This window comes from Quercus robur, chromosome 9 (assembly GCF_932294415.1).
Source record: "Quercus robur chromosome 9, dhQueRobu3.1, whole genome shotgun sequence".
NCBI lineage: Eukaryota > Viridiplantae > Streptophyta > Magnoliopsida > Fagales > Fagaceae > Quercus > Quercus robur.
This window is the reverse complement of record NC_065542.1, coordinates 34,776,949-34,840,565: the sequence shown is the minus strand read 5'-3', so window position 1 is coordinate 34,840,565 and position 63,617 is coordinate 34,776,949. Positions and strand designations below refer to the sequence as shown.

The window sequence follows — 63,617 nt, the reverse complement described above, 5'->3', positions numbered from 1 at the left end:
TAACTTGAACCTATCTCATTTTTTAGTTAATTATTGTCTACTGTTTAACGATATTTTTATTTTGTTTTTGTAATACATGAACTTTTATATATATATATATATATATATATATATGTGCGCGCGTGTGTGTGAGCCTGATTCCTTTGAATGACTCGTAAGCCCAAGGAACAGGCCCATAATTAATTTGTATAGTGTGAGTAATGGAATTCTTACAATGGGAAGACTTCTTATCACAAACTTGGTAGCCCAACCGATAGAGCTATTAATTTGGCCCGTATCTCCCTTCCCCTTTTGTTATGTATCCCCCGAGGAGTCCCTAAATCGTTGAAGGGGTTCCTCCTTTTCTTTAGTTCCTCACCATTCTCTCGTGTATTTCTCTCACTCCCGTTTTTCCAACCCCTCTTCTCTCCCCCTTGTTCCCTATTTATCGGCTTCCCTTAGTCAGACAGTCATGATGATTGGGAGACTTTTTAGGTGGGTGGGACCCCTTTGAAATAGATTCCTGACTCGATGAGACCCGTTTTTCTGGATAGATGTGACTGTCATGAAACTTTCTCTTGCTGCCGATTGGTTCTTGGCAGGTGATTTCCCCCAAGGCACTACCATGCCGAGAATTATTCGCCCCCGACATGTAGCTAGTTTCTAGGCCGGTATGGTGTTCAAACCATCATTGAACTCAGGGTCCTCGGTTTATTGAAATTGAGGGGTTGGGCCTTTATGTCAGGCCTATACACTGGGTTGGGCCTAAATGCCATGTCGGTACAATACATGTATGTATGAATATATTAAGTTATTTGTTCTTATCAATTTTCTTTTATTTATTTATTGAATTGTTCTTATTTATTTTCAAGTTAAAACCCTCACTTTCACTCTAGAAAAATCCGCTAGCTTTACAATTTTATTGATAAAAGGTTGAACTCTTTTTTTATGAATTTGTTGAAAAGAAAAACAATAATATCATATATTATATACTATAAAATAAAAGTTGGATGATAGATTTCATGGTTTTGCCAAGTTAATATCCTAATTAATTGCCACATTTAATGTAACTTTTCTATGAATTTTTTTCTATGAATTTGTTGAAATGAAAAACAATAATGTCATATATCATACACTATAAAATAAAAGTTTTTTTTAGGGAGTTTCAACCTATGACATCCGTTCTTGATGATAATTCTCTATCATCAGATCAAGACACCAAATCTCTTATTCAACCATAAAAGATTTTACGAGTTCAGCTAATTAGAACCCATTATAAAATAAAAGGTGGATAATAAAAGTTGTGGTTTTTTCAAGTGAATATCCAAATTAATTGCCACATTTAATGTAACTTGTACTATTGTCACGGTCCTACAACTCAAAGAAATCTAAGAAGAAAAATACTTCTAAAAATAATCATTAAAAAATTAATACAACTTTACTACCGATGAGATATACTATCTTTTCGAGTTTATCATAAAAAAGATATATCTTTGCGATACATTATATTTTTTTAATCTCCATTTCAATTAATGATAAAATTTATCATCATACATGACAAGTAGCGATAAATGGTTGTCCATATAATGATTGTCTAAGCAAGTGGGCATCATGGATGAACATAAGCACATTAACCTTAGACATAAACTCGTCATTTAATGGTGAATAAAGAACGCAAATGAAGCCATTACGACCATCCTCTTCTAGCCGTTGCACGGCCGTTACAAACATTAAATGGCTAGGCTTAAAGGGACATAACTAAGCCATTTAATCCTCCAGCTCAGGTGTGACACAAGGAAAAGCCAAAATGTATTTATTTACAAATGGGCTATATATAGCTAGAAGAGACAAGTAAGAACAATTCTACAATACGCACAAATTACTCTACAGATTGTTGATTTCTAAAGAGTTTTTAGTCAATTTAAGTATCGGAAGGTCCTTGGCAGGCCCTAAACCGGTGTCATTCATTACTTGGTGTTTTCTCTTAAACAGGAATGTTCATCGTCCAGTAATGCTGACAAGAAACATACTGACAAGGCAATTTCTTGTTTTAAATACATGTTGTTAATCAACTATCATTTGTTAGACACTTTCCTATTATAAACCAATGATTTAGTTTGGGGATCTGCTACTTTTTAGGAAAGAACATCCTATCATAGAAAATCGATCATTACGAATGTCTTAGAAATCACTGCTAACCATATTGATCATTTTATGAACAACATTCAGAGTGCCAAAAAATATATTTTAGAACTAAAATCTAAAAGAAGTACCCAATCAGCCATTAAAGGTCATAGGTAAGTCCTTTTTTTTCCCACACAAATATACATTTGGTTCCCAAAACTTGGGTTAGGTTCCATTTTTGTTCTTAAAAAAATTGTAAACATATAAAGTTCGTTCTTGTATAGCCTTTCTGTCTAAATTCTTGCTTAATTACATGGCAAAATTTGACAAAGCCACATGGCACTTTGTTATAGGCTTATAGAAACAAGGTCATCATAGAAAGACTTCTTAATATGTTTGCAATTTTTTTGAGGACTAAAGACAAACTTTTCAAGATATATTTAAAAAGATTTTTTTTTTTTGGTTTATATTATTATTTTATAATCTATATTTGGTTTTTATTTTTTAATAAAATGTTGGTTCATTTAGCTTTAACATAAAGTATTTTTTTATTATTATATAATTTTTAATTTAATTTAATTTAATTTTTTTCATATGATTTCAAAAAAACTTTTTCATACTTCAAATATATATATATATATATATATATAATTTTATTGATATAATATATGATAAAAGTTGGGTCTTAGAAGTTGTTATGATTGTATTAATAAGTGACTATCTCTTTTTTTTATATGACAAATGAACACTTTCATTAACCATCAAAATAATTTACCTTATATTAAACTTTATTACCAATAATTTACTCTACATAAAACTCTACTGCATATAGGAAACCTAGCTATGATTCGTACCAATAGTCTATTCCAACTAAGACTGTTATCTAAATTTATCTTATATATATATAAACGTTTTAGGTTTTAGATTTTATCTTAATTGAGTTTTGAAGTAATCCTTGATAGAACTCTCAGCTAGCCTTCACCATGAAAGGCAAATATTTTCTGCCTTTGGAAATTTATAACTAACTTATTTTTACAAAGAAAAACCCCTAGCGTGAATCAAATAGTTAAATTTCATTTATAACTATATAATTCAGTAGTAAGTGTTTTTTTTTTAAGTACCCTACTTTAGCCTGATAGCTCCAATACATCCAAGTTCTTCCCAAGGGTACTAGAATGGGTACTGCTATTGAATTCTTGTTTGAATTTATTTGTCACCAGAGGGAGAAAAAAAAATCAATGACAGCGGCCACGAAGATTGTATTTTCTAGTAGCTAAAGAGGTAGCATTTGAACTCTCTCCAGTATCTTTTTCTTTTGAAGGCAAATAGTCAGAATCCTTGAGATTATCTATGCCATCCTGTATCTCCGTGTCTATCCACTGAGACCAGTCTACATCGCTATCTGTATCCCAAGACTTAACCTTGTTGATCAGATCTTGTAGCATCTCATAATTCAATCTCTCAAAGTCCCTGAAATTTGGTGAAGGTGCTTCCTTTATATGTTGAATAAAAAATTGGATCAACCTAAATTTTGCTTATATCAAATCGTTTTTTACATACCTGTATGTAATAATGGCATGTATAATCTGTACAGAAGCAAGAATCGCGAAGAACGATCTAACTTGGTTGATCATCCATGTTTGTTGGTCAATAGCCTTTGGCACAAATCGAAGTATAGCAAATTCAATTAAGAATGTAGCACATAGACCTGTGAGAAAAATTCATTAACATTCCAGCTTTTGTAAGAAAAAATATACTTCTATACATATTTTAGAGTACAAAGGCAAATACACCTACCAATATAAAGCTGAGGTCTGACGTTGTATGTTGGCTTTGTACTGGTGAGCATGTAGAGTATAAATATTGATATAGAGTACATAAAGGCAGCTTTGATTAATCGTGATTCGAGCAGTAAGGCATTGTGCAAGGCAAACAGCTTATCTAAAGCAAGAAACATTGTTGCTTGCTTTTGTTCAAAAGCTTCCTGCATAACACCAAATTGAATTTTAAGGATGAGAAACCAATTTGAGATTTGAGAACTTACACAGGTGACTGGATTACTTGAAAGATGCAAGTTAAATAAAAAACACACCTGAGCTGCCAATATAGACTTTGAGTTTTCAAACAGATGGTCATGGGATCGTTGAAGCTGTTCCTGTTGCTGAACAAGCTCTTCTTGCTGTTCACGGCCAAATTTAGCTAACTGTTGCAAGATACCCCTGAAGATTTCATATCAAATGACTCATTAGATAAATTACACATATGAAATATAAATTTACTTACTTGGCTCTACTGCCTATATTACCTGCTCTCTTCTAGTGCTTTGGACTGAAATTTGGACAGCAACTGAAGCCCCTGAAGTGCTTCAGATTGCCCCTCTTGAAGTTGTTTTTGCTTATCTAAGGAGATTCCAGCTATATTCCCAATATCATCAGCTTTGCTTTGCAGATTACTCATCTTCGTATACATTGCATCTCCCACTTTGCTTATCTTCTTCTCTATTTCACCAGTCTCATTTTGTAGATTGTGTATTTCCATACCAAGTTTATTGTGATACTCATGAATCATTGTCATCCCTTCTTCCAACTTTACCTTCATCTTTTCTTGCCCTTTCTGCAATTCCAATTGAGAAGCTGCAATCTTCTCAGATTGCTCAAAAACTAATTCTGACTGCTTCAATACTCCATTGATTTGATTGCTGACATTCTTTGAAGTTTGAGCCACTTGTTGAGTTTGTTGATCGATTTTACTTAAAGAGTCATGGATATCTTTTGAGCCCTGCAACAGATTCTCCGATTTCTCTTCAATGGTTTCTAATTTTTCTTCAGCATAGTTAGCCGATTTTACTAATTGATTTACCAATTTCTCTGTTTGAAGCCTGAAATAATTAGACCTGTAGATAAAACAAAAACAAAGTCAAAATTCAAATCAGATTTTGTATTTCCCATAACGTTTTTTGGTTTTTTCTATCTACATAGCAACAAGTCCCTTCTTAGAAAAACTCCACCCTCCCAACACATGCCAAGGCTCATCCAAAATTGTATAGAGATGATTTAAGAAAACGGGAAGCTAATTAAATAAGAAAAAAAAATATACTTAACTGTAACTGATGGCAAATAGAATTGGTTTCGAGGAAGAATTGACGGTAAGTATGAATGGCATTGGTATCTAGTTTTTCAAGGCATGCCTTCATTGGAGAGCTAATGTGGCATGAAGGAAAAGGAGGTCTTCCAGAGTCTTTCTGAAAGCAATTGCTAAGATCCCAAGCAAATCTCTTCCGCCTTTCATTGTCATCAGCAGTGATGTCGGAGCACTTGGCAAAAAGTCCTTGATATGCATCATACCAACAGGATTTTAAGCCAGTTAGTTTTGTTCTAGCATTGTTGACCCTTTCAATTCCTTTCTCATCATTGAGAGCATCCATAGAGAACTCAGCCACAACATCACCAGAAATTCCTAGAATCTTTGGAGGGTCATCACTAGATTGTTTCTCGGCATGTGAAGGAAACCAGGACCATGACAAACCAATGTTTGATCGTGAGAGGACCAACAGAAAAATAAGATACTTGTATTGGGCCATTTGGATTTCTTTCTCAGCTAAATTTTTTCTATTCCTTTACTTGATCAATGATCACCAATTTTGTGAAACCTACATTATATATTTCAATTAAGTATATCATTTATGCTTCCAGTGCATACAAGCTTGCAGAGCTGTAAGTATATGTGTAATAATTATAGAATAAGATAAAGAGAGTAACAAGATTTAAAGTGCTAGAAAAGGAAACTTGAGTATCCCAATATGATTCACAGAGTTGGAAAAAGAAAAATAATGAATAAATTGCTTAATCAGAAAATCCCAAGATAGCTGACACGAAAGAATATAGGCAAGTTCATCTGCAATCCAGCTACAAAATAAAATAAAATAAAAGTTTTCAACCAATTAAAATGCAAAATTATTCACAAAAACTTAAGACTTCCCCATGGTATAATCTCTAAAAATTGTTTGACCTACTGCATTAATTTTCCTGATTGTCTTTAGATTTCCTGACGCATTGTAGTTTAGTATCCAGACTCCAGAAAGCACAACTTTTTGCTAAACCCAGAAAACACTACTTACTATCCATGTAATCCAAAAAGAAAAAGAAAAAGAGAAGAAGTTAAAGAGTGAAAAATACAAATCAGTCTAATAATCTTTTACCTTGCAGTATAAACAATTCAACAAAAGGTTCTCATGGTTTATGAATTTGAGATACGTGTAACGATGTGATCAATCCCAGAACATCATGGGTTCTAAACATACATCATGCCATACAAAGTAAACAGATAATTACAAAGAAACTTCTTTTTTTTTTGGTTTTTGTTTTAAAAGGAGAGATACATTGATTAAGATTTTTGTATAACTGACCGAAGAATGTGAAAAGCCAATTTATTAGTTAAATGAAAATTAAAGTTCCTTTATTATTTGTACTCTATCAGCCCATGTCCCGTGCGATACGCAGCTAAATTTATGAGAACCATTCATTCGCATTGGCATGCGAAATCTTGTTCTCTTACAATTCTCTGTATCACGGATAGTTACTATGTCATTAAAATTTTTACTCCTACTACTTCCACGGTCAAAGTTCATTGAGGATTTCATGTATATAAAACACATCTTCTTGACCATCATTTTCTTGCATATAATCATACACCTCCTTTGGCATGCAAGTCTTGTGGTGTCCATTTTCTAATGGACACCATTTACCTCCAAGCTTGTTTGGAGGAAAATTCCTTCAACCTCTTACGTGAAGATTGAAAAGACCATCCATGTATACTTTTAGTCACATAACCTTTTTAACAAATCATGTAATTTTTTAAATAATACATGTAGATGGTTGATTATAAAAAAAGAAAAAAGAAAAAATTACATGTAGATGGCCTTGTGAATTGCTAATTGGAGGAGATTTTACCACACTAGTTTGGATAATAACTCGGTCATTTTTTAATTGCCCCCCCCTCCCCCAAATACTCTGCTTAAATTATTAGAGGATTTTGTCAATGTTTCAAACAACTAATTTGGGACCTAGTATCAAGGATGGTTGGTTGGAGCTATGTGATGGTCTTTTGCAAAATTGGAAAGCTGGACATCACACCACCCTCACCGGCAAAGCAAAATCAAGACTTACTGGTCCATTAGGGAACCTTCTCAATTGAACAGTCAAAACTAGGGAAATTCAGAGATCACCAATGCAGCATAGGAAGCTTTAAGACAAGTCATTGCTCCACTTTACCTCTTTCTAATCGCTTTCCTTTACAGGTTATTTTGTGTCATTGTATTTAAATTTGAACAATTTCACTTTTGGTCTGTAACCTTAGCCCTGATAAGTTTCGAACTACAGATATACCACTTGAGCACTGGGGGCAAACCTTGGCTCTTAGGACCTTTTTTGGAAGGGGGAATTAGTCCATCAAACGCGTCAATAATAAAGAAGCAGAGGTTTGAATGGCAAAGAAAGCTTAAAGGTCTAAGACCAATTTTAGCGATAACACAATAGAACAAGAATTGATGATACTAGCTGAGAGGAATAACTTATTTGATTGTCCACTAATACTAACAGGACATTGTGTCTCTTCGTGTCTCAACGTTCAGTTAAGCTAATCAGAGCACAAACCACTGTTAGTAGTTAAGGCAGATAAAAAGAAGCCAAAATCGAAGGACAGATCACTCTCAACCACTGTTATCATTTCACTTGCATTTTTCATTATACCACACTTAAGGCCTAGTTTTTCTCCACTAATAAAAAACCATATTGTGCAGGAAAAATCTGGAGGGATCCCAATTTGTACCACTCAGTTTAGCCCTTAACAAGCTGAGTAACGATCCCAATTCATCCATGCTTATCAAAGAGCATTGTGGGGATATGATTGAGATTAAAACATAGCTTGCAAAGGATTGAGGTACAATGAGGCATAAAGGGTGAATGAAGGTCTAGCTTCATACGAGCCTCGAGTGCAATCCTTCCCCTTATCTATTGGTACTATCTTACCTCCAGTGACCTTAAAGTGAGTGGGGAGACAAGCAAGAAGTTGCATACATCCATACCAGGACAAATCTTGGTCTTATTATTATCTTTCAAACAAGAGGACGCCTGATCTATCTATTGGTTGAGCATGGAAGTACCCTTTAGACCCAGGCTCAAAGGCAGCACTTGCCTATACAGGGGCAAAATTCAGTCTTGGTGTTCCTACATAGACAAAGAGACTGTCTTCGAATGTGATGATCCTTTGAATGTGATGATGTTCTCCTAAAGCCAAATGCGAAAATTGTGTATGCCCACAGGTGCAAAATTTTGGTCCATTGAGTTGAACCTTCTGCCTCCTAGACTACTTGGGCACCAAATTCTCTTTGAGAACATTTTTAACAGCAGTTGAGTTTGCATGTTTTTATTGGTTCTCATTTGACATTTTAAACATCATTTTATCACCCACCATTTCTAAATTTAAACCTCCAAAATTGTGAAATATTTTGTGAAAATTTGTGGACTACAGACTTGTTTATTCTTGTCTTTCCTTTACCCTAATATCACCAATACAAAGGAAAGGACTGCCAAATGATTTAGTACCTGCTCAATTCAAGAAGCCAACAAATTCTTATCATCATTTGGCTTGCACCTGATCCCTACAATGTCATGGGACTGGATATGCCACAACAAGGCCCCTCTTATACTCATTCTTCTAATGGAAGAGCGTGAACTACTACTGCTTGCCAACCGCCAACAGTGCCCAATACATGTTTGGTTTCAAGCACTTTTCACCTCAATATTTTTTAAGGAATTATTCTTCTTTAATCTCATTTATAACTTTATTTAGACTCACCATCCCCTCCCCTGGTCCTGACCTCCCCTCTTCATGTTCTCGTTTTCAAGAAACACACACTGTCACCCCGGTACTCCAGTAGATCATTCATGGAGGTAGTATTTGGTGTACGTAGCTGGATATATAAATATAACATCTATCTCACATGGATTGAGTCCAAGCTTGTGGGGTCCACATTCATGCGAGAGAGATGCTAATATATATACCCCTAACACAAAATGAAAAAAAGTTCCATCATTTATGAGAGTTACAAACATGCGTTAGAATACTACCTCATGGTCATGGTTCATGTGTTGAAACAAGGAATACTGAGAGACCAACGTTGATAAGATGAATGTTGAGTTTCTTGGGGGGGGGGGGGGGGGGGGGGGGGAAAGAAAAGAAAGAAAAACTTGGGTTTATAAAATGTACAGTGTTGTAAATAATTATAGCTTCCCGTTTATGAGAAAAAACATGAACCAAAAAGTTTTCCCCACAATAGACATTGCTTGACTCAACTGCTTATAAGGATTATCCTTTAAGAGTTTCAAGCTGAATCATATTTTCAAAATTAATGGGAACAATGCAACATTTATACTGCGGATGACTGAAACCTTCTTTGTCAATACCATGTATATAAATCGTTTGATAATTTATTTTTTTCATCTTACCGGCAGATATTTCAGTCTTCAGAGAGAATTTTTTGGTTTTGAATCTAGCTATGTGTGTGTTTTGATCTCAAATTATAATCTGCAAACCACTAAAGTGATGGCACCTAAAAACTCTTAATACATTTCAATTGACCTCAATTGGTCAATTGTCCTCTATTGCTTTGTTAATTCTTTTCATTTTCAAGCACCCATTGGCATAATCAGGATTCAAACTTCAAAATTTAAAGAAACTAAGATTAAGGTATAGGGAAGATTAAAAGTGTGGGGATGTTAGGGAAAAAGAGGTTGATTTGGAGAGACTACACAATTAGGTGGCAAGAAGTAGAGCCACATCTCTAACTTTTGTCCATGATGTGAACCTGACTTGAAGCCAATACAATTGGACTAGCACCTTGCCTTTTCCCCATGTGATGTCGTTTGTTTGTTACCACACTTTTAAGGCTTCTAATAAAATGTTTCATGGACAAGACCACTTCCTTATACATTTCCAAAAAAAAAAAAAAGAACATGTTTCACAGACAAGACCAAAACCAAAAAAAGGTTCGCAGACACCCAATTACATTTCTTTCTCCCTTTTCCATTTATTTGTATGATTGTATTAACCTATCTCTTTCTACAAAATATGTGTCCATGACCATGAGAGAGTGAATGCATGCACTAGTCACAACCTGTGGGGAGCACAAGTTTGAAACTATTATTATTATTATTTTTTAAAGGAAAATTTTGCTAGGGCCTGGAGGACCCTCGGGAAGCTGTTCCAAAAGTCAAAAGTGGATGGTCTCATTTATGATGTGATATTTTGTATCACTAAATAACATCCCACTCGGTAATTTCCAAACTTATGGAGTTTACTCATGTGAGTGGGTTGTTGTATATTCCTGTAATACAAAATAAAAATTTTCATTTGTTAAAATGTGAATTGTATTTTGAATTGATTTTTTATTTTTGTGTATGATGTATCCTATATCATATGATACGACAAACACTTTATAAGACTAATTTAAAAAAATTATAGATATAAATATACAAAATGTATGTTTTATACTTTATATATATGAATATATTCGAGTAATAACTTTTTTTTTTTGGTTGAGAAAAAAATGGTAAAAGGGGCTACTTGAGTTGGTGTTTTCTATTTGGACGTGACTATAGTGACACTCTACCTGCTTGACTCGGGCTTGTAGGAGCAAGGCTTGTGGGAGTAGAGGATCCAGACAAGAACGCTAGTGAGCATGGATCAAGAGAATGTAGTTATTTCCTAGGCACTTCTCATTGTGGGATTCGAACTTGGGACTTGAGGTCCCAAACTCTTAGGAGTGAGCCCATGACTACTAGACCAACCACCCCTAGTGGTAACTAATGACTAATTAAATCATCACTCATGTAATAATACACATGCTTTGAGGCTCTTCTATTTTTTGTTTTTTTGGTAAAAGTTAATAATTTGAATTTATTATAATTTGGGATTACTACATTTTTCAATCACAAAAAAACCTAAGAGTATGATGAGTAAATTATTTCATCCAAAACGCAGACCATTCATCACACCCTAAGTATTCATGTGATTGAAAAATGTAATAATTTCAAATTATAATGGATGCAAATTATTAACCTTTACAAAATAAAAATAAAAATAAAAATAAAAGAGCAATTTGAAAACCATCAGGAGAGTGGTCTTGTTTTGTAGGTAATGTTTTAGTGGGAGTTAAAGATGTATCTACTTATCAAAAAAAAAAAATGTATATATCTATTTAGTTTTTTTTTTTTTTTTGGATAACTAATAGTTTTTTTTTTTTTTTTTTGATATTTAGTTTTGTTTTTGGATAAACACATGGGATGTTTTTTTTAAGGAAAAAAATAGCAACAACGTGGGTTGTTTAACTTATTTTTCTATTACCATTGGTGTGCTGGTTACTTCACAAGTATAAGTGCTTGTGGGGTATGAGGAGCAAAGGTCGGGGTTCAAGTCTCTAGGAGGGAGTTTCACACATATATACACTTAGATTAGGCTAGAGTAGAAATTCTATCTTGTATCAAAAAAAGAAAACTTATTTTTCTATTAAAAAAAAAACAATAAATATATAGTTACTTTGAAGAAGTGGGTTAGTGGAAGAGTGATCCTATTTTATAGGTAATGTTTTAGTGCAAGTTAGACATGTATTTTTACCAGACTATCCTTTAGTTTTGTCTCTACTTAAATCTAGGGGTGTAGGGGTATTTTGGAATATAAAAAAAAAAAAATCCGGTTCAAACAGGAGAAGTCTCTTAAATAATAGTATAAATAAAGCTAGTATAGATAAAGCTAACTAAATAAATGAAATTAAAATAAATTTATAACATCCAAATTCAAATCGGTCAAACTCAAAATAGATAACACATAATACATTCTTAATGAAAATACATTTTTGGTCTCTACATTTTGGGCTTATTCTCATTTTGGTTCCTAAATTGATTTTGCGCCTACCTCTGTTACTAAAAACAGAAAATCGTTTCTATTTTGGTCCCTACTGTCAACCCACTAATAGAAAAGTCCTATGTGATAGATGAAGTGTATATGTGGCATGTTAGATGCTGGCATGGTTAATAAAATAATATTTAAAAATTTTTATTAGCATTTTTCTCTCTTTTAAAAAATGCCATATTAGAATTTTAATTTTAAAAAACACGCCAGAAAAAAATGAAATAAAATCTAAACTTATGACTTTTTTAGAAATAAAATCTAAACTTATGACTTTTTTAAAAATAAAATAAAGTAATTAATTTAATTTCCTTTTCTTTTCTTTTCATTATTATTTTGGAAGAAGATGTTCTTCGTGTTCATCATGTTCTTCCCAGAACATGACTATTCATGTTCTTGAAACCCAGTAAACCAAGCAAACCCATCAAAACAGAAGATCAAAACAGTGAAACCAAAACCAAAACAGAAGCCACCAATTTGAAATTAAATTGATCAAACCCATATGAAAAAAATTAAAAACCAATCAAACCCATATAAGACTAAAACCAAATCAAACCCATCAAATCCATATGAAACCAAAACCAAATCAAAACCATCAAACAGATCAACCCATCAAAAGCAAATCATACCCATCACCAATCTCAACCTCACCCAGCACCATTGAGTTCTCATATCAAACCTACTGCCGATCAACCCATCAAACCCATCGCTGATTAGCCCATCCACCACCACTGAGTTCCCAAATCAAGAAACTAAAACATTAGATCTTCATAAGACCAAACTCCATAGGAGAAAGAGAGAGGAAGCTCCACCTCGTGCATATCGAGGAGAGAGAGAGAGAATGATTTAGGTCGAGAGACCATGCTTCCCATCTCTTCTTTCAATTAGTGCTGCGAACTCCTTTACACTGGACCTCTTAACCTTCTAACTTTTTTCAGATTTCATTTCAGTCCTCTAACTTTGCTTTCGTTCATTTCAGTTGTCTAAGTTTCAGATTTATTCAATTAAGGTCTTTCTGTTAACTTTTGTTAAAATTTTTAGGAAAAAAAAATCTGAAAAATATTTTTCAATCATTAATTGAATTTTTTTAATTTAAAAAATTTGAAGAAAAATTTATAAAATTGAAACATTAACCACAACATATAACAAAAGTTGATAGAAAAGTTTTAATTGAATAAACTTGAAAGTTAAAGGACTGAAATGAATAAAAGTAAAGTTAGAGGATTGAAATGAAACCTAATGAAATTTAGAGGGCCAGTTTTGCATTTTACCCATTTTCTTTTTTATGTTCAAATTTTTATGTGGCTACTGGGAAGCTTCAAGTTTACGTGGCTACAAATACTTGAATAAATTAAAACAAATAATCACCTTTTCTTTTATGTGGCTACTGGAAGCTTCAATTTCCTTAAAAAAATTGAGAGGAAATTTCTTGTGGGCTACCAAATTATGTGAATATTTTTTAATTTGTTTTCATTGTTTTGAGATAAGCTTTTTTTCTTTTTTCTTTTTTCTTTTTGGGTTTATTTTAAAGGAAAAAAGAAAAAGATTTGAAAAATAAAATTTATTATTATTATTATTTTATTAGCTAAATCAGTATTTATTGTGCCAATAGTGTACTCCGTTTACCATGTAGGATTTTTTTGTTATTGGGATGATGACAGGACCAAGACGAAAACAATTTTCTATTTTCAGGGTCTGAGGTAGGCGTGAAATCAATTTAAAAAGCAAAATGAGAAAAAACCCAAAATATAGGGACCAAAAGTGTATTTTCACCTTTATTCTTTCTCATCATATTCTATATCTTGCTTAATCTACTTCATCTTCATGGTGAAAGTCATTGTTATCATGATTTTTATCATCAAGCAATTTAAGTTTTTTATTGACATATTCTTCATCATCTCCAATATTTACAATCTTTAATTTTAATAATTATTTTTCTTTATATTTCTTTTTGGCATTCTAATTCCTTAGATTTATGTATAAAAATCATTATATTGTCATTTAAAATATATTCAAAGTATTGAAAAGAAATTTGTAAATGTGAAAGTGAAGTGTAAAGTGTGATCAAATTTTATAAGAGAGATAGAAGAAAAAAACTCATGGATGTTATCTTATTTGGCCTAATCAAGTAGCTAGCCCAATAAAATTGTGTTAAAAATAAGTTTAACAATTTGTTGAATTTAACTCAAAGCACAAATTTGAACAAAAATACACAATTTAAACTCGCATGTCTATATATTATGGGATACATATAATTCATACAATAAGTACCTATGTATTGTATGAATCATGAGCATAAACGATATGTACCTACGACATAATATTTTTTTCCACACGATACGATATGTGTCATACAACATTAATAACTATGTTCAAATGGTCTAGATGTGTTAAATGTTGCATGTAACATTCTCTCACATGAGGATGAATTCTACACTTGTGGGGTCCACTCCCAAGTGAAAAAAGATTGTATGTTAAAATAATAAATTTTGAAAGGACCCTTTAGTTATGGGATCGTATCATAGGTATTTTCTCATTCTTTTTAGTTGTTTACACGAGGGTTGTCCAAGATTAACCTAGACTCAAAAAAGTTTTTTGATCAAAAGTCAATCAAATTAAGAACCGCTCAATTTGTGCAGATAGTAGTTGACGATCGGTGTAGGGCTTCCAAATCAATCAACATTGGGTTAAGTGGCGGTTTTCTTCTCCTAGATATTTGACTCCAATCAACTGACTATATATTATTGTCATTTGTCCATCTTCGATGTTTCACAACTCTTTATAGTGATGAAAGTGATAAATTAGGCAAAGATCTCACTAGATTTGGTGAGATTTCTGTAAGATCTGGTGAGATCTTCGTTGATTGGAGGCGATCTCCCCTAGATTTGGCGACTTTGACTAATCTGACTGTTTAAAATTTGAAGCTCTTTTGGTCTGCGATTCACATCTATCGGTCAACAGTGGGTCTTAAATTCCAATAACTAATACAGTTGGGTTGGGTGGTGGTTTGTTGGGCAATTTGACTGAACCCAACTAGTAGAGACCCATAGTTTATACTTGTCACTATGTGTTGTTGTTGTTTGTTTGTTTTTTAATTTTTTTTTTTTTTTTTTTTTGCATTTTTGTGTGTGTGTGTGTGTGTGTGCGCTAAATACTTGTCACTAACGTTTACTAGCTAAGAAACGACACTACAAAAAGATGTTTATTATTGGCAATATTCTAGTTAGCTTAACTGATAAAGTCTTTGATAGTTATATAAGAGATCTGAGGTTCAATCCTCGCTTATACCAAAAATTGATTAGTGCTTTAGTCTAATGATAAATAGCTATCATTAGGAACAGATGCCATAGCAGGTTGAAATTCTCTTAAAAAAAGGGTTAATAATAACATAAAAAATGTTATAAAAAAATAAAAATTATCTATAAAAATACCATAAAAATTAATAACAAAATCATTCTAATTACTCATGAAAGTTAAATAATAATTACAAAAAGGAATCATAAAGACCTCGGCGGTAAAAGATTTCCATTCTCTTAAAAAAAAAAAGAAAAAGAAAATCCTAAATCATTGTCGTTCCGTTTCCGGTCCGGTCCTTGTTCCTTGAGAAAAAACTACAGTGTTACATACTATTATATATTTCTAAAGGATTTTACCTATTAAATTCTATAATTACTATCTTATTACATAAAAATATGTTCACTGATAAGAACAACCCCTTTAATAGTTACTCATCAAAAACACACCGTCAATAGTTGACTCGACTTTTGAACTACCAAATTCGTTATTCACTTATTTGACTAGATTCTTAAATCATTAGGGAAATTTGTAACATCAAGGCATAAGTTCCAATCATCGCACTAGAAATTATTTTCCTTGGAAATACACATGGCAACTAGCTTTTTGGAGAATAGTGAGGAAAACCAAAACCAAATGTTATGTTCATAAATATAACTTAAAAAAGAGAACTGCTACCGTTTACAGCATTTTTATAATATTTTCACAATAAATTATAAGTGGTAAGTTGTTATTGGATTTAATTTAAATTAATCCACAACTTAATTTATTTTTTTTGCCTTTCCATAACGTTCTCTCATTTAAAATTTATTATGAAAATATTGTAATATCTCATTTTTTTAATTATAATAAAAGTCTCCACCTTTTACAAATTACAAGATTCATGTCTAAAAGCACCCTGCCTATTTTTTTTTTTTTTTTTGATGGTTATCCCTGCCTATTTCTGAACAGCCACTTTGTCATTTGAGCTACTTTTTTACCTTACAACAATAGCCTTATATTTTTGCGCCTTAGAATCAAGTGGGAGTCGAAAATATTGACCAATTGACCTAACCCACAATCCCATCAACATTTGTATGCAATGCATGCCATGAGGTGCCCTGCTCTTGTCTTGACTAAAAAGTTAAAATCACTTTCACATTTAAAACTAGCTAAATCGACTATACGCGTGAGCACCAATATACATACAATTGCTCCATCACCAATTGCTTTCGCTCCATAAATATCAACGTTTTTGCCCACCCCCTCTTCCCCTCCTAGGGAACCAATTACGTAGTTTGTGCCCACAAAGAAAAAAAAATCACATGGCAACCTATATGATAGCCCACCAGTAAAATTCTAACTCTAAGACTTATTAAAGGAGCTATTGGTCTATCAAATTTCTAAGGTGTCTTACGGGCATAGAAAGAAATAGTCTAGTCTAAGACTAGGAGCCTAGGATAAAACTTTCTTATATATAACAAAATGGAGGTATTAAGGCACACTAATGTAGACATAATTGATGCTGAGGACTTTCTTATATAGGGTCATGTTAACGAGTGCCGTACGGCATTGGTTAAGAATCCATTTTAAGAAAGTTTTAACATCACTTTTATGAGAAATGAAAAAAACTGTTAAAAAATTAATTGTTTTTTTTTTTTTTTTTTTTTTTTTTTTCATAAAAATTTTCTTTAATTAGATTCTTAACCAATGCCGTACGACACTTGTTAATATTTCCCTATAAGAAAATGGAGGTATTAAGACACACTAATCTTTACATAATTGATGCCAAGACAGATAGTGACCATATGAGTAATCCGCCACCTAATCTATATTGTATATTTGTGAATATACATGCATGTTGTAATATATGAATGATTGTTTGAGTGAGACTAGGGGTGTCCATGGATCAATCTGGATTGGGTTTCTGCCCAACTTACAATCAACTCGACGAAATCGGGTGGAGGAAGTTCAAACGCGCTGTCGATCGACAAGGGAGCCGAATTTGAGCAGTTGGAATCACTCCGGAAAGCATTCAGTTCAGTCGAAACTATCCACAGTGGAAAAATCCAGCCAAAATAGTTTATTTTAGACGAAATTTTGCTAGATCTTGGGGGATCTAGTGAGATCTTGCTAGATCTAGTGAGATTTCCATCATATTTGGCTAAGATCTCACTAGATTCGGTGAGATCTCACAAATGCGGCATAAATCTTGTTGGATCTAAAGTATTTTGACCAAAAACTCGTCGAAAAAAGCTTGAATCGCCGAATTTTGGTAAGTTTCATGGTTGGGTTGGTTGAGGCATGCTTTAGAGGAGAGAACCTGCCAATTGACCCACCTGACGGTTTATGGGATCTGTAACTCGCAACCAACCACTGGAGCTCTCAGGTTAGTTGCGGGTGGGTTGGTTTCGATCGGGTCCGGTTGGTTAGGTTAGGTCTGGGTTTGGGTGGACACCCCTAAGTGAGACCAAATGGGATGTAGGCTAGCACAAGTGAGCATGAGCTTATACAAATGACCTTAAGCGAAGGGTTGCTTAAAGGGTGCCTAAGGACCGCTTGAGTGAGGTCAAATTTGCATGAGCAAAATAATTGCACAATGTTTTTTTTTTTTTTTTGGGGGGGGGGGGGGGGGGGTGGGGGTGGGGGTAAAATTTTGTAGAAAAATAAGGGAAATGAGACTTTTTCAATCTCTAATGGATAGCTAAGGCTACGTTTTAAAGGGCTTAAAAGTGACGTTTCCAAGTGTTTGTTCAAAGTCAACTCATTACTTATAATAGAAATCCAAATTCAGTTATTTATAGAGTTATGGGTTTAATGGTATTTACAGCATATATTGATTTTGATAATTTTGGTAACATTTGAGAGAAATTTATAGGATTCTCCAAGTTTGATGCTTTATTTGTTTCCTATAGGTGATTTTTTTGGAACCCTTTGTAAAACTTTTTTTTTTTGGAAATAAAATAGATAGAAGACACTTAGAATAGAAAAGGAGATAGTGGAAAGACAAAACTTACAAATACCTTCTTAAAAAAAAGATTAATTCATGCCTATAAACTTACATCAAATTTGAATTGATATTCCCTAAAAGACAATGATATGTTTACACATTAATTGTTCATGTAAAGTGTATGATTTTGTACACATATATTTTTTCTACAATGTAAAGTGTACATGAACAATAAATGTAAAAACATAATTTTCATTTTCTAAATTTCCTAACCTCCTCTCTATCTCTAGTTCATGCTTTATATTGTTATAGGGTACCATCAGGTAAATGCCTCGGGACTTGGTAAGTTGGTATGTGACATTATTAGTAGGCTTTTTATTTTTGGCAGTTCCCACGTATCGGTAAGTTTCCAAATCCAAGAAGATAGTGGAGCTTGTGAAGCATGTGGAATGAGGCTGTGGTTGAATCATTCTTCTGTTGCGTGCTTGATAAATTCATAATTTCTTAAAGATACTTGACTTACTACTTGAGGAATGGGTTTAAAGCTTTTATGTAACGATGTTTACCAAGCAATACTTTATTTTTCGTACAGTTACTTTCATTGGGCAAGCAAAGCCCATTCCTTAAATTCATTGATATCCTTATAGTATATCCCTGGTTCCCCACCAATCATCCTCGTTTTTTTGTCCCTTGGAATTGGGGGCCTTTCATCCTTATTTTCATAACCGAGCCTTCAACAAGTGCATCAGGCAGTTTATCTTTGTTTCCCTTATTGTGACGTGAAATAATAAATCAAAAAGTTATAATTTTTAATTTTAAAAAGAATAATGATAGTCACATAGTTTTTATTAGACACTTATTTTATACATGGCTACATATTTGAAATTATGAAGGTGTTTGGTTGTGTTGTTTAAACAACGAAAGTTATTGTTTAAACAACACAATCAAACATTTTTTTATCCATACGTATTTCTACAATACAACATGTATTTTCACAATACTTTTTCATCCACACGTATTTTTACAATACTTAAACAATGTTGTTAGAACAACATTACAAAACAGGCCTATGTTTTTTAAAACATGATTTCAAAATATAGTGGGTACGAAGTGTATTAGAGAATCTGTAATATGATTTTCCGCGTTAGAAAATGACTTAAGGGCTAAAGTAGTACAATCTTAATGTCTATTTCTACCTATTACTAGACGTGGCAAAACGGGCGGGTCGGGTCGGGTCGGGTTCGGGTCGGGTCAATCGGGTTTGCGGGTTAAACGGGTCACGGGTCAAAATGGGTCATTTTTAAAACGGGTCAATCGGGTTGCGGGTCAAACGGGTCGCGGGTTGAGTCGGGTTGTGAGTCGGGTCGAGTTGACCCGTATTTTTCAAACAATTTTTTTTTTTTTTTGAAATAGATGCAATCTGTCAATTGTTTATGAGTTCCTTAATTGTGATTAGATTCTCACTAGTGATATTGTTACCAATTACCACTAAACACTTGAATTGATACCCAAATTTGGTGCAACTCCTGTTCCAGCTTTCTAGAAACTAATCTTGGTATAATCTTTAATCTATTTAAAGTAGGAAGAGAAAATAAAGGTGGCAAGTAAAAAATAACAAACTATAATGGAGTACATAACATATTAAGTAAAAAAGAATAAGTAAATATTTTATAAAAATTACACCTCAATCTAAATCTACTCAACATTGGTAAACGTGGCAAAATGTGCGGGTCGGGTTCGGGTTCGGGTTCGGGTCGGGTCAATCGGGTCTCGGGTCAATCGGGTCGCGGGTCAAAACGGGTCACGGGTTAAAACGGGTCATTTTTAAACGGGTCAATCGGGTTACGGGTCAAACGGGTTGCAGGTCAAACGGGTCGGGTCAAAACGGGTCTGACCCGTTTTGCCATGTCTACCTATTACTTTGTGTTAAGATTGATATGTTGGTGGGCCATGCTTATGATCTACATTTTCCCATACTATAAATGACCTACCCACTCTCAACCATATAATAATATAATATAATATTCTCACTTCTTATTCCCTTCCCTCCTTTAAATTCACCTTTTCTTTTTCTTTCACTTTGCTTTCTTCATTCTTCTTCACTCAGTCCTCAATCATAACATGAATAATGGGCACAGAGAGGAAAACTCATTCTGCTATTTCCATCCCAATGAAGTTGCTATAGGGGTCTGCCCCTTATGCTTGAATGAGAGGCTTCTAGTCTTGGCCTCAAAACAAGGCCACCATTCCTCATCTAGAAGCACCCGTAGAGCCCAAAGTTCCATGTACAAGAAGCCACCCATCACTCTTCCGAAGATCTTTGCTCTTGGCTCTTTTCTCAGTCGTCTCGAATTCAGGCATTGGAAATCTGATAACCCTGATCATGATGCCTCAACCAGTCAAGAAGGTATTGCTTACTATTACTACTACTGCTATCATCATTGCTTTTCTTACTAGTATTATTGTCAAAATTTCCATTTATTCATGTGGTCGCAAATATCCAGTAATATAATGAAATTTTATAGCCTAAACACCTAGTTTCTGTGTCTGTATACCTTAAATTATTTTGTTGTATAATGACAAAATTATGGTCAAACATGGAGTGGCAAACCTGGTATTAGTAGCAATTCTCTCTCTCTCTCTTTCTCTCTCTCTCTCTCTATTTGATTTCATGCTCTGTTGAAACCAGGTAATATATTATTATGTAAAATAGTTGGGAAATCGGGGTAGTGATTGTGAATAACTTTGTGAAGGGTTATTATATCTGATTCTTGAAAGTACAACCTTTGAGACTTATAAAAGAGCACAGTTGAAATTATTCATTTAGCCTCACAAACTAGGAGTTGCTGACAAAATTGTCAATAGGCTACGAAGTTTTATTGCTGTAACATAAAAAATAAAAATAAAACTACATTTACTTTGCTCTTGGATCATGAGCTCTGTCACTGATGTGATTATGTCATTTCCTATAGTCAATTCCTCTGTATATGAGTTAATATTTTTGATAGGAAAGAGTTAAAAAATAAAATAAAATTATGAAATAGAAGATACCTCCCGAGCCTCTGCAGGAACTACATTTGGGTACAAAAATATACTGTGTATTTTTTCTGTTGGTTACCACATAGCAGACGAATTTTTGTTTTGTTTTGTTGTTGCTAAAATACATTTTATCTCTTCGAACTTTGGTATTGTAAAATTATAAAAAAAATTTATTCTTTGAAATGCTCATCTTGTCCTTCAAAATTTATACTTTCCCTATGTTTAAAACAAAAGGCATTGTTTTGGGTAGCTAATGTTAAGTAGTTAATAGAACCTGAGAATTTGAGGGAGGGCCAAATTGATAGCAATTTGAAAATTCAAAGGTTAATTATAAGTTTTGAAACTTCATAATTTAAAATGACAAGCAAGTGAGCAACATCAATCTTAGAGAGGCTAAAATCATTTGTTTATTTTTCAGTCTTGTTTTGGCATTCTTTGGGACCTATTTTCACAGTCAAATTTAACTTTGGCAGATTCATTCATATCAATCAAGTTTGAAGATAATGGCGTGGGTTCATGGGAGAAGAACACACTGTCCAAGGTCTCTCTAGAAAATTACAACATAGCATGGGATCAAAGCTTGAGCAAGAAGTCCAATGAGGAGACTAAGACTGTGATAGAGCATGGGAAACCGCGTGTCTCACTTAGGTGGCGGAAGCGGATTGGACATCTATTCCAAGTCAACAGATGGAAGAGGTCCAACAAGGCCAACGTGGGCAGCAAGGTGGAGGGAGTCAAGGTGAGGAAGGGTTGGATAAGGACTCTGACAAAAAGAAAGACCGTGGAATAAAAAGAAGCTGTATAGAAAGTGACACATTGCTTTTCCTCGTCTATCATACCATATCAATCCAATTTGGTGGGTTTGGCTCAATGTTACTGTAAAGCTACATGTGTTTTGAGATTGTGCAAGTCAATACAGCTTTATCACTCTCTCAAAAAAAAAAAAAAAAAAAAAAAAAAATTCTTTTCATTTCATTTACTTTGGTATCTTGAGGGTCTTCTGTACTTTTATATCTTCTCTTTTTCATTTTTTTCAACGTGTACAGACTATATAATAGAAATGTTGAAATGTGCTTGGGTTTCACAATTGCATCACAAATGGTATATACCTTATACCTATTGATAAAAACATTTTTATACTTCCACTCCATACCAAACGCTGCAAAATCCATGTTAGAAGCACATAGTGGGAAACTATGGTGCACAAGGGTCCCATATGCACAGTGCTAGCTTGTCATATAGTTGTCTTGGTGCTATAGCTTGTCATATCTCTTGTTCCTTCTCTCAGAAACACTGCTCAAAATAAAAGTCTAAAGAGCAATCAAATGCTTTTAGCTTTCATAATTTTTGTCATGAATTAATAATGTTAATTTTGAATTCCGAATAAACTACTGCTCACGTGTTAATTCATAGAGCATGTGCAAATGGGTCGCTCGATTAGGCATTATTTGTTTGTTTAGTTATCCCCTTCGATGGGACAATTTGTCCCCATGTTAGCTCTAGCTAGCCAGGGGACCATTAATTTGCTTAGGACCGCAATGGAGGAAGGAAAAGCTTCATATGGAATGGACGAAAATGACAGGACATGAATCTTCACCCAACTTCATCAACAAACTGTACCAGATGAAGATGGTATAAATGTGGCTCTATTTGATTCATTGAATTACTTAGAAAGCCTTTATTTTTTTTTTGAGCATTACGACTATTGCAAACTAGCAATAGTGCTTCAAAAAAAAAAAAAAAAAAAAGGATTTGTACTCTTACTCAATAATGTAAATCCAATTGGGACCTTCACGATCATGTGGCATTCGTCATGGAAAATGACGTACAACACTATTATCTTTCTATGGCAAAGGCCCTCAAAAATAATGATGAGGATTGCACTTGCACCGACCTTAAACACTGAACCAAACAAGACAAATAAAAAGTTCAAGTAACCATGCAAATTAATCATTTATGAATTAATACAACATTGAGTTGAAAACTGCTTCTCATCGTGGAAATTAATTTGAAGGGAACTAAAGAATAACATTGATGATTTCATCTACAATAAGACACAAATAATTGTATGTCAATTTTTTCTCTTATTCATTACGTTTTAGTAGAGAATATGCATGTGTAACATGTCATTGAAAAAGCGGTTACTTGTGTACATCTTCATCCCTATTGACATTAGTTTCTGTATTAGCTTCTTTTTGAGAGAGAGAGAGAGAGAGAGAGAGAGATGTGTGGTCGCAGGCACATGCAGGCCTAAGCAATATGATGTTATGTGTGATAAATCATAAAATACAGAAAGTAGGGATAGGAGGGAATGACTAGTGAGGATGGGGACCCCGCAACACTCTCATCCACCGACTATATGAAGTGAACAGAGTCTGAAAAATAAAGGGCAGCAGCTTTAGTTGCTTTGGTTCAAAGATAAAGGATTTCTTTGGGAAGCATGAGTCAAACTGACTTTTTAGAGGCACGTTGTTTTGTCACATTTCATAAAGAAAGAGTGATCTTCCTATCCAAACAAGTAAAGCATCGATATATATTATAGCGTTTGAGACTTTGACAACTTGGTAGCCTTTAATAAAATCTTTTCCCTTCCTTTTCTCCTCATTTTTTTTATCTACTTTCTCATCCTTTATTTTCTGGTTAGACATCCCATATGCCATGATTCCTATCTTGTTTAGTCTAGCCAATTTCTAATTATCCTATATTTTCCTTTCCTTAGAATTAAGACTTTATTTGTTTCATTGTGTTGAGCCGTAAGCTGTGTCACTCCACCTCAAAATCAATAAGTGATGAGGAAGACATATTCAAATCTTTTATGTCATTCGATGTTTTGCCCTGTAGACCTATTTTTAGAGCAGTGTAGGAAGTCAATTTGTGGTCCCTCAATACATTGTAATAAAATTTTGACTAAAAACCATTGAACGGAAAAATGTTTTCTTTTTCAGGTATTTGGTTCCATTTTTGATAATATTTTGAAAAACATTTTCTCGTGTTTGGCATGACCTAAGATATAAAATTTTACATTTTCTTTTTCAATTATTTTTTTGTTAACTACTTGTTAATATCAATACATAACAAATAACTTTAAAAAAAAAAACTTAATTTTTTTACTCGGCATATATATATATATATTGATTATACTTATACCTTAATTCTAAATAAAATAAAATAAAATACTTATACCTTAAAAACACATAATCACATTCATTATCCTCATTAAAAGATGAAGCAAGTTATAACATAACCATCCAAAACAATTAACGTTGTTATATAGCACAAGCATAATGCTACTCCTATTACTACATAACCATGTATCCAAAAACACTAAACTCGGTTCCATAATACTACTACAATCCATGTTTTTATAAAACCATCCAAAATACTAAGTTTATGTTTGTTAATAGTTTTTGTTTTCTATTTTCAAAAACTTATTTTTAAGAAGAGAAAGAAAGAAAAAAATTCTTGTATTTTTAAAATCAAAAACATGTTTGGTTAGTTGAAATAAAAAAATAGTTTTCTAAAAAAAATAGTTTTCTAAAGAAAAAAAATAGAAAATACTGAAATATGTTACTAAGATTCGAACTTTGGCGCTAACTCATTAAATGGGACAAATTCATTAAATCAGGCGCGTGTTTTCATTAGCTTTTGTAAACTAGAAACTGAAAATAGCCTTTTACTTGTTTTCAATTTTCTTCACAAATTGAGTTTTGAGAACAGTTTTTGTTTTCTGTCCATTTTGGGTTACCAAAAAAGTTTTTTAGTCTCAAAAATAGAAAATTATTTTTAAAAACATAAAATAAGAGGAAAAAACAGTTACCAAATATACGTGTTCTATAATATACATAAACCAAACTATGACTAACATTGCTTCATAAAATATAACTATAAGTGCTAGTTATCATTTGCTTTGCTAAAAAAATATCTCTCTAATCAAATTCTCAATTTAGCATTTCTTGCCAAAAACATCATCCTGCCTTTTCATCATAACCCAAATGGTAAAAATCAGTTAGCAGCATCTCCTCATCATTCATGACCATTTCATATGGCTCATCTACATCAACGAGCTCTGCTAGCTTGAGAGCTTTAAGAGCTACTGCAACCTGCTTAATTGAGTTGATCAGATTTCTCCATATAAGGACTATCTTCAATCACAGTTCCATGGCTTCTTTTTCTATGACTTCTTTCCTTTAGATAAATTTCAATATAATTAAAAGTAGTGGCGGAGCTAGGATTTCAATTTAGGGGGCAAGATCAAAACACAATAAGAAAAAAAAGCCTAAAAATTGATTGATATTAATAATAAAATTATAAATAACAATAATTGTCATACAAAATCTATTAAAATTTAAACAACCGTAAAATAAATAAACAATTTTAAATAACTAGTTCATAGTTAGAACAAAATTAGGTTTTTATTAGAGGTCTTTTTATTATCATTTTTTAGAGTTTTTTTTGTTAAGTGTAGATGTTAGGTTTTAAGACTTTAGGAATTTATGTATTAGAATTTCAATTTGTATATGTTGACAAACCATGATCAAAACATCTAGTCTAGGTTTAGCCTTACTCAAAGTTTGGATTGATGTAAAGTTAGAATAGAGTAATTGCAAAATTACTATCAAAATTTGCAAGGCTCGATTGATCAAAAGTTAGATTCAATTGATCTAAAGTCGTGCATCAGTAATTTTCTACAGAATTCTCAAATCAACCCAAGCCCATATGACGTGTAGGGTTAAGTGTTTCACTCCAAATATAAAGGAAAAACCCTAGCTATGTTTGAAAAGTCTTTGTTGAGTTGTGTGTTGAATCTTTTGTGAAATCTGAGAGGTGTTAATTTACCTTCATATACACACATAGAGTTATCAAGATCAAGATTCACATCAAGAATTTGATGATTGCTACAATTGCTACAAAGGACTTTCAAGAAGATCTGAAACCTTTGAGTGGAGTCTCAAAGTCATAAGTAGAACTTGTGATTGCTACAAATCAAGGAAAGAAGTAGTCTATGCACTCAGAGCTGTCATGTAGTCGTAGTAGTAAGTTTTCTACACGAAGTAGCAATAGGATGTTAATGGTCTAAATCTTATTGTACAAACTTCAATTCTTTCATAGTGGATCTGTTTTTACCTTAAGGATAGCTAGGTTAAATTCTCCACAAGTTTTTTACTAGTTTGGCTTTCCTGGGTTATCAGATTTGCGAGTTCTTTATTTTTCGCATTATATTAGTTTTACACATATTGGTTTAACCTAGATCTAATTAACAAACTTGTTAATAATCAACTTGGCTTAATATTAGGTTAAACATATTGTGTTAAGGGGTCTAAAAACTAACAGTAGAAGCTTGCTAAAAGCCTTGCTAAGGTAAAGGGTGAACCTATCCTTCTATCGGTATGTTTTTAACAATACTTTAATAATTTTAGTGCTTAAGTTCTTGTGTTTTTATTTATTTATTGATTTACCTATCTAGAAAAGTTTTTATTCTCTAGAATTATTTGATTTAATATAGAGTTCAAGCACGTTAAACACGCTCAAGATTTCATTCAAATTAATTCAATAGTTTTGTTTTGCCTAAAATGTTTTTCTCTTTTTCTATCATTTCGTAAAAGAACAACTGTTTTTATTTATAAAAAATATTACAGGCAAAATATATATTTAGTAGACATTATTTTAGACTACCATTTTAAGTGTCCTAGTAGTTCTGTCGTAACAGATTAGTGTGAATGAGATTCATTTAACAACTTCCCAATGATGTGGTAACCTAGGCCAGAAATGAATACCGGTCCACCAAGGAAGAAAAGCGAGTAGCACTGCCAAGGGATAGAACAAGATGGGTTGTCCAAGGCTGGTACAAAGCAAACGTTGATGGAGCTATTTTCAAGGAGAAAAACAGGGCAGGGATAGGAGTCGTGGTTTGCGATAGATAGTCAAGGCTAGGTGCTGCATAGCAGCTTTGTCTGCAGACTGCAGTTGTTGAGGGTGTGCAGGAACGGAGGGTTATTGAGGCAATGGCAGTTGTCCTTCGTGATGTTAGATTTCCAATCGAGAGTTGAGACCAGCTTTAACAGTGTTATGAATTGAGAGTGATTCACTAATGGTGTTCACAGGACCATGCAAGTCAGGGTGTTTATAGAACCACTTTGACTTGGAAAAAATGACATATATATATATATATATATACTTGTCCAAAAAAAAAAAAAATTATATGTTAAACTAACCTATTATGACCATCCTAATAAAAATGTTGAACACCCTGACTTGAGAATTACAAAAAGTTAGGTTCAATAAAAATAAGAATAATGTTATATTCACAATATTTACACAATAATTTTACAATAAATCCAATGTGGTAAGCTATTACTAATTCTAATTTGGGCTCAATACTAATTGTAAGGTTCGATTCAATCAACCATCTTATTGGTTTTATTTCTTGCCAAATTTGTTTGTAATTTAGCATTTAGAAACCCTATATTTAGGTGGGATTCATGAAAAGCTTAAGAGTGTGCACTCAGTAGGGTCTCGTGACTAGATCTCGCGACTGGCTCGCAGTTGGCAAGTCGCCAAAGCTGGCACACGTGTGAAGCATGCAAAGGAGTTGAAGAGTCACGCCAGTTGGAGCACTATAGGACAAAACTTCCAATCTGGCCAGACAGTTAGCTCATGACTTAGACTCGCAACTCAGTCAAGTTGCGAGGTCAAGTCGCCAGACTACTATGTTTGTGAAAAATTGACCTTTTGCATTCCAAACATATTGATGAGAATGCAAATTGTCATATTTTTCTCCCTTAATGTTTAGTCTTTTATATTTATTTGGTGCCTAAATGTACTCATTATTCTTATATTTTGATTTAGGATGCAAATGGAGGCATTAAGTGTAAAACGTAGCTAATTGGGTGATTCTAGACAGCTTTGACATCACTTTGTAATCTAGGCATAACTCTCTCATCCAAGCTCTGATTGAGATGATTCAAGATGATATGAAACACTAAGACAAATCTCTACAACTTTCATGTTTTGAGTTTTGAGAGATACGGGCTGCATCAAGGTCGAAATTGGGCTTGAAGTTGCTGCACCTGCACTGCTGACGTTCTGGAATGTTCCTTTGCCTGAAATTCTAATGTGTATCTGATGTAGTTTATTTTTGGAAGCCTCCAGATCTGATGCACAAAATTTCCAGATGAAAAACACCACTTTCCTAGTTATATTAGGACTTTGTTTTATTTTTAATATTTTTCCTTAATTAGTTAGATTTGGATATTATTATTGAGAATATTTTTAGGAGATTTTGTTGGCTTGGGAAAGGGGGAATTAACGTGTAAAAGGGAGAGGAGAAATCAGAATTGGACACACACACACACACACGCCTCTCTCTCCCCTCTTCTCTGATTTTTTTCCTTTGAGTTTTCTGTCATGGCTCTGCGTGGCTAAACTTTTATACTTGGTCGAAGGAAACTGAAGCCTTGGAATCAATAAAACTGTGAGATCTAATTTGTTTTTATTGTTCGATTTATGCTTTGAATATCGGATGTTCTTCTGTGCTTATTTTCATGATTGTCTCGTTTAATTACTAGGAGGCCTACTAGTTTATTATTTGTTTCAATCTACTGCTAGGTTAGATATCAAATCCGAAATTATTTGATCTCTCTAATTTGTGAAGCAACCAAGATTTAATGATTTGCTGCGTCAGAAATTATTAGATCTTAGGAAGAATGCTCGACTAAATTAAATGCAACCACTTGTGTTTGTGTTGTTTAGTTTCAAAAATCTCTCTAATTCTTAAGGCTGCTACTAGATTAAACCTTTAACGCTTGTCTTGGATTGTTTAGTAGTTAGAGTTTATTAGATAGCTTGTTTTCTAATTAACTACGATTAAGGAGAGATAAGAAAATAGTTCCAACAGCAAATATTCAAAGTGTGAATTAATATATATTTGCATCGATGATCAGTTGTAAAATTCCGATGGTGGATGTTGACTTGGACCAAGGTTTGTTCTTTTGATTGATTTCGATATTTTAATTTGACTTGTTCCTTAATTGTTTTTCTTAAAATTGTTTTCATTATACTCAAACCCCCCCCCCCCTTCTCCTTGTTCACATAGCATAAAACTAGGCTAGATACTCTCCGTGGGAACGATCCTTACTCGCATTACTACATATATTTTTAGGAGTATAGGTTTTATTTTTGGTTGCCTGCGATAGCACACCACATACACCAGTATAAATACTCCTTATACCCACGTATTGTAGAGAGCTTCCAGAGAGAATTTTGAGAGAGAAACCCTAGAGAAAAACAAGATTGACTCATCCACAATCTTCATCATTTGATTCTCCAAATTCCTCTACTCTCATCCTCTCCATTGTTACATCCTTGAGAGGTACATTTAGCTAAAACCTTTTCTCACTATATCCATATCTGTGAGGAGGCTATTTGGTGCTTAGGAAGCAGTTAGGAAGGGACCAATTGATATTGGTTGATGCTATGGGTTATAGTGGGATCTGGTAAGCTAGAAAAGACAAAGGTTTAGCGTAACCTCGTTGGAGCAAGAAGCTTGGAGGGCTTAGGTATATTGGGTAGATTAGGTTTGGAGGGTCTTCTGCTGTTTATGTATCCCAACTTCATTCTCTAGTGGATTATTGACTGTTTGAAGGGCGGTGGAGAGGTTTTGCACCGAGGATTTCGGTTTCCTCTTCAATAACATATCGCTGTGTTGTTTTTGTGTTTGCATCTCTTTTCCCTTAATCTTTGCCATTTAATTTCTACTATGGTTGTGATTTTATTTGATTTAGATTGTTTTATCAATTCTGTTTCAGCTTATTTTCATATTTCGTAAATACATTGTTTGATAATAAGCTTGAATCGGTATTTTGTAATTGGGGGGGGGGGGGTCTAAACGTTCAAAGTGTTTTACACACTATTTGAACATTCACTAATATTAATTTTTTACCCACCAATAATAGTTTTTTGCATAAGATTTATTGTAAAAATATTGTGGACGTAGTATTACTTCAAAATTAATCCGTCCCCCAAACATAATCCTGAATCCTTTATATATATATATATATATAAAACTTAAATAACAACAATAAATATTAGCCCAAATAACAGCGAACATAAACCAAACAAAAACAAGATAAGACCAAACAACAACAAGTGATCTAATTATTCAACAAAAAGCCTACTATAAAACAAAAAGATAAAAATCGCTAAACATTCAAATTATCTCTAATTTCATTTTTCCCTAAAAAATGGTACCAAGAAAATTATTTAAGTTGCCAGTTCTCTTTAATGGTAATTAGGGGCGGTGGCACGTTGAGGCCAGAGTGGTCCTAGGACCACCCGGACCGGAAATTTTTTTTTATATGTAATAATTTAAAATTTTATATTTGTCTACCCTTAAAAAAATATTTGTGAACACCCTGAGTTTATTTTATGCTCAATAAAATTAAACTTTGGTCCATAATTTGGTCCACTTAACAATATATTGGGGCCTTTCAAGCAAAAAAAGAAAAAGCCCAAAAAAAAAATTTTGAACTAAAATCTGTAAAAAAGAATATATAATAATAATAATAATAATAATAATAATAATAATAGCAAGCCCAAATGCCCAATAAAGACCTTAGGGAAAAAAAGCCCAAGATCAATCCTCCCTCACTCACTACTTAGATAAATTTTTAAATGAACAAAAATAATAATAATTAAATTTTTATAAAATAAATACCCCATCAATCCGCATCGCCAATTGAATCAAATTTTAAACCAAAATAATTCCTAACCTAAAGGGAAATAAGAACCTCAGTCCTCAGCAGTCACTGGCCTCAACATGCTGCTTGTTGCTGGCCCTGATCCTAGAGCACATCGGTGATGGCGACAACGAGATTAGTTGGCCCAAAGCAGCGCTGAAGGTAACTTAGCCAGCCTATCCAGTTCTAAGTTCTCAACGTGCAATGGTGTAGCCTATCCTGATAGGAGATTGCCTTGGTGAGACTTGGCCTCAACGTGCTACCGTGGTGCCGCCCCTCAAGGTATTTCAGTTCTTTCTCTTTTTCTCTATGTCATCTTTGCTCTAAGAGCGGCGTTATCTCTCTCTCTCTTTGAAACTAAAAAAATTTGGTTCTCTGAATCTCTTTGGAATTGAGTCAATTGAATAGCTTTGCCTAATTGTGGTCTATGAGTTTGTTGTTTTGTGTATGTTTTATATTTCTTTAATGTTTTGTGTAAGTGTATGACTGTATAGTTTGTATGTAATGTAATTGTTAAATTGTGTTGATTGGCTGGTACTGGCTCTTTTCTCTTAAGTGGGGTGGATGGGGCCAGCCATGGCATTGGATATTTGGATTGGGGTAGTGGAGGCATTAAAAGTTAGTGAATAAGACATTATAAAAGATTAAAAAAAAAAAAAAAAAATTATGCTAGGTAAATAAAAATAATGAAACTACTAAACAACTAATTAATAATTGTAGAACTTTATGTATTTGCTTGTTTTCTGGTTGTTGTTGTCAATATATGAATTTGTCTTATTATTAGATTGTGTAATTTATGCTTCTTAAGGACTATTCTGGAAAAAATTCCTAAAGTCGCCACTGATGGTAATGACAGTTATATTCTTTTTAGCTTTGGAGTCACAACAATTTTACTCTCCTTAGTGACTCGACTCACAATTATAGCAAATATTCAATTTATTGCTTTATTAGATTTTGTATAATTTAGATTTCTTAGTGAACATCCTAAAAAAAATTCTTAGAGCCGCTACTTATGTGAGCCAACCACCTATGCCACAAGTTAGGCGTAGAATCTTCTTGAGTTGCATTAACAATATCTTTGCACACCTTTACTTGTGTCTTGTAAAGTGTACAACAAATCTTCCTTCTAGCAAGCACTAATAATCCTCTGGAGAGTCTCCATTTATCATCTCCAAAATAGTTGCCATAGCCTTCTTCATCTAGAACATGAGAGAATGTGAAACATTGTGGCATTCATTTTCTCATATAGAGAGAGCACCACATCTTCAATTGTTGAGATAGTAGTGGTATTTTGTTCCTCCACCTTATTCTGATTTTTCTCATCTTTCTGTTTATTCTTCCAAACCTTGCAGTTTCTTCTTATGTGACCTTCTTTGTCATAGTAGAAACACTTGAATTTTCCTTTCAATTCTAACTGACTTTTGGAATTACCTCACATCTTAGAATTTCTAGTCTTACTCCTTTTGTTCTCTGTGACAAAAGTCCGTGCATTATCCTTGCCCATGTCTTTTCTTCTTGTTTCTTCATTGAACAAGCTATCCTTGACCATTGCAAGTTGTAGCATACAATTTGGGGCAGAGTTATTAAGTGACACCACCAAAGTCTCCCAACTGTCAAGTAAGGAACTTAGAAGTAATAAAGCTTGAAGTTCATCATCAATTATCAGCTTCATTGTAACCATCTGATTTACCATGTCTTGGAACTCACTCAAATGCTCGGCAACAGATCTTTTTCTCTTAAGCTTCAAATTCACAAGCTTTTTAGCCATAAAAGATTTATTTTGAGTTGTCTTTCTTTCATAGAGACCCTTCAATTTCTCCCAAATAGCTTTTGCATTAGTCTCTTGAGATACATGATGAAACACACTCACATCGATGCATTGTCTAATACATCTAATGGTTTTTCTATTTAACTTCTCCCAGTCTTTATCAGACATCTCGCTTGGCCTAGCACTATCACTCTCAATAGGGTCATGCAAATCCTTACAGTGAAGGACATCCTCCATCATTGGCCTCCAAATTGAATAATTTAGTGCCGTGAGTTTAATCATAGTGCTCAAATTCATATTCATATTTTCCATTTAATTCAACACAAGACAATCACGTCCCCAACAACCAATGCTTTGATACCACTTGTTGGGATAAATCTCCGTCTATGTGTGAATTAATTTAAATATAACCCAAGCAATAAAGAAAATAGAAATCTATGAAAATGATAAAAAAAAAAAAAAATCAACCATCAAGAACACTAAGAAATTACATGGAAAACCCTCCAGTGTAGAGAGAATAAACATGGGGCAAATCCAATCAATCCATTATAATAAAATAGAGATTACAACACTCAAGTTATACCCAAAACCTAAGTTCACAGTAAATTGGGAGAATATAATAATACCTCTAGCAACAAAAACAACCTCGCCACAAAACCCGGTAGCAAGATCTTCCACTCTGAAGACTTCAACTCTATGTAGTTTTAGCACCCAAATAATCGTCTTAGAGAAACCCTCCAATTTATCTTCCTTGTATGTCTTGAGCAAAAGTAAATTCACATTTTCTGTTTTCCCTCAGTGCTGCACAAAGCACCATTCTTTTTCCTTCAGTGGGCTTCAAATCTATGTTTTGGTCTTCAATCTCTCTCTTGAATCTCTTTCTCTCTCTCATGCACACAATATATTGCTTTATATAAAGCACCTGCCGCCTGACACACTCCAAAACACATTAGGAGTAGGAGTCTTAAACTTATAAACCACTTTTCACCTATTTCTAATTGAAATAGGATTTCTATATAAGCCGGACTCCATTAGGTGCCGTGCACCTCAACAGAGATGAATGGTTTGGCTAGAGGAGATTATTCCTTGTGTTTCTACTGTAATCCAAACTGATGCTCTGTTACTGTTAGTTTCTATTTTAATGGAAAGTTTCTGATCTGATTCTTAAAAAAAAAAAAAAAAAATGTGCGTGGTCCTAAACTCTCTCTCATGTCTCAAGTTTCTCTCTCTCCCCAAATGATTTTGATACAAATTTCGGGTTAATGTGCCAGGACCGTTGGTGGGCATGCCCCATGGATAATTAAAAAAAAAAACCCCATAACTGGGCCCGTTAAGCTAGTGGGTTACTCACAGGCCTGGACAATACTGAGTCCGACCATAGACTGTGAGCTTTTTGGTGACGTTGGGCATCCAATAGATAAAAGGATTACGGGAGAGTACTAATGCATGTTTTCCTAAGCAGAGAAACTTGAAAAAAAGAAGATTAATACTATAGCCGTAAACTATAGTTGTTGCCAATTTCTACTGGTTCTTATATGGCTTATTATTAATATTACTTTTTCACTTATTAATAATTATTCATTACATCAGCAGTTTGTAAAATAATTTGCAACTCTAATATTTGGCAAAAATAGACATTTGCCCATTTCGCCAAAACTTTCCAACAAAATTCTCCTTATCTGAAACTATTTAGGAATATGCTCTTATTTTGAAACTCTATTTTTAGAGAAATTCGATTTTCTAAAAATTGAGTTTCAATTTAAAACTCGATTTTTGGACAATCGAGTTATAGCGAAGTAAAAATTTAAAAAAAAAAAAAAAATTGTGGAACTTGAACTCATGGAACTCGAGTTCCTTGAAAATATTCAAATGGAACTTGAGTTCCATGAACTCGAGTTCTAGAAATTTTATTTTATTTTATTATTTTTTTCTTTCTTTCTTTCTAAGTCCAAGTTCTCTATAACTCAATTGTCCAAAAATTAAGTTTTACATTTGAAATTCGATTTTTAAAAAATCAAGTTTCAAAACAAGAGCATATCACCTAAATAGTTTTAGACATGTGGCATTTTGCTAGAAAGTTTGTGAGAAATGGGTAAAACCCAATTTTGGCCCTAATATTTTCCAAAAAAGAATATTGAAAACCACGTTATTAAGATGTGTGAAGTGTGAATAACGAAGTTGTAAGACTAAGACTGTAGTATGCTGCACATACATCCATTTAACAACGGTCTTAGATAATTGAGATCATTTTCGAAGATCGAATTGTTAATACTATCTTTAGTAACAATGGTCTTAGATAATTGGGATGGTCGATGTTTCCTGCTTTGTCTTTGTTAGGATAGAGAACTAGACATCCCATTAAAGAAAGGGGGAAGGCTTTCCAAATACTTCTTGGCCCAATTGATGAAATCAGAGTCTGTGAACTATGATGGCTTTGGAATGTTTGTTTGATGTTTAGGATGTAAAATAATTTTTTCCCTTGGCTTCCTTTTCTCTAGGACAACTAGTCTACTATGAATCGATGCTCCTTTCGACCAGCGGTTATTTTTATCCACTCCTCTTTGGTTGGCTCATAGCCCAAACCAAATTCAACGAAGTAAATAAAGGTCGATTTTGATGGGCTCAAGAGATTCCTAGATAGATAATTCTTTGTCCTTTTCCTAAGGCATATGTTGAATTCATCATGTTTTTAACCATCAGTTGGTGTATGAGGTTGAAAACGGTGTCGTACTCTATTATGGTGAATGGGGAACCAACCGGGATGATCCACCCAAAGAGAGGAATTAGGCAAGGAGACCCACTATCTCCTTTCCTTTTCCTTTTATGTACAGAAGGTCTTCATGCTCTCATAAAACATTCGGCGAGGAATGGAGATATCAAGGGCTTTTCCTTATGCAAACGAGGCCCTAAACTAACCCATTTGTTTTTTGCAGATGATAGTTTGCTTTTCTGTAGGTCAATCTCTGAGGATTGCCATAATGTGTTGAAGATTTTGGGTGAATATGAGTCTTTGTCGGGGCAAAAAATTAACAAGGACAAGACTGCTATCTTCTTTAGCAAATCCACCACGGATGAAGCAAAATCAAGCATAAAGAATCTCTTCCAAGTCCAAGAAGTGAAATCTTATGAGAAATATTTGGGCCTCCCCTCTTTTGTAGGTAGAGGAAAAAAGGCTAGCTTCAATTACATAAAAGAAAGGGTTTGGAGGAAACTCCAAGGATGGGAGGGTAAATTGCTTTCTCAAGCGGGTAGAGAGGTTTTAATTAAATCTGTGATCCAAGCTATCCCTACTTATGCTATGGGATGTTTCAAATTACCTTTGGGTCTTTGTGATGACATTGAGGCAATGATTAAGAGGTTTTGGTGGGGACAAAGGGGAAATAAGAGGAAAATTCATTGGATCCGATGGAGTGAATTGACTAAATCAAAAATGGTAGGTGGTATGGGTTTTCGCGATCTAGCTCATTTTAATGATGCTCTTTTGGCAAAACAGGCATGGCGGCTCTTGCACAACAAGGAAACCCTCTTCTACAAAGTCTTCAAAGCAAAGTTCTTCCCTAATCAATCTCTTTTAGAAGCTAAGGATACAAGGTTCGGGTCCTATGCTTGGAAAAGTATACTACATGGTCGGGATGTTATTCTAGATGGTGCTTGCTGGAGGGTGGGGAATGGAAAGTCTATAAAAATTTGGCAACACCAGTGGCTGCCCCGAAAACATCCAACCAAGATTCTTTCCCCAATGGTGGATACAATGGAAGAAGCCACTGTGGATTGCTTAATTAATGAGGAAACTAGAACATGGAATGCTACAATGATAGATGAAATTTTTGCACCTCAAGAAGCTGAAGAAATCAAGAATATCCCGCTGGCAAGAAAAGACACGGAGGATTCTATGTATTGGCCGTGGGAGCAAGACGGGAGGTATAGTTGTAAAACTGGCTACCGGTTCTTGAAAGAAGACGAAGTTGGATTCCAGGTGGATGAGACTCAAGACCATGAGATAGGGCTATGGAAGAAGATTTGGGCCCTTGAATGCCCAAATAAAGTCAAAAATCTAATTTGGAGGGCTTGCCGTAACTCCCTCCCGTCGAAATGTAATCTTTTCCGACGTACAATTATTTCGGAGCAATGCTGTGATCGATGTAAGGAAGAAGCAGAAGATGCTCTGCATGCAGTTTGGACTTGTAACATGCTGGATGAAGTTTGGGGAGCAAATGCTATATGGAGTTTCCGGAGCCAACAAAGCTTTTCAAGCTTTAGTGAGCTCATGGCCTGGGTTTTTGATCATCAAAGGAATCCGGTGTTGTTTGCTTTCACTACTTGGTCCATATGGCACCAAAGGAATCAGGTACGGCTTCAACAAAATCACCGTCCACTTACTCAAATCTCACAGTGGGCTCATGACAGATTTGTTGAGTTCAAAGCCTTGACAACTGCAACTCTTTCCAGCAGACTTGTGAGAAGGGCACGGTGGAAGCCTCCTGATAAGGAAACTTTTAAAATCAACTTTGATGGTGCAATTTTTGCTGAGGACAAAAGCTCTGGTTTGGGAGTAATCATACGTGACAGTAAGGGGCTGGTTATGGCTTCCATGGCTGACCGGATTCCACAACAGCTCCAACCAGTGGAAATTGAAGCCTTGGCTGCCAACAGAGCCCTTGTGTTTGCAAGAGAGTTGAACATTAAAGAAGCCGTTCTTGAGGGAGACTCTCTTCAGGTGATGAAGGCGCTGAGCTTCAAGAATACTGGCCTAGCACCATTCGGTTTACTGCTACAGGACTCTTTGGATTTATCTGCTGGGTTTTCAAAATTGGCCTACTCTCATACTAAGAGAGAGGGCAACACAGTTGCACACAATTTGGCTCAACTGGCTGTTAATTTTTCAAATTGTGTAATTTGGATGGAAGATGTTCCATGTGATGTAATGACTTCTTACCATGCTGATTTAGCTGGTATTTCTTAATATATTGCACCTTAGTGCTCTTTCTCAAAAAAAAAAAAGTTGGTGTATGAGGTTGAGCTACTATCAGTTGGTGAATTGTATGTATGATGGGAGGGAGTGAGAGGTACAATAAGGGGTACCTCTCACTGTGTTAAAAAAAATAAAAAAAAATAAAAACCTTGCCGACACTCACAAGGTTCATTATAGAATTGATGAGAAGAGTGGTTAATTTTTAGGTGAAATTCAGACAACTCTCTCCGAGGAACTCGGCAAAATAGCCACTAAACTTCAAGATAAGGGGTGCATCCTCACAAAGTCGCAATAAATAGGCTTGAGCCATAGACTTAAGTGTCCGAAAAGTCCAATAATCATGTATGGGAACTAAATCTTGTCTGGTGCTGGAAGGTCAAGAAATTTGGTAACCTAATGACGAGAATTGGTGATCGAGGCGGAGTTTCTAATCAAGCCATATGAAATAATGATATTCATTGGTTGAAAAATTAATTTTAAAATGAGGATGAGTATATGGAAATAAAATTTATTGATATTTTTTTATTGATCCTTATAGGTGTAAATTTATTGATTTTAAAATGAGGGTGAATATATGGAATAAAAAATAATGACATTTTACACAAAAACGAACTTGGGGGAATTTTTTGTCTTCTAACGGAATACAAAATAGTGTTCTAGGCTATAGCAATAGAAGAGTACTATTTACTCTTTAGTTAGGATCTACAGATTAATTTATACTGTGGATTTATATTAATCCAAAGTTACCAATTAGCTAACAATCTAAAGACTCATGACTTAGCATATATATGCACTAAAAAGTAAAAACACAAACTTGTGCGCTAATAAGCCCAAGACATGTCTCTATGCGATGCAACCAAATCATCCGCACATTCTGTAAATAAACAAAGTGAAACTGCGTAAATAGATTTGAATCAATGATAACAAAATAGTTGGGACACTGGGACGACTAGTGTCAAATGCAGTGCGGATACATCTCTCTTGATCTATTCTGAATTAGAAATTTCAATAAGAAACAACAACACTTATTACAATTACTTCTTGAGAACGCAGATAAATAAAACACAAACAACAAACCAGAGGGCAAGAAAAGAAAACGACAGCGCGATAATAATGATTGACTCAAGCATAATTATCGCCCATCATCAAGTACTGATATGTGAACCTGGCTTTTTATGCTATCATAACATGCAGAATCACTAGTAGCACCACTGAGACAAGCATCATCTTGTCTACTGAGTGGGAACTCAGTCTCTTCTGAACCCATATTGCCTTTAAAACGTGGAGGCTTCTCCATTGCTTTCAAGCCCTCAAGTTCCAATGCCACTTCTTTCATAGTAGGCCTCTCTTCTCCCTTCAATCTTAAGCATCTCTTCACTAACATAGCAACCTCCATAAGTTGCTCAGCATTTCCCTCTTTCACCACTCGCTGGTCAAGAATTTCAAACAAACGGTTGTCTTTCATTGCTAAGATAAAATGCATGGCTAAATTTCTCTCTTCTTCGGGCCTGTCAAAAGAAAGTGCCTTCTTTCCAGTCAGTAATTCTGCAAGGAGAACTCCAAAACTATAAACATCACTCTTTTCTGTTAACTGGCTTGATTGAAAGTATTCTGGATCCAAGTATCCAAGCGTCCCTTGCACCAATGTGGTTAGCTGTGTTTGATCCAGCGGAACCAGCCTTGAAGCTCCAAAATCGGATACCTTAGCTGTGAAATTATCATCTAAGAGTACATTAGTGCTCTTGATATCTCTATGAATGATTGGAGTAGAAGCAGCAAAATGCAAATAAGAAAGCGTCTCTGCAGTCTCTGTAGCTATTTGCAGACGTAGATGCCATTGAAGTGTGGAAGAGTGGTCTGTGTTGTGTATATGGTTGAAAAGGGTACCATTGGTAACAAATTCATATACCAACATAGGAACTTGAGTCTCCAAACAACATCCCAACAGTTTTACCACATTCCTATGGTTCACTTGGGAAAGCACAATCACTTCATTAATAAATTGTTCAATTTGAGTCCGATCTATTGTTCTAGACTTTTTAATGGCAACTATTCTATTCTCTGATAATATTCCTTTGTACACAGTTCCTTGGCCTCCTTGGCCTAGGATTCTATTTTCATGGTAATTGTTTGTTGCCTTTTTAAGCTCTTCCGCTGTAAATATTCGAGTTGTTTCAACCGATCCTTTGTGCCTTGAAAGTTGTTGCTGTAGCAGAAAGCCACCATTTTGTTCAAAAAACTTCTGTTTGCGTTTGATGTGCTTTCTTTGCTTGAGTCCCAAGTATAACCAAGATATGCCGAAAAGTAGTAGTAAGAGACTAACACTGACACCTACACATGAATGCAACGAATTGAAGCTTCTCAGCCAGAAAAATAAAGTTCTGTCAAGGTCATTTTAAATAACATAAAATGAAAAAAAGAAAAAAACCCAATATTCCAGGGAGCATTCTAAGTATTGGCTTTTATTTGCGCCGATACTAGAAATCACAACAGTAGAATAAATATGCAAATTTTATATATGTAGCATATGGTCAGGAAGTGATCAATGTTTCTTACCGAGCGCAATCCTATTCATCAAGGGAAAACTCTGAGACGTTGGCGGAGGTGGTGGTATGGGTTTGCAGCCCGTTCCATTAATGCTTCCGCTATTGTCTTCATATCCTTTCAGACAAGAACAGCGATAAGTACCATTTAAATTGGTGCATGTTGATGTTTTGGAGCAGGGGTTTTCCTCGCACTCATTAATATCTGTAAAATATGTAGAAATAGATGTAAAAAAATCAGGATAAAAAAGTCAGCAATCCGTTGAAAATAAAATGGTATATATAGTCAATATGACATTGTAGATTTAAATTGGTACAAGGTAACCTTGGCAGCCGTGTGGAAGGTAAGGATTGCCTCGGAATCCCATATTACACTCGCATAAGTACCCTTGACCACTATCTGAATCATTACAGTGACTGTTGGCCTTGCATGCATAACTGTTTGGAACCTTTTCAGCTTCACTGCAATTTTGCGTCCCTATTACCCAATTTAGGACAACCGGGAACGTCCTACTTTTGTTTCCAGAATATCGAAGATCAAGTAAAGAAAAGTTGTATTTACCTTCCTCTACTACAAAAGCAAGGCTGCAAGGATTGAAGCCAAACGCTCTGCTGTTGCTTTCGGTGCGGTTGTAATAGCTAGTGACTAAGATGTTAAAATCCATTACTCGTTTTGGAATAGCAGTCTGGCAACAACCGATGCCAGAGCAAGACCCCTCAATCACGTCCTCCTTGCGATCACATAGCGAAATGCACCCAGTTGTGTAAATAGCCCCGCGGCCGCTGGTACCCTTTATCACAGCAATTGTGTCACAACCAATGGCTGTGAACTTGTTTCGGGTGCTGGAGACGGGGAATCTGCGCGATTGCAAAAATGGTTCGAAATGACTCTGACCGAATAGGTTGTGGCAATCATGGGCAACGAAGGCATAGGCTCGCAATTCACCCCAAAGCCAGATGTCTGTCACTCTTACATTGCCCCTACCCAGAAACGCAATAGGAGGGTTATTGGTGCGGTTACATGTGATGAGGAAAGTCTCACTCTTGTAGCATCCTTCCCTTGTACCGAATGGATATGGAATACTAATGTTGCCACAGTGTTCATCACAGTCTTTTGCAGGCAGCTCGTTAACATCAGCTGCTTCTGTTGCCCATAGTAAGATCAATGTCAAGAGTACCTTATGCCAATTGCCAATGGCAAGAGTACCTTGTGCATTACTGCCATAACACATTTTTGTACTGAATTAATAAGTTACTTTCTGATTTTTGTAGGCTTTGCTTAGAGAGAGGCGAGTTAGTGGGGAAAGGCTATGGAAATGGAATTTCAATATTTCGAAACTTGGGACAGTTGAGGCAAGTCTTGAGCAACTATGTTTCTCAAAACTATTTCTCAAAAAAAAAAAAATGTTTCTCAAAACTAAGATTTATTCTGTTGTGTTTGGATCATGTGCTTCAAGCTCTTAATTGCTCCTTTTGTCCTATCAAAAAAAAAAAAAAAATTGCTCCTTTTGTACTAGTATTAGTTAGGATCATGATCCTTTGCAGTAGGTACAGAGAAAAAAGACCCAAGTCAATGCTTAAGTCCTCCGGTTACTTACAAATTTTCTCCTGGGCCCCTCCAAAAAGAGAGTACTCAGTGCTCACTAACAAGAAATCTACATCATTCTTATAATTTGACTGGTTTATTTTATTTTATTTTTAATTTCTTTCTTATAATTTGAATTTATTATTATTATTATTATTATTATTATTATTTTCTGTTTTTACAAATATCACTGTGAATTGGACTATGAGTGAGTATCAATTTTATCCTTAAACTTTTCATTAATAATTAACTATTGGACATTAGGTTTATGACAAATAAAATCTGTAAGTACTTTTTTTGAAGCCTAATGAATTTAGTCAAGTGATATATATGTACATCATAATAATGACGTTTCAAAATTATTAATGTTTTAACAAAAACCATGTGCTCATCACGTATTAAAATCTATTAACTTTAGTAAAATATATATATTGACAAAATATTTGATTTAATTATTACATTCTTACCATCTGTGAAATATATATATATATACATATTGAGAAGACTTACCATCTGTGAATTAATTGTTCAAATTGAAACTTTTTATGCTAAATTAACACTCACGGAAAAATCCAAGGTGATATTAGTAAACATCTCGTCTCCTCTGTTTCAAACTTTATTAAGAAAATAGAAACAATTTTTTTTTTAATTTTTTTTTTATCAATACCTTTTAGGATTCAAAACATATAAAAAGGAAAACAGAAGCTAGGGAAGAAAATAAATTAAATGAAAATTAGAAAATGAAATATTCTTAATCTAATAGAAGAAAAATAAAATATAGAAGGACATTACTATTATATTTAAATATAATAAGATTTTTTTGCACATTACTATTATATTTAAATATAATAAGATTTTTTCTTTATGCAATAATTCGTTCTACTTAATGAAATTTTATGTATAAACAGATAATTTAATTTACTACAACATATGTTAATTAATTTAGTTAGTATTTGTTTCAACATATGGCATCCATTCCTAATGATAGCTCATTCATTATGAGACGAAGACACTAGTTAGTTTTTGGTATAGGTAGGAATTGAATTCCAGATCTTTTATTCAATTATTAAAGGTTTTACCAATGGAACTAACTAAAACCAATATTGTGAGCTTAACATTTGTTATTGTAAAAATATTTATATATATATATATATATTTATTTATTTATTTCGTTCAATTCGATTAGGGATATAATCATCAATTTCAGGAAAATACTTTTTTTATAGAGAATTGAAAGAACTGTAAAAATATGAGTTTCGATTAGCTCTATTGGTAAAATATCTGATGGTTATACAAGAGATTTGAAATTCAATCCCCGGCTACACCAAAATCTGATTGATGTCTTGGTCTGATGATAAAAATTACCATTAGAAACATACGTCATAGATTGAAACACTCTAAAAAAAATTTAAATAATTAATCACATTTTTATTTTTTAATAAAAAAATTCCTAAAATGATTTACTAATATATTTACCTATTAATAAAACCTTTTATAAAAATATACTAAGGTATAAGTCCACATGATTTTTGGTTTATTTGCATTTTTGCTTAAGCAACCAATCAGACGTTTGCGTTTAGATAACTGTTCACGTGAAAATCGTTGGAGGGCGCCATTGTCTATGTCTTTTGACGGACCCCTCCCGCCATTTATTTTTCAGTGATTCGCCCATAATTTGCGTGATTCTGTCTCCTGAATTATCCCTTTTCATATCTCTTGTTTTTTTTACCATGCTTTCCTCTCTCTTGTGAGTCTTGTCCATACTTTATTTTAGACCTCTCGTACTTTAGGAAAGTCACTTTGAGGGTTGTGGAAAAGAGAGCTTGGTTGGAAGTGTCTCTCTCATTAATTATTGGATTCTTCTTGATACAGACGCACATGAGTTTTCACTCAATGATTCAAATAATAATTCATCAAAAAAAATGACTCAAATAATAAAAATTATTGGATTCTTCTTTGTTTCTTCACTGCTTCTTCTTTCGTTCTTCTTGGTCTCCTGCCTTCAGTTTGAGTAGATGACTTCTTTCAGCATTATTTTTGCTTTTTAGTTTAGTGAGCCTAGCACGTATGACATGACAAATAGGGCGGCTAAATGGTGGAGTAAGAAATACGGTCGTCTAGGTCCCAAGTAAAAAAAAGCTTTCAAATTTTAACCAATAGGGTTATTTATAATCAATAAATAAAATAATTTTTTTACCAGATGAAAATCAAATAAAAAATAGAGAAAAATGCAACGTCTATAATATTTTTCATAACATTTTTACAACTAATACTAAGTAGCAGGTTGTTACAGCCTATTGTTGATGGTAAAAAAAATAATTATAGTGATATTTTCAAATAGAAAACAAAAAGCAGTTTAAAGTCTAGAATTTGTTGTAAAAAATATTCTAAATGTTATACTTCTAAAAAAAGAATAATAATAAGAGTTTAGTTAGCAAACTTTTATTAGTTTTTATCTAAGTCTACTACTAATACTACTGTTTTACTTACCATTGTTAATCTACCACATCAACAAATATGAAAAATTTTATCAAATTTTTTCTGTCTATAAAATTTCTAAAATTTTTTTTTTACGTAATTCATGTTAATTAGTAGTAATTTTACATTTATGATCAATTTTTATCTTAGACCTCAAATGCATCGAGCCTACTCTGATGACAAAGCCTTCAAAATGACAAAAATGAGTTTTAAAGTCTCTGACTGATTGCCCCTCCCCAACGTGAATATTAATATTGTTGAAAACTGAGATAAGTTTGGGGTGAATTTTACTGTGGTGATTTGATTGCTAGCTGGTTTGATAAGTAGTCATCCAATATATGTTTGCTGGAGTACAAGTTTTACTTCACTTTGATACAAATACAATGCATCCATCTATTCTTTACAACCACATATCATAAATATAGTGAAGTAAAGTATGTAGGCTAGGCTTGAATAGACTTTGAAGATGATTGACAGCTTGCTTTCTGTCAACCATTCTTTTTAAAATTTCGATGGGCTCCTTATTTAATCAATTTTGTAAAGCTTTAAGTCCTTATCCGGCCATTCCTACAGCTTTTGTTTATTTTTTTATTTTAAAAATTTTCATAAAGAGTTGAATATTCAAATGGGCTTAGGCATAAAACAATTGATTGGATAGTCTAATGGGCTTGAGCATGACTTGAGATAATTTAGATATAAACCCTTATAAAAAGATTTAAAAAAAAGTAAAATATTGAGTTTTATCAAACAATATTTATGTTTGCTTAAGATTTCATATTTTTTATTTGTCTTATGAAAGTTGTGATATAAAAAAGACATTTGAAAATTAGATCTTTATTTTTATTTAGACTATTTTAGTTCATTTTTCTACTTATATTAATTTAATATATTAATTCATATTTTAAATAATTATTAAATTAATTATGACGTCATCACGATATGATCTCGGTTCGACCTCAGTTCGACCTCAAAAACTTTGAACTTCTCCTTTTTACGGTTCAATGAACGGTTTGGGTCTAAAAACCTATTAGTCATTGGAAAATTAGAGGGAAGCATTTACATGTGCTATATTGCTTTAAGGTTTATTTTTATTTTTTTTTCTTTTTTAAATTAGTAGTGACTAGAAACTTTTTTTTTTCCCCCTGAAATAATTAGAATGATACGGGTGTAAGTTAATTTGTGTTATATGTGTAGGCTTCTAACCTTTAAAAAAAATTGTGCACTTTAAAATGGATAAAGTTTGATGAGTCAGAATTTTACGATCATCATTAAGCTGAAACCGTCATTAACCAAGAGATGATGTCACACATTTATTATGCTTATTGATGATAAAATGTAACGGATGGAGCAATGATCACAAAATGAGTTGTGAACTTCAGATCAAGATTTTGTAACGCACTAGCCGTTGAGCATAAATATAGTGATTCATTGTCCATTAATGAGACATACAACTATAACAGAAAAAGTAATAGAAGTAAAAGGTACATGCAAATACTCTACGAAAATCATTCTCCAATCTCTTTCTCTCTAAAATCTTTCTCTCTTACTGACTTAAACATCGGAGGGATTTTGGCTAATGCCACACCGACTGAGACGGAACTACAGGGGGCCTAGGAGGGCCAAGGCCCCCTGGTTTCTTAAAAATTTCTATTTTAATACTAATAAAATCATAAATTTTATAGGGCCCTCTAAGATTTGAAGGATAGATAAAATACTAATGATTAAGTTAATGTCCAGCTTAGATTCTTCATGATACAGTGGTGTACGTGGCTTCAAAGAAGATTTAATATTTGCTTTGCTGTCTTGGCTTAAAGATATTTAAAATTTTAGTTGTTGAGCTTGTATTGGTTGTAATCCATTTTCTTTGTGTTAAACTTTGGATCAGATTGAGAGAAAACTGAAATTTTAGGAAAGTCACTTTAGAAAACTTATTTTAGACCTCTCGTACTTTAGCAAAGTCACTTTGTGGGTTGTGGAAAAGAGAGCTTGGTTGGAATGGTCTCTCTCTCATTAATTATTGGATTTTTCATGATACACACGCCCATGAGTTTTCACTCAATGATTCAAATAATAATTCATCAAAAAAAAAAAAAAAAGGCTCAAATAATAAAAATTTCCTGTTTGAAGTTGGTAGGATAGTGCATACACGCGCTCAGACTCACGGAAAGTAGAGAAAGAAAAGAAGAAAGGCTCTTCAGTCTTCTCTATGATGCTCTTTTTTTTTCTTTTTTTTGGGTGTTTTGTCCGCATGGGGATATTATATACTAGTCATTGGAAAATTAGTGGGAAGCATTTACATGTGGTATATTGCTTTAAGGTTTTTTTTTTTTTTTTTATAAATTAGTAGTGACTAGAAACTTTTTTTTTCCCTGAAATAATACGGGTGTAAGTTAATTTGTGTTATATGTGTAGGCTTCTAACCTTTAAAAAAAAATTGTGCACTTCAAAATGGATAAAGTTTGATGAGTCAGAATTTTACGATTGTCATTAAGCTGAAATCGTCATTAACCAAGAGATGATGTCACACATTTATTACGCTTATTGATGATAAAATGTAACAGATGGAGAAACGATCACAAAATGAGCTGTGAACTTCAAACCAAGATTTTGTAACGCACTAGCCATTGAGCATAAATACAACGATTCATTGCCCATTAATGAGGCATACGACTATAAAAGAAGAAGCAACAGAAGTGAAAGGTACACACAAATACTCTACGAAAATCACTCTCCAGTCTGTTTCTCTCTAAAATCTTTATCCCTTACTGACTTAAGCATGGGAGGGGCTTTGGCTAACGCCACACCGGCAGAGACGCCGGCCGGGGGGGGGGGGGGGGGTGGGGAGAGAGGAGGGCCAAGGCCACCCCTGGTTTTTTAAAAATTTCTATTTAAATACTAATAAAATCATAAATTTTATAGGGCCCCCTAAGATTTGAAGGATAGATAAAATACTAATGATTAAGTTAATGTCCAACTTAGATTCTCCATGATACAGTGGTGTATGTGGCTTCAAAGAAGATTTAATATTTGCTTTGCTGTCTTGATTTAAAGATGTTTAAAATTTTAGTTGTTGTGCTTGTGTTGGTTGTAATCCACTTTCTTTGTGTTAAACTTGGATCAGATTGAGAGAAAACTAAATTTTTTTTCATTGAATTGATAAACATTACAACTCTGTTTAAATATATACAAAACATAGTAGAAAGGAGAAGGAAAAACTGACTAGTCAACTTGCACCAATTGAAATTAACAATCTAGCAAACTATTGAAACAACCAATCATAATATGAGATGTGGCTACTCTAACTAGTTAAATATAGAGACCTAACAACCTAAAGTTTTACATAATATAAGAACTTGGACAAACTTGCAGAAGCCTTCATTTTTTACACTTTGTACTAATACATTATAGTTAACAATGCAATAAAATTTTTTCATTTTCTCAACAAAGAAAGAAAGAGTTAATCCTCTCTTGAAATAGCCCAATCAACATCTAGTTATATAAAATTGGCTTCGGTTTTATAAAATGAAACTAGAAGATGATCTCTTGACGGATTTTTTTTATTTTATACACTGTGATATTTAATACGTAATCATAGATGAATTATGAAAATTAAAAGAACGCTGAGTTCACTTTTAATAGATTGGTGTATTGTAATGTATTAAAAAGTTGATTTTCATGATTTCCTTTTTCATTCATTCCCCCCCCCCCCCCCCCCTCCCCTCACTCTATATCCTAGGTCCATCCCTATACACTGGCGTGTTACTCTTCCACCCAGCTCATTTTGTAGGTTTCCCTCCAACAAAGACGACCCCAATCACAGCTACGTCCATCTGCTATGACAAGGAGCTCAACTGCTAATTATTTGCATAATCAGTTTGGTATCGTTTGTGGGGACTGCTAATCATTTAAGCCATATTTCCTAGTGAAAAAAGAGTTCCTCGAAGTACAAGATGGAATCAGAAATTGCACAATAGCAAGAAGTTGTGCAACAACAACAAATCCAGGTCCTCTTGGCTAATGTGGAAGAGCTGACTAAACAAAATGAAGAGTTGTGAAAGACAATGGAATCCCAAAACGCAGAACGTCAGCGAACAGGAGAAAACTAGAATGAAGAATCAAACTCTCAATCCAACAGGCAAGACAGGACCTCAGGAGAAGATTCTTCCAAGATGGAGAATGAGGTTTGCAACATGAGGAAGGAGATGGACAAGTTAAAAAGTGCCATGAAGGATAAAGGCGGGATGATTTGAAGGACGGACTCACCATTTACTACTAAAGTACTGAACTGTCCCTTCCCACTGAAATTTTTTCACCCACAGTTGGAGTTGTATGATAATTCTAGGGATCCCTTGGATCACAATAATCATTCAAGATACTAATGCTATTACAGATGACCCCAGACGAGGTGATGTGAAGGGCATTCCCAATAACTCTAAAGGAAGCAACTAGAGTATAGTTCAGCAAGATACCCCCAGGAACTATTGTAGATTTTGAACAACTTAGCAAGGGTTTTGTTCATCTTTTCATTGGGGGGCAAAGACACAAGAAGCCAACTAGTCACCTTCTTGACTTTCAACAAGCAGAAGGAGAATCACTAAGACATTATGTTACCTGATTCAATAAGGAGCTACTTTAGGTAGACGAAGCTGAAGATCAAGTCATCCTAACAACTTTCCAAGCAGGGTTACTGCCTGGGGACTACTTCTTTTCAATCACTAAAAATACACCAAAAACAGTTGCAGATTTGCTCCATAAAGCTTGAAAGTACATGAATGCAGAAGACATGGTGCTCGCAAAAGAAATGAAAGGAAAAAGGAAGAGAGACGAAGGAATAAGCAGCAATCATGACAAAAAGAAAGAGACACAAAGTGTTGGGCAGACCACAGGAAAAAATAAGGAACTTCTGGACAGAAAGCCAAAGTTCACTAACTTTACTCCTTTAATAATGCCAATTGAGCAGATAAGGGACGATCTCTCCCTGCAATGGCCGAAGCCAATCAGCACTCCAGTAGAAAGAAGAGACAAGAGCAAGTATTGCAGGTTCCACTAGGATCATGGGCATCGCACTGATAAGTGTAGGCATTTGAAAGATCAGGTGGAGACTTTGATCTGGCAAGGAAAGTTACAGAAGTATGTCAGAAAAACAGAGCCCTATAGATACCAACGGAAGGATGATCAAGACAGAACTCAGGGAGTAGGAGATAGCAAACCTCCTGCATAAGAGATAATGACAATCTCGGGAGGACTAATGGCAGGCAGAACGCTGAAGTCCCTGAAAAAGGCTCATGGGAGAGAAATAAACAGTGTCCATTCACAGCTCCCTCCGATGAATCTGCCAAAGAATGACAAGCTCGATATTGTTTTCTCAGAGAGAGATGGTCACGACATTAGGCAACCCCATGACGATCCACTAGTAATCATGCTTAAAGTAGAAGAATTCAACATCCACTGGTTGCTCATTAACAATGAAAGCTTAGTAGATATCATCTACTTGCCTGCGTTTCAGCAAATGAAACTGGATAAGAAAAGGATCAGGCATTTCACCTCGCCTCTAGTAAGTTTCATAAGGGATAGAATCATCCCTAGGGGCATCATTACTCTAATTGTAATTGCAGGCACTTACCCAACATAGGTCACCATGGAAATTGATTTCCTCATAGTTGATTGCCTTCAACATATAACGTTATCCTGGGAAGACCTATGCTCAATAGGCTAAGAGTAGCAACGTCAACATATTACTTGAAGATGAAATTTCCAACAGCCCATAGAGTAGGAGAAATTAGAGGAGACCAAATTCTAGCAAGAAAGTGCTACCAAGCTGCCTTAGCATCTAGGGAGAACCATATGTGGATGATCAATGAACCAAAGCCCATTCCCCAACCATCGGAAACACTACAAGAAGTTGAGATCATCCTAGGAGATTCGATGTTGAAGATAGGATCAACACTCCTAACTCTAGAGAAAGAGAAGATGATTTCCTTGTTAAGGGCAAACCAAGATGTTTTCACCTGGAAACACTAGGATATGCCCGGAATTGATTGGAATATCATACAATATCATCTCAATGTTAACCTATAATGCAAACCTGTACAGCAGAAGCAGAGAATATTTGCACCAGAGCGCAACAAAGCTATAGATAAAGAAGTAGAAAAGTTACTAGAAGCTGATTTCATCAGGGAAGTCTTCTATTTAGATTGGCTAGCAAACGTGGAAATGGTAAAGAAGAGCTATGGAAAATGGAGGATGTGCGTTGATTTCACAGACCTAAACAAAGCCTGCCTAAAGGATAGCTTCCCCTTGTCGAGGATTGATCAACTGGTAAATTCAACTGCTGGACACAAGCTCTTAAGTTTCATGGATGCATTTTCTAGATACAACCAGATTCTTACGGACAAAGAAGATCAAGAGAAGACCTTATTTGTTACCAGCCAAGGGTTGTACTGCTACAAAGTTATGCCCTTTGGATTGAAGAACGCAGGAGCCTCAAACCAAAGATTGGTGAACCTCATGTTCTCTCTCCAAATTGGAAGGAATATGAAAGTATACGTAGACGATATGTTGGTAAAAAGCAAGGACGAAGCTAACCACATGGACAATCTAAAAGAAACCTTTAGCATACTACGTAAGTACAATATGAAATTAAACCCTGCAAGGTGTGCTTTTGCTACTGCTTCAGGAAAGTTCCTAGGATTTATGGTGTCCCAACGAGGTATAAAGGCAAATCTAGAGAAAGTAAGGCGATAATCGAGGCCAAATCACTAAAAACAGTGAAGGAAGTTCAGAGCTTGACAGGAAAGGTCGCAGCCTTAAACAGATTCGTCTCTAGGGCAACAAACAAGTGCATGCCACTCTTCAAGGTATTAAAAAAATGTCTTTCAAAGGACTAACGAATGCGAAGAAGCCCTTTCCAAATTAAAAGAGTACTTGACGAAGCCACCACTGTTAAGCTCTTTGGTGATGGGAGAGAAGTTGTACCTCTACTTAGCAGTATCTAACACTGCAGTAAGTTCGGCACTAATCAGAGAAGAAAATGTGCAAAAGCCCATCTACTATACCGGCCAGGCATTTCAAGGAGCAGAAGCCAGTTACCCAAGGATGAAAAAGATAGCTTTCAAATTATTGGTCGCTTCTAGAAAAATCCTTCCTTACTTCCACGCACACTCCATCATCGTCATGACAAACCAACCAATAAGAAAGATGATGAACAAGATAGATGCAGCAAGACAACTAATTCAATGGGTAATTGAGTTGGACCAGTTTGACATTGAATATCGGCCTCGAGCAGCAATCAATGCCCAAGTACTAGCAAACTTCATTGCAAAATTCACTTACCTCTATAAGGAAGAAGAACCCCTCATGGAAACATGGACGGTCCAAATAGATAGGTTTGACACGAAGAAAGTGGGAGGAGTAGGAGTAGTGCTCATATCTCTAGAAGGAGAAACATTGAAATATGCAGTTTAATTGCAATTCTCAGCAACGAATAACGAGGCAGAATACGAAGCACTATTAACAGGGCTAAGTATAGCAAAAGCTCTAGGAGTAAAGAATCTTATCATCTAAGCTAATTCTCAGCTAATAATTGGACAAGTGAAGCGAGATTATGAAGCCAAAGAATAAAGGATGCAGTAGTACTTGAAGATTGTCCAATGACTCTTATAGCATTTTAACAGCGTAGACTTTGTGCAAATCCCTTGGGCCAAAAATGCAGAAGCTGACTCCCTAACAAGATTGGCCTCGTTAGACGACTACAATGCGATCTCCGAATTATGTATAGTGATAAGGGGGCAACCAAGCACAAAAGGTGAGCAAGTTCTAAAGATAAAAGAATAAGATGAGTGGATGACTCCCGTCATCCGTTACTTGAAAGAAGCATGGCTCCCAGAAGATAAACGGAAGCAAGGAAGATACAAATCAGAGCAACCCGCTTTGTCATTATTGATGAGGTGCTGTAGAGACGAGTGTATTCATTCCTATATCTAAGATGCGCTAGCTTGAAAGAAGCAGATTATGTGCTCTGCAAGATACACGAGGGAATTTGTGGAAATCATGTTGGGGCAAGATCTTTAGTAGGAAAGGCACTCAGATTCAGATATTACTGGCCGACCTTATAGAAGGATGCATATGACATCGTCAGGGCATGCAATAAGTGTCAAAACTTCACAAATGTCCAGACAAGGCCAGGAAAGACGATGTCATCCATATCCTTGCCATGGCCCTTCACCTAATAGGGGATTGACATTATGGGCCCATTCCCTTTAGGGAAGAAGAAACTTAGATTTCTGATCGTTGCAATTGATTACTTAACAAAATGGGTAAAAGAAGAACCAGTGATAATGATAACAGAAGCCAAAGTCACAAGCTTCGTATGGAAGAACATCATCTGCTGGTTTGGAGTCCCATGTTTCATAATATTGGAAAATGGAAAGCAGTTCGACAATCCTAAGTTTCAAAAATTTTGACAAGAATTAGGAGTCAAGAACCATTACTCTTCTCGAAGACACCCTCAAGTAAATGGGCAAACAAAAGTGACGAACAGAAGCTTGCTCAAAATCATCAAAACTTGACTTGAGGGGGCAAAGGGGGCATGACTTGAAGAACCACCAAATGTATTTTAGGCATATAGGACGACCACAGGAGTTCCAACAGGAGAAACACCATTCAAACTGACATTTGGTACTGAGGCTGTCATACTAGTGGAAGTGGGACTGATGAGCTTCTGGAGTCAAAACGTATGAAGACTATGATAGGCTAAGAATGTATTGGCCCATTGTGATAAATTAACCAATTAATTAGCCAAGTGAATTAATTAAGTTAATTAACATGCAATACGCATGGTAGCACAAACAAATCACCAACTAAGTTAATATGCAGTGGAAAATAAAGTTGAAACGGTGATTTGTTTGCAAATGGAAAAAACCTCCAAGGCAAAAACCCCCATCGGGTAATTTTAAGGTCACCACTCCTGAGAATCCATTATTATCACAACAAGTGGTTATAAGTAAAGGAATCTCAATACTTTATACCACCTTACAGTTGAGCCCTTACCCCAATACCTAATTGGACTTGTTCTACAGTGACAATCTTTCATTTTAATGTACGGCTCCCAGTACCTAACTAACCAATTGATGCGCAAATCCTAATACGCGGCTTACACACCAACTTGAGAAAGATGTTGGCTGCAAAGTTCTTTAGTTCATCAATACGATAAAGATCACGAAACTCCTTGGTTACAAAACCCTATGCCATACAAACACAGCAGCTTCTTGAAGAGAAAGATGAATTAGGGCAAAATGTCTTCGGTCACAATATGCTTGTGAAAAGCCTTTTGCATCAAGTTGCACTCACTTGCCTTAACTGTGATGGTTCTTAAAATAATTCTTATATATGTTTAGGGTTATGAGAAAAGAAAGCCTAAACATGTATCCATGGATTGGAGTGAAATCAGATCTAAATAACTAATTTTCTTAAATCTCGATAGATAGGGTATCTATTGAGCAACTATTGAGCATCGAGCAAAAGCTGCCTTTTAAATCTCAATAGATGCTATCTGTCGAGTTTTAAAACCCAGTACTTCTTTACTTGATTTTTGGACAGTCTTGCATGACTTTAACACTTGGACTTGGAACCTTGTTCTTTGAAATATTAAATACATTCTAGATCTACCCAATTACAAGTAAAGTGTACTTTGTCAAAGGATTAGTCAATTCTGTATTGACATATATTCCTAACATGGTTTACATATGTCTTAACAGACTAAAAGAACCAGTAGGCACTTAACGGCAACTTGGACTTAATTGATGAAGGTCAGAGAAGAAACTATAAAGCAGATGGCCAAACACGAGGAAACAATGGCCAAATACTACACATAAAGGTCAAGGTAAGAAGGTTCAATGCAGGAGACCTAGTCCTCAAGAAGATATCATTGGCAACAAAGGACCCATTCCAAGGAAAACTGGGACCAGCATGGGAAGGCCCCTACAAAGTAATCTGTCACTTTAGAGAAGACTTCTACTACCGAAAGTCTTTAGACGACTAGGAATTGCCTCGACCATGGAACATAGAACGCTTGAAAAAATACTACCAGTAAGGAATACTTTACATTTTAAGTTGCCTAATTTTCATATCTGTATGTACGACAGTTATTACTTTCATCATTCATAGGTCAATAATACATGAAAGCATTATCCATGCATATTTATCAATGATTATCCATGAATTATTTATCAATAAAAATATGTGCAACACGTGTCTCTAAGTGGTCCAACATGCATTCAATCAATAAGGGGTGTTCTCATAACTACTGACCTTAGAAAGTCACAAACTTACCATCTGTGAATTAATTGTTCAAATTGAAACTTTTTATGCTAAATTAACACTCACGTTAATTTACTACTCCATATGTTAATTAGTTTAGTTAGTATTTGTTTCAACATATGACATCCGTTCCTAATGATAGCTCATTTATTATGAGACCAAGACACTAGTAGGGTTTTGGTGTAGGCGAGAATTGAACCCCAGATCTTTTATTCAACCATCAAAGATTTTACCAATTGAGCGTTGAAACCAATATTGTGGGCTTAACATTTGTTATTGTAAATATATTTATTTATTTATTTCGTTCAATTCAATTAGGGATATAATCATCAATTTCAAGAAAATATTTTTTTGAAGAGAATTGAAAAAACTGTAAAAATGTGGGTTTTGGTTAGCTCTACTGGTAAAGTATCTGATGGTTGTACAAGAGATCTGGAATTCAATCTCCGCTTACACCAAAAACTAATTGGTGCCTTGGTTTGATGATAAAGAGTTATCATTAAGAGCGGATGCTATAGGTTAAAACACTCTAAGAAAACAGTTAAAATAATTAATCACATTTTTATTTTTCCATAAAAAATTTCATAAAACGATTTACTAATATATATACCCATGACACATTCGTTAATAAAACCTTTTATAAAAATATACTAAGGTATAAGTCCACATGATTTTTGGTTTATTTGCATTTTTGCTGAAGCAACCAAACAGACGTATGCGTTTAGATAACTGTTCACGTGAAAATCATTGGAGGACACCATTGTCTGTGTTTTTTGACGGACCCCTCCCGCTATTTCTTTTTCAGTGATTCGCCCATAATTTGTGATTTTTTTTTTTTGCTGGATAAATGTTTATGCAGGGGCTAGAACCCCTGAGCTTGAAGTCACTTAGATGACTAGATACCACTTGGGCCAGTAGGCCCGGTGGTGCCCATAATTTGTGATTGTGTCTCCTGAATTATTCCCTTTTCATATCTCTTGGTTTTTTTACCATGCTTTCCTCTCTCTTGTGAGTCTTGTACATACTTTATTTTAGACCTCTCGTACTTTAGGAAAGTCACTTTGAGGGTTGTGGAAAAGAGCATTGTTATTAATACCGTTTCGGAGCCCGTTTCGGTTTGTCCAGTGAATAGAATATTTCGGTACCGGCCGATTTCGGCGTACCGTTTTAGGGTGTTTCGGAGTTCTTAAAAAATAATTTATATATATTCTTGTAGAACATAAAATTGTCAATTCTAATAAATAAATAACTAAATATCAAATAATACAAATTATTTAGTCTTAAGTCTTAAGTCTTAAACAAAAAAAACTCTTAAGTCTTAAACATCAATAACTCGAAATATAATATCAATTTAACATCACACAATAAGAAGATTACAAGACAATAACTAAATATCAAATAATACAAGATTTACTCCTCTTCATCATCATCCATGAGAGAAGGATCAAATTCATCATCAAAAGAACTCCCAAATATAACTTTTTTATAAAAAAAAAAAAAAAAAAAAGTTAATAATAGGCCAAATCCGGTACCGGCCGAAATTTGCATCTCGGTCGGAATTGGCCGGAATTGACCGGAATGATCAGAATGGACCGAAACGGCCCGAAATTTGACCGGAGGTGGAACGTGGGGTATTCCGGTACCAGTTTGCATACCGGTACGAAAAATTTCGTCCGTTCCGGCCGGAACGGAACGGAATCAATAACAATGGAAAAGAGAGCTTGGCTGGAAGGGTCTCTCTCTCATTAATTATTGGATTTTTCATGATACACACGCACATGAGTTTTCACTCAATGATTCAAATAATAATTCATAAAAAAAAATGACTCATCAACTAGAGTCCAATTTTGCACAACGTATCTATCTAATTTTTTATATGAAAAAAAAATTTATGGAAAGTGAATTATTGGATGTAAAAAATCGAAAAATCTAGATCCAATTGAATTCTAAATCATATATATATATATATATATTTAAAAGTGTGTAAGTGTGATTATTTTTAATTGTACTTGTGTATATGCACAGGTTAAACACTAATTTATTTCAGAATAGTTTAATTTATTTCAGTATAGTAGACTATACTGAAATAAATAATAGGACTAACTTCAATATAGTAGACTATATCAGGATAAAAACAATAGCAATAAGGAAGACAAAATTAAAGAGTACATAATAACCCGCAGTACAACATTATTTTCATATATATTTATTTGGGTGCCTATGAATCTAAATGTTGTGACAAGCGATTTTCAAGGGTATGGGAGGATCTGAAAAGGCTCCACTTGAAATTTGGTCAAAAACAAATTAAACTTGTTGGCAGCCTCTGTATAGTGAATTCCATCCCATTTTACTCTAGCTAAGGGGCATTCACATGAACCAACATATATCTAGCTTCCATTGAATGTGATTGTTCCTCCACAGCCAACACTACTGCTATAATTGTACATGCCACCACAGCCACAACAAGCAACTAGGGGAAGCTCAAATCCTGATATTTTCAACCAAACAATTAATAAACTTGAAATTTTGTTTCATTAATAAAATATTTTAAACCAATGAATAAAAATGATAAATGTGAATAATCATCTAAATCTATAAGTTTGATCATCATTAAAAACTGCGACGGAGCTACATTTGAACCAAAGAGCCGTGGCCCCTTGATTTTTATTTTTTAATAATGTGTATAGAGTTAAAAATAAATTATAGTATATTTATGTTTTTATAGTATTTAGTTAAAATTTTATGTTAACTTTTTAAAATTTATAGTTGATTCCCTATGAAAAATCAAATTGGTCCAAAGAGACCTCATGAAATAGAAATAACCAACTGGCCTAAATAGTGTCTACCCCCATGCAAGTCTCTATTCGGCAGGTTTTTGTGATCGAATTTGAATTTTTAAAAATATTAAGTAGTTTTTAAGCCCACAAGGTTTTTGCTTATTTTGCAGATTTAACCTGACCAAACTAACGTGATCAGACTAAAAAAATCTGTCCACTTGAAAAACGTTGAAGTGCACCAATTTCTCTCTCTTTTGACAAACCCCTCCCCTCCCCGTTGCTATCTTTTTTCCGTGTCCCTGACTCCCTTCCTTATCATGAGTCTCTTGAAATTTCCTTTTTCTTACATCTTCCCTCCTCCTTTTGTTCATCCGTCTCTCGTCTCTCTCTCCTTTATTATTCTTTCTTCTACTTTTTTTAGTCCTTTCTTTGTTTCGAAAACAGTGATGGAATTTGTGTTTTTTTTTTTTTTTTTTTTTTTTTTCCCCCTAGGGTACTTTCTTTTTTTAGTCATTAGTGCTTCTTTTGTCTCCAAACATTGACAGAAAGCCCCTTCTTTTTTTTTTTTTTTTTTTTTTTTTTCCATTTTGTCTTAAGGTTCCGTAATATCCGTGAAATCACAGGTTCAAAATCTCTTACTAATATCTTAAGGCCACTTCCAAGAGATTTTTCCTATAATAACTTAGTATATGTAACATCCTTTAACTCACTAAAAAATCTGTCCACTTGAAAATCGTTTGAGTGCACCATTTTCTCTTTTTTTGACTGACCCCTCCTCATTGCAATCTTTTCTTTTCGTGTCCCTTCCTTATCAAGCGTCTCTTAAAATCCCTTCTTTTTTTCGTTCTCCTACTTTTTTATTTTAATTTATCCTTTGTTTGTTTCGGAAAACAGCAATGGAATTTGTGTTATTCTTCCTAGGGTACTTTAATGTCTTTTAGTGCTTCCTTTGTTTCAAAACAGTGACGGAATTAGTGTTTTTTTTTCCCTCTCCGAAACAAAGAGAGATATAAAAAGGGGAAAAAAGTGGGAGAGGAAAGATAAAAAAGGAGAGAGAGTCAAGAGAGGGGACAGATCAGTGAAAAAAAGACTTTTCTTACACCTAGATCGGGAGGAGAGAAAGAAGGGAATGCAAAGATGAATCTATTGTTTAGAAGTTTAAGTGAAATGGAATGTAATTGGTAGAAGGAAATACTCATTTTTCTTTATTTCTTTATAACTTTGAAGTTTAATTCATTCCCCCAAAATTGCATGGAATCAAAGAGAATGTAGTTAGGTTTGATGAAATTTTCACTAAAACTCTCAAAATATCTTTTTACATGCATTCAACCCTTTATTTTAAATATGAATGAAATAATAATATTTTTATAAAATGATTCCATTAATTTTTCTCTATATTACTTCTGAATATGATTACTTACTTTTTTTAAAAACATCCAAATAAGATTACTTAAGTTCATTCCATTATTTTTCATTACTTAAACACATTTCAATTTCTTTATGATTCACTTGTTCCATTCCAATCCATTGTTTTATGATTCTCAAATGAAGTGTTAATGTTTTGTTTCTTCTGAAACAGTGACAAAATTAGTATCTAATTTAGAAAGGTAATATCACTACTAAAAAACGTGAAGTATACTAGAGAGGGGAAAAACAAAAATTTTGTCATTGTTTCGAAACAAACAAAGCACTAAAAGAAATCTTCACTTTTTTAAAACACTAGTGTGGGTTGCACGTGCAAGGCACGTGCTGCCCCTTTAGTTAGAGCATCCACATCAGATGTTGCAAAAATGCCATTTTGATACACCAAAAGCCTACTTTATTATTTTCCCACATCATTTTACAATATCTCATTAACCAAATGTTCTATCATTCAATTCTATATATTAAAATAATATTTACTACACATTAAAATAATATATTATCTCCTCCCTATCATCACCATCAACAACAAACTATGAATAAAAAACTTTCTTTTTTTAGCATTCTCGGCTGTACGGTTGCAAAATGCAACGATACTATTCATATGTGGCAAAAGTTATAAAATTTAGAACATTTGATAAAGGGGGTTTTTTGGTGTTTGGTGTGCCAAATGTGCCAAATATTTGACATTTGGCACATTTACCACATCTAGTGTGGATGCTCTTAGAAAATTAATATAATTTTTTTTTAAGAAGTATGAAATCATGCACTTAAATTTAAAATAGCTATTTGAATATATATTTACCATGACAATTTCTTAGAACCTATTTACAAAATGTAATATCTATTCACCGAAAATGCTACAAAGAATGATAATGAATGTCATTATCTTTCCACAATATTTAAACTTTCACAATGAATACTTGTAACCTCCCCTCAAAAAAAAAAAAAAAAAAATTGCAACCATCTATAATGAAAATTTTGTTATTCATACTTCATACTTCATTCTTTATAATCTTATTTTATGAGTCTAAATACGATGTTTAGCTTACTTATTTTTAATAAACACCCTTTTAAGTAGGAAAATAAATTAAAAAAATAATAAAATAACAAAAGACATTTGTCATCAAAGTTTCTATTAGATGTAATTATAAGTCTAGAAGATTTAAACCTAATAAATTAGAGTTCACTAGGTAACAAATAGAACACCATATATCATCATTCTAACTTTCCAAGTATGACTACCAGTCTACCATATAATATTCAAAATACATGAAGAAATTTTTTGAGACATTAAAATTTAGTAGAAGCATTTTAGACATTCCACAATGGAATATTTTAGGAATTATAAGATTTCGTCAAGGTTTAACTAAGAGAGTAACAATAGGAGTATATGTTCATTTACAAAATATAAAGGAGAAAATGATTCAACTTTAGAGGGGAATGAAACTACCCAAACATAAAGGAGGAAAGTGCTACTTCATCAATTTGTGTGTGTGTGTGTGGTTTTTTTTTTTTTTTTTTTTTTTTTTTTTTTTTTTTTTTTTTTTTTTTAAACTTGAAACAATGTGTTAAAAAAAAAAATCAACCTAAAAAAAACTATCCATAAAACAATGAATTTTGGTTCAACAAATTAACTAAACCAAAAAAGAAATTTAGGAACACAACAAAATGTTACGATATTTTTACAATACCTTTTATTTCTAGCTATGGTGGGTTCTGGTTTGATATTTTATTATTTTATTTTAGAGTAATGCTACATCAACAACATTTTCATAATTAATTATAGGTGGTAAATTGTTACTGATTTTAAACTGGACTAACCACTTTTAATTGTGTATTTTAAAAAATAAAATAAATAAAAATAAAAAGTCAATTGAAGAAAATTGTGCCTAAGACAATGAATTTTGGCTTACCAAATTTGACTAAACAAAAAAAGAAGCCTTGGAACACAACAAAATGTCACACAAAAAAGAATCCTAGGAACACAACAAAATGTCACAACATTTTCTCAATATTTTTTATTTCCAGCTGTGGTAGGTCTCAGTTTGATATTATTATTTTATATTTTACACCCACAACATTTTTATAGCAAATCTTTGTTGAAAAATTATTACTAGTTTTAAAATTATGCATTAAAAAGAAAAAAAAAAAGACAACACAAGAAAATTGTGTGTGAAACTGTGAATTTGGGTTCACTCAATTTGACTATAATAAAAAAGAAGTCTAAGAATACAACAAAATATCACAATATTTTCACAACATCTTCATTTTTAGGATCTGAATTGATTTTTATTTTTATTTTTGAGAAAAATGCTACGTTCATAATATTTTTAGAACAATTTCTAAATGACAAGTTGTTATTGGTTTTAAATTGGGCCCACTACTAATATCACTTTTTTATCCATAAAAAATACCTTGTCACATAAAATGTATTGTTAAATTATTGTGAAAATGTAGTGGACATAGCATTACTCCTTAAACTTTAAAATCAAACAATTTTTCTCTTAATATTTTGGAAAATAGCAAATATGTCATATTGTTATTTTTTCAATTAAAACTTAATGAAAGCTTATGATTCTTAAAATATTTATTATGTAGTGTCTAAAATACTCCCACAAATTTTAACATCTCAAAAATTTTCTTCACGTATTTTGAGTTTTAGATGATAGTGATTCTCAGTTTCTTATTTTAATATTTTATTTTGACCTTTAAAAAATTGACACCTCAATAATTGTGAAAATATTGTAAGAATGTGTTGTGCTAGTGTAATTGTGTATGCACAAGCAAAACCAACTTACTGTGGAAAAAAAAAGGCCAATGAACAGTGCATATTGTCAAATAATTTTGAAAATATTGTAAGAATTTGTTAAGTCGGTATAACTATATTCACATGTAAATAATAAATATTTAAAGGAAAAGACAAATAAGCACGTACAAAACCGGTACAGAACAAACAAACAAACAAAAAAACTGATGAACAGTAAGGGTTGAACAATCAAATGTACAGTAACAATTATTGTTTGCGCATTCGCGCTTTTATATATAAGAAACAAAGCATTAAAAAATAGGATAGGAAAAGCAAAAGGAGAGAGAGATAGGAGAGGTGAAGGAATCAATAAAAAAAAGAAAAAGGGAAATGTTAATGGATGCTCTAAGAGTATTAGTTTATGAAATATATTTAGAAATTTTTTAGAAGAAAAGAAAAAATCAATTGATTTTTTTTTTAGCTTGTTATATTCTTTATGAAAATGGTATCAAAACTCTTTTAAAATTGTCCATTAACAAATGCCTTTAAGGGTACCTATTAACGGAACCTAGAAAAGAAAGCAATAATACTTGTTTGTTTTGAAATAACGACAAAATTGTTTTGGCGAAAATACCATTTTTGGTCCTTACATTTTGGAGTCGCAATCAATTTAGTCCATACATTTTGGTAGCAATCAATTTGGTCCATGGTATTATGAATTTGTAATCAATTTGGTTTTTACCGTTATCTCACCAACGGTGGCTAAGTGATTGCACAATTGGCGTAGTTGAAGCTTACGCGGCTGATAAAATGATATTTAAAAAGCCACCTCAGCATTTTAATAAATGCAAAAGCCAAGTCAGAAAAAAAAAAAAAAAAAAGGAGGTACAAAAAACTCAAAAATCTGGTTGAAAAAATAAAATGAATGAAAAAGAAAAACTCAAAATTTCCTATCATTTTCTTGCTATCCAAACGGACACAAACAAAGAGAAATAGGCTTGCCAAGATCGCATAAAAAATGAAATGAATTAAAATCTCAACAATGCTTCTATACATGCAATGCCCACACAATCCAACACTAAAATGAAATGAATTAAAAAAAAAAAAAATTATTTTCTTTGGAATTGAAGATCTCTGGAAGACTAGTAGTTCTCCAACAAGCAGATCCTCGTCGCCTTCGACGACGATAACGCCCACGTCAGACAGCAAGGTAGTTGTCATTGCCATACATGGGGCAAGATCTTATTTTATAGATATTTTTTATTTGTGTTTTCGGTAATGGGTTTTGTGTGTGTGTGTGTGTGTTTTTTTTTTTTTTTTTTTTTGTGATTTTAGTAAAGGATTAGTGATTTTTTTTTTTAAAGAAATTTTGGTTTGTGTTTTCGGTAATGGGTTTAATCATTTTTGTTTTGTTCAGTCTTCTGTGATTTCGGTGATAAAGGATGGGGATCCAAATATGAGATTCTACCATTCTGGGTTGGGTTTGGTTTCTAGTAACAAAGAAATGAGTTTTTATTTATTTTATTTTTTCCGATTAGAAAATCATCTGTTTGATACTTGTTTGTGTTTTTTTTTTTACGTGGCTTTTTTTATTTGTTAAAATGCTGAGTAGCTTTTTAAATATTATTTATAAGCCAGGTTGAAGTCTGCTCACTGCATAATCTGTCCGTCACATAAGTATTTTCTGTTAGTGAGTTAACACATAAGTATTTTCTGTTAGTGAGTTAACAGTAGAGATCAATTTGACTTTAATTTGAAAATAATAAGGATTAAATTGATTGCTACCAAAATGTAAGAACTAAATTGACTATAACTTCAAAATATAGGGATGAAAATAGTGTTTTCGCTAATTTTTTCCTGAAACCTCGAGGGATCCAAAAAAAAAAAAAAAAAATTTATAAACCCGCAGTTTGCCTCCTCACTAATCCATGTGCCCACTTTCTT

General features: G+C 33.8%; 3 protein-coding genes across 4 annotated transcripts; 1 reads left to right on the top strand and 2 right to left on the bottom strand.

The window, feature by feature from the left end:
* Positions 1-3,229: 3,229 nt before the first annotated feature.
* Positions 3,230-5,741, bottom strand: LOC126699871 (protein GAMETE EXPRESSED 1-like). The gene is made up of 6 exons (XM_050397840.1): positions 5,205-5,741; positions 4,409-4,996; positions 4,196-4,322; positions 3,901-4,087; positions 3,664-3,811; positions 3,230-3,573 (listed from the first exon to the last, which is right to left on the bottom strand). Exons 1-6 carry the CDS (start codon positions 5,681-5,683, stop codon positions 3,339-3,341), a joined length of 1,764 nt encoding a protein of 587 aa, XP_050253797.1. The 5' UTR covers positions 5,684-5,741; the 3' UTR covers positions 3,230-3,338.
* Positions 5,742-20,322: 14,581 nt separating this feature from the next.
* LOC126698211 (uncharacterized) lies at positions 20,323-22,415 on the top strand. Its single transcript, XM_050395286.1, has 2 exons — positions 20,323-20,696; positions 21,802-22,415. Exons 1-2 carry the CDS (start codon positions 20,411-20,413, stop codon positions 22,116-22,118), a joined length of 603 nt encoding a protein of 200 aa, XP_050251243.1. The 5' UTR covers positions 20,323-20,410; the 3' UTR covers positions 22,119-22,415.
* A 16,368-nt stretch (positions 22,416-38,783) lies between these two features.
* LOC126698208 (putative wall-associated receptor kinase-like 16) lies at positions 38,784-41,834 on the bottom strand. Of its 2 annotated transcripts, none has more exons than XM_050395281.1 (3): positions 40,671-41,834; positions 40,359-40,550; positions 38,784-40,133 (listed from the first exon to the last, which is right to left on the bottom strand). In XM_050395281.1, the coding sequence occupies exons 1-3, from the start codon at positions 41,575-41,577 to the stop codon at positions 38,935-38,937; spliced, it is 2,298 nt and encodes a 765-aa protein (XP_050251238.1). In that variant the 5' UTR covers positions 41,578-41,834; the 3' UTR covers positions 38,784-38,934. The 2 variants fall into 2 exon arrangements, with proteins under 2 accessions (XP_050251238.1, XP_050251239.1); XM_050395282.1 differs by having other exon boundaries at positions 40,908-41,833.
* Positions 41,835-63,617: the final 21,783 nt, after the last annotated feature.

Coding starts and splice junctions, on each gene's coding strand:
- LOC126699871 (XM_050397840.1), bottom strand. CDS start 5,683: ATGGCCCAATACAAGTATCTTATTTTTCTGTTGGTCCTCTCACGATCA. Junction 3,812..3,900: donor CAGACCTCAGCTTTATATTG/GTAGGTGTATTT, acceptor TTTTTCTCACAG/GTCTATGTGCTACATTCTTA. Junction 3,574..3,663: donor CATGCCATTATTACATACAG/GTATGTAAAAAA, acceptor ACCAAATTTCAG/GGACTTTGAGAGATTGAATT.
- LOC126698211 (XM_050395286.1), top strand. CDS start 20,411: ATGAATAATGGGCACAGAGAGGAAAACTCATTCTGCTATTTCCATCCC. Junction 20,697..21,801: donor TGCCTCAACCAGTCAAGAAG/GTATTGCTTACT, acceptor TAACTTTGGCAG/ATTCATTCATATCAATCAAG.
- LOC126698208 (XM_050395281.1), bottom strand. CDS start 41,577: ATGTGTTATGGCAGTAATGCACAAGGTACTCTTGCCATTGGCAATTGG. Junction 40,551..40,670: donor CCTTCCACACGGCTGCCAAG/GTTACCTTGTAC, acceptor CATATTTTACAG/ATATTAATGAGTGCGAGGAA. Junction 40,134..40,358: donor GATGAATAGGATTGCGCTCG/GTAAGAAACATT, acceptor ATTCATGTGTAG/GTGTCAGTGTTAGTCTCTTA.